This window comes from Capra hircus, chromosome 20 (assembly GCF_001704415.2).
Source record: "Capra hircus breed San Clemente chromosome 20, ASM170441v1, whole genome shotgun sequence".
In the NCBI taxonomy this organism is placed as follows: domain Eukaryota; kingdom Metazoa; phylum Chordata; class Mammalia; order Artiodactyla; family Bovidae; genus Capra; species Capra hircus.
Window position 1 is genome coordinate 38,732,820 of NC_030827.1, and position 72,089 is coordinate 38,804,908.

Genomic DNA, 72,089 nt, shown 5'->3' on the forward strand with positions numbered 1-72,089 from the left:
TAGGAAGGGAGAATATTAACCTCATCTCAGGGAAATATAATGAAGGCTGAACTAAGGTGGACCAATGATCATGATAGGAAGGTCCAATTATCAATGATATTTAGAAAGAAGAATTAATTGGATTTGGCAACTGATTTGGTAAGGAAGATGAAGAGAAAGAGGAATAAAAAAATGGCCCTGAGATTATGATTAGACTATGTGGAGTTATTTCTCATGATTTACTATTCACCAGTTCAAAGAGAGTTACTATTCCATCCCAAAACTTGAGCCTCCTCTATTCCACAGAGCATGTGGTAGGAAGTGTTCCTACTTAGACGCAGTAGAAAAGCTCAATGGCCACAACAGAAGGACATAAAGAATCTTCTGGAATGCTGGTAACGTTTTGTTTCTTGACGCAGGTGCTGGTCACACCTGGCAAATTTTTCCAAATTTCATTGAGCTGTAGGTATATGCAATTTGTATATTTTTTGTATGCTCATTATACCTCAATAAAGTTTGTTTTAACTTTAAGGCTTATTTCAGGGGAAATGACCATGTTCATCACAAGTTGAAAGACAAATCAATCTTTGACCAAATCTTTGACTGATTTGGCACTAATCCCAAATATGTTCATAGTAGGTAAAAGAAATGTTGTCTTTGATTACTTGACTCAATTTGATTTTCCTTTTAGTTGGGAGCGTGCTTTTTACCCCCTTCCCCCTGCCTCTAAGAAAAGAAAAGCTGGGGGCTAGAAACAAAAAGATTTGGACTGGCCAAATCTCGTTCCTCTTACTGGGTGCGCTGTGTGTGCAGGCTCAGTCGCTCAGTTACGTCTGACTCTGTGAGAGCCCATGTGTTACAGCCGGTCAATCTTCTCTGTCTATGGAATTTTACAGGCAAGAATACAGGAGTGGACTGCCATTCCCTTCACTAGGTGATTTGCCTGACCCAGGGATCATACCTGAATTTCCTGCATCTTCTGCATTGACAGTTGGATTCTTTGCCACTGCGCAACCTGGGAAGCCCCCTTACTGTGAGTGGCCTTGGGAAAATAAATTAATTTCTCTAATGTTGAGTTTCCTCATCTGTAGAATGATGACTGCATAATACCATAAGAATCTATTTATATGGCTTCGTGAGGATGAAGCTAGCTTATCTGAGAGTGTAAGTCATTTGTGACCCCATGGACGGTAGCCCACCAGACACCTCTGTCCATGGGATTCTCCAGGCAAGAATACCAGAGCGGGTAGCCATGCCCTTCTCTAGATCATCCTGAACCAGGATCATGCCTGGGTCTCCTGCATTGCAGGTGGATTCTTTACCTGCTGAGCTACCAGGGAAACACAGTTTATCTCAAAGTACTTTTTAAATCATTTCAGTTCAGTTCAGTTCAGTTCATTTCAGTCACTCAGTCGTGCCGGACTCTTTGTGACCCCATGAATCGCAGCACACCAGGCCTCCCTGTCCATCACCAACTCCCAGAGTTCACTCAAACTCAAGTCCATCGAGTCAGTGATGCCATCCAGCCATCTCATCCCTTGTAGTTCCCTTTTCCTCCTGCCCCCAATCCCTCCCAGCATCAGAGTCTTTTCCAATGAGTCAACTCTTCACATGAGGTGGCCAAAGTACTGGAGTCTCAGCTTCAGCAACAGTCCTTCCAATGAACACCCAGGACTGATCTCCTTTAGGATGGACTGGTTGTATCTCCTTGCAGTCCAACCGACTATCAAGAGTCTTCTCCATCAAACACCACAGCTCAAAAGCAGCAATTCTTCAGTGCTGAGCTTTCTTCACAGTCCAACTCACATCTATACATGACCACTGGAAAAACCATAGCCTTGACTAGACGGACCTTTGTTGGCAAAATAATGTCTCTGCTTTTCAATATGCTATCTAAGTTGGTCATAACTTTCCCTCCAAGGAGTAAGCGTCTTTTAATCTCATGGCTGCAGTCACCATCTGCAGTGATTTTGGAAACCCCCCCCCCCAAAAGTCTGACACTGTTTCTATTGTTTCCCCATCTATTTCCCATGAAGTGATGGGACCAGATGCCAGGTTGAGCTTTAAGCCAACTTTTTCACTCTCCTCTTTCACTTTCATCAAGAGGCTTTTGAGTTCCTCTTCACTTTCTGGCATAAGGGTGGTGTCATCTGCATATCTGAGGTTATTGATATTTCTCCCGGCAAACTTGATTCCAGCTTGTGCTTCTTCCAGTCCAGCGTTTCTCATGATGCACTCTGCATAGAAGTTAGATAAGCAGGCTGACAGTATACAGCCTTGACGTACTCCTTTTCCTATTTGGAACCAGTCTGTTGTTCCATGTCCAGTTCTAACTGTTGCTTCCTGAGCTGCATATAGGTTTCTCAAGAGGCAGGTCAGGTGGTCTGGTATTCCCATCTCTTTCAGAATTTTCCACAGATTATCGTGCTCCACACAGTCAAAGGCTTTGGCATAGTCAATAAAGCAGAAATAGATGTTTTTCTGGAACACTCTTGCTTTTTCCATGATCCAGTGGATGTTGGCAATTTAATCTCTGGTTCCTCTGCCTTTTCTAAAACCAGCTTGACCATCAGGAAGTTCACAGTTCACGTATTGCTGAAGCCTGGCTTGGAGAATTTTGAGCATTACTTTACTAGCATGTGAGATAAGTGCAATTGTGCAGTAGTTTGAGCATTATTTGGCACTGCCTTTCTTTGAAATTGGAATGAAAACTGACCTTTCCCAGCCCTGTGGTCACTGCTGAGTTTTCCAAACTTGCTGGCATATTGAGTGCAGCACTTTCACAGCATCATCTTTCAGGATTTGAAACAGCTCCACTGGAATTCCATCACCTCCACTAGCTTTGTTCATAGTGATGCTTTCTAAGACCCACTTGACTTCCCATTCCAGGATGTCTGGCTCTAGATGAGTGATCACACCATCGTGATTATCTTGGTCATGAAGCTCTTTTTTGTACAGTTCTTCCGTGTATTCTTGTCACCTCTTCTTAATATCTTCTGCTTCTGTCAGGTCCATACCATTTCTGTCCTTTATTGAACCCATCTTTGCATGAGATGTTCCCTTGGTATCTCTACTTTTCTTGAAGAGATCTCTAGTCTTTCCCATTCTGTTGTTTTCCTCTATTTCTTTGCATTGATCACTGAGGAAGGCTTTCTTATCTCTTCTTGCTATTCTTTGGAACTCTGCGTTCAGATGCTTATATCTTTCCTTTTCTCCTTTGCTTTTCGCCTCTCTTCTTTTCACAGCTATTTGTAAGGCCTCCCCAGACAGCCATTTTGGTTTTTGCATTGCTTTTCCATGGGGGTGGTCTTGATCCCTGCCTCCTGTACAATGTCACAAACCTCATTCCATAGTTCATCAGGCACTCTATCTATCAGATCTAGTCCTCTAAATCTGTTTCTCACTTTCACTGTATAATCATAAGGGATTTGATTTAGGTCATACCTGAATGGCCTAGTGGTTTTCCCTACTTTCTTCAATTTAAGTCTGAATTTGGCAATAAGGAGCTCATGATCTGAGCCACAGTCAGATATTCAAACATATATCATGTACAATATACATTAAGTATTCAGCTAGCCACTAAGGATGCAAGGATGAATAAAGCATAGAGATAAATATTCTAAGAGTGTGATTTTTTAAATGTGGTTAAATAAGAGGTAATAACTTGTAGACATGGATTTAAATAAAAAGATATTTAATTATGTTTTCATTCAACACTTTATTGGAATTTTTCTAGAAGAATAATATTGTACTAGTAATTTGCAGCCTAGGACCATGAATTGTAGGCTAATTCAGGTTCCATGCTTGTTTGTATTTCTCCACCACTGAGCTACTGCTTTTGTTGTGTTACTGCTGCTGCTGCTGCTGAGTCGCTTCAGTCGTGTCTGACTCTGTGCGACCCCATAGACGGCAGCCCACCAGGCTCCCCCGTCCCTGGAATTCTCCAGGCAAGAACACTGGAGTGGGTTGCCACAACTGAAGTATAAATTGCTGATTATATAACTGGATGATGGTGTAATTATATCTAAATATAATAAATTGTTTAACGGAGTGTTTAATACACATAAGACATTTAATTCTGTCTTACCCAGACCCTTTGAATCACAAAGAAATCCTCTACAATGACAGTGACTGTACTACATATCTGGCAGTTCTGTGACACTGAAAAATTCCAGTGGAAAAAAATTGAAATAAGCCACAATAAAACTATCAAATTCAGTCTGAATAAATGTAGGTACTTAGATCACTTCCCTGCTCATCTCTCCACCCTCTTCCATAGATAATACATAAATATATTAAAATCCATTTAGTATGAGAGCTTCTCTATAATAGTATGTTCTATTGCTTCAGCAATTATGTAGGGAGTGAGAGTAGTCTAATTCCAACTAGCTGGCCCATTTGAAGCTGCAAAAAAAAAAAAAAGACACCAAATGAAATGTGGGTCACAGTGCTAACAGATCTAAATATATCCACTCAGCTAAATGAACCAAGTTGCTTTCTAATTTATAATAGAAAAAATGTTTTAGATTATTTAGTCACAGAGAAATTCACATGGGAATAAAGCTGAAAACAAACCTAGAAAAGTTACCCTACCAGTGTTTCAGTTTGCATCCCAGGTTCACATTGGAAGGATTACCTAGGTGTATCACAATTACTAATATGCTGTAAGACTATATGTCTATTAAATAATGGTGTATATCTTTTGTTGTTGTTGTTCAGTTGCTAAGCTGCATCCAACTCTCTGCAACTCCATGGACTGCAGTATGTCAGACTGCCCTGTCCTTCACTATCTCCCAGAGTTTTCTCAAATTCATGTCCATTGAGTTGCTGAAGCCACCCAACCATCTCATCTTCTGTTGCCCCTTTCTTCTCCTGCCCTCAATCTTCCCCAGCATCAGGGTCTTTTCCAATTAGTCAGCTCCTCACATCAGGTAACCCAAGTACTGGAGCTTCAGCTTCAGCATCAGTCCTTCCAATGAATATTCAGGACTGCTTTCCTTTAGGATTAACTGGTTGGGTCTCCTTGCTGTCCAAGGGACTCTCAAGATCTTCTCTAGCACCACTGTTCAGTTCAGTTCAATCACTTAGTCATATCTGACTGCAACCCCATGGACTACAGCACGCCAGGCCTCTCTGTCTATCACCAACTCCAGGAGTTTACTCAAACTCATACCCATTGAGCTGGTGGTGGTATCAAACCATCTCATCCTCTGTTGTCCCCTTCTCCTCCCACCTTCAGTCTTTTCCAGCATCAGGGTCTTTTCAAATGAGTCAACTCTTCACATGAGGTGGCCAAAGTATTGGAGTTTCAGCTTCAGCATCAGTACTTCCAATGAATATTCAGGACTGATTTCCTTTAGCGTGGACTGGTTGGATCTCCTTGCAGTCCAAGGGACTCTCAAGAGTCTTCTCCAATACCACTGTTTGAAAGCACCAATCTTCGGTGTTCAACCTTCTTTATGGCCCAACTCTCACAGCCATACATGACTACTGGAAAAATCATAGCTTTGTCTATATGGATCTTTGAGGGAAAGTGATGTCTCTGCTGTTTAATATGCTATCTAGGTTTGTCATAACTTTCCTTCCAAAGAGCAAGCATCTTTTAATTTCAAACTGCAGTCATCATCCACAATGATTTTGGAGCCCAAGAAAAGATCTGTCACGGCTTCCACTTTTTCCCCTTCTTCCAGTTCCATCATACATTATGTCCTAAGTCACTTCAGTCATGTCTGACTCTTTGCCACCCTATACACGGTAGCCCACCAGGTTCCTCTGTCCATGGGATTCTCTAGGCAAGAATACTGGAGTGAGTTGCCATTTCTTCTTTCAGGGGATCTTCCTGACCCAGGGTTCAAACCTGTGTCTCTTATGTCTTCTGCATTGGCAGGCAGGTTCTTTATCACTAGTGCCAGCTGGGAAGCCCTCCGGTCTCATCACTTCATGGGAAATAGAAGGGGGAAACGTGGAAGACCTTTAAAGCAAAACTAAAAAGTTCGAGAAGCACAGAAGCACATGGAAACAGAATTTTTGTCAAAACAGAAACAAATAATTTTGGTTTGGGAGTACAAACCACTTTGCATAGTTAGAGACTCTGATAACCACCAATTTAAAGTGACAAAAATGACTAGGAACCTATTGGCTTAAAGTGTTTAACAAAAAGTCTGTGAACACTGTTATGTCAGAATGTGGTGGTGGGGAAAGAAAAGAGCTTCAATCAAAATCTGAATAGATAAATCCTTTTCTTTCAGAACGAAATACTTTTCTTCCTGGAAGACTTCTTCCCAATTTTCACTAAAATGGAAGCAAAGTTACCCTTCTAGAGCTTCTCTGGTGGCTCAGTGGTAGAGAACCTGCCTCCAAATGCAGGAGAGGCGACTTCCAATCCCTGAGTGAGGAAGATCTTCTGGAGAAGGAAATGGCAACCACTCCAGTACTCCTGCCTGGGAAACCCCATGGACAGAGGAGCCTGGTGGGGACAGACCATGAGGTCACAGAGGAGTGGGACATGACTTAGTGACTAAACAGCAGCAAAGATACCCTGCACCCCCACCAAAGAACTGCAACAGAACGTTAAGGGGAACGGGAGGAGGGCGAAGGAGGCCTAAGCCTCAAAGTAGAAGGTTCCATCAACTTCACTATCCATGTAAAAACATTTTGAAGACTAAAGAAGATAAACAATGGCCACACACAGTTCTATTTAAAAAAAATGAATGGGAAGAGTTTCAAACTTGATGTTTACTGGGAATCTTAAAAACTAAGGTTAAAGAAAATTCCTATACTAATCTAGATACAAAAATAATTTTTTGAAGTTGTAGTAAAAGTAACAAAAATCATCCTGATTTTAGTTAGTCACCAACACTAAAAGATGGAGGATTTTTCCAGTATATGGTTAATGGATGTTTGTGGGGAAACATGGGGACCCCTATTCCTGGTTAACTTATTGTCTACCAAAGCAAGAGGAATCCATTCAAACATACTCAAATGATGAAAAATATATGCCATTTGTATATTCATTGGAGTGGGGTGACAGGAGTAACTATTTAAAATGTGCTCTATCTGGCTAAGAAATTAACTAAAATCAAAGTATCGAGAATGTGAAAACTGAGGCATCCCTGGTGGTCCAGTGGCTAAGACTCTACATTCTCAATGCAGGGGACCCAGGTTAGAGCCCAGGTTAGGAAACTATATCTCACATGCTGCAACTGAGACCTGGAAATGTCAAATAAATAAAAATAAATAAATATTTATTTAAAAGAACGTGAAAATTGTTTTATTTATAGTCTATGCTGCTGCTGCTGCTGCTACTAAGTCACTTCAGTCGTGTCCAACTCTGTGCGTCCCCCTAGATGGCAGCCCACCAGGCTCCTCTGTCCACAGAGTTTTCTAGGCAAGAGTACTGGAGTGGGTTGCCCTTTCCTTCTCCATTATAGTCTATGAATGAATATAAAAAAACATTGAAAATAGAGTTAAGTATCAATAATCATTAAAAATATCTGTTTAGATAGAGTTCCCCCAGACATAGAGCCTGAGGCATGGATTTAAGAGCAAATATTTTTTTTCAGGATGCTAAGAAACATGTAGCAGAATAAGGAAAGGAAAGTAACCAGTATAGGATAAGTCAACAAGCCAGTTACCTTGAGGGTGACTGGAGTTTAATCCCACAAACTGTGCAAACTGCATGGCCCAGAGTTACGGAACCCAAGGGGCCAGAGAGCTGGGCTGTTTATACATCAGTGCTCACCAGCCATTTGTTGAGAACTTCAGGAGTGGGTTATTCAGACAAATTTCCAGCCTGGATTTTGGGCAGAGCCCCCTGTGCAGCCTTGGGGACCTGAAGTGTGGCATGGGATGTGAGGATCAGCAGGAGCACAGGGCAGTGGTTACAGCCAGGGGAATGTCAAGTGCCACAGACAGGGGGCACTGCAGGCTAGTTAGGACTCTGAATGCACGCAGCCAAATTGATTCTTAAAGATGATTTTCTGGAGAAAAAAAATGCAGAGTGTAAGCTGACTCACAGCTCCAGATTAAATAAATATAATGTTGAGAAGTGAAGAAGAGGAGAGAATGGAGTGAGAGAAATCCATGGGAATCTTATTGACTGTACATGAAAGAGAAAATGTTACTATTGGCTGAAAATTACAGAAATATAGGTTTAGCCCAGGTCTTCTCTGGTGGTTTAGCTGATAAGGAATCTGCCTGAAATGTTGGGAGACCTGGGTTCGGTCCCTGAGTTGAGAAGATCCCTTGGAGAAGGGAACAGCTACCCTCTCCAGTATTCTGGCCTGGAGAATTCCATGGACTATACAGTCGATGTGGTCACAAAGAGTCAGACACAACTGAACGACTTTCACTTTCAATAGTTAGGTGGCACTAGTGGTAAAGAACCAGCCTGCCAATGCAGGAGACATAAGAGGCGCGGGTTTGATCTCTGGGTTGGGAAGATCCCCTGGAGTAGGAAATGACAACCCGCTCTGGTATTCTTGCCTGGAGATGCCATGGACAGAGGAGCCTAGCAGGCTATAGTCCATAGGGTTGCAAAGAGTAGGACACGACTAATGTGACTTGGCATGTACAGCATGCACGCAGGCTTAGTTTAACCATGTGTTTGACAAAATTAAGGCCAACTACAAGGTTCCAAATAGAAAAAGGAGTACGTCAAGGCTGTATATTGTCACCCTGCTTACTTAACTTATATGCAGAGTACATCATGAGAAACGCTGGGCTGGAAGAAGCACAGGCTGGAATCAAGATTGCCGGGAGAAATATCAATAACCTCAGATATGCAGATGACACCACCCTTATGGCAGAAAGTGAAGAGGAACTAAAAAGCCTCTTGATGAAAGTGAAAGAGGAGAGTGAAAAAGTTGGCTTAAAGTTCAACATTCAGAAAACAAAGATCATGGCATCTGGTCCCATCACTTCATGGGAAACAGACGGGGAAACAGTGGAAACGGTGTCAGACTTTATTTTTTTAGGTTCCAAAATCACTGAAGATGGTGATTGCAGCCATGAAATTAAAAGACACTTACTCCTTGGCAGGAAAGTTATCACCAACCTAGATAGCATATTGAAAAGCAGAGATATTACTTTGCCAACAAAAATCCATCTAGTCAAGGCTATGGTTTTTCCAATGGTCATGTATGGATGTGAGAGTTGGATTGTGAAGAAAGCTGAGCACCAAAGAATTGATGCTTTTGAACTGTGGTGTTGGAGAAGACTGTTGAGAGTCCCTTGGACTGCAAGGAGATCCAACCAGTCCATCCTAAAGGAGATCAGTCCTGGGTGTTCATTGGAAGGACTGATGCTGAGGCTGAAACTCCAATACTTTGGCCACCTTATGCAAAGAGTTGACTCATTGGAAAAGACTCTGATGCTGGGAGGGATTGGGGGGCAGGAGCAGAAGGGGATGCCAGAGGATGAGATGGCTGGATGGCATCACCGACTCAATGGACGTGAGTCTGAGTGAACTCCAGGAGTTGGTGATGGACAGGGAGGCCTGGCGTGATGCAGTTCATGGTGTCGCAAGGAGTCAGACACGACTGAGTGACTGAACTGAACTGAATTGAGCAAAGGAATAAAATGCTAGTTATTTTCTTTCTAAATTGCTATAACCAGGGGAATGTCAAAGGTTTGCACCCAGTTTAACCTCATGTTTGGGAAAATTAAGGGCAGCTACAAAGGAATAAAATACTAGTTATTTTCTTTCTATATTGCTGCACAAAATATCAGAAAACAAATAAAGGAAAAGCAAAGAGAGGTAGACAGAATTAACACTACTTAAGTTTCCATTGTAACTGTAAGTATATATGAGTAAACTGCTCTATCAAAATGCAAATGTTGTCCTTCATATTCCTAAAATTTCTATATATGCTGCTTATGGAAAATATCTAAGCAACACAGAGTTTAAAAGTAAATAAGACACCATGTCTAGATGCAATGCCAAGTCAAAATGGAAATGTTTTCCTGTGAGGAATATGCAGTATGCACTTATAAAGTAGCCATTCATTGTGTTTATTTGTGGAGTTTACTAATTCGCCATGAAATACTGTTTTGGGTGAAGAAAATATAAAATTTATAATGTGCATGCGTGCTAAGTCATTTCAGTTGGGTCCAACTCTTTGTGATCCTATGGACCATAGCTTGCCAGACTCCCCTGTCCATGGAATGCTCCAGGAAAGAATACTGAAATGGGTTGCCATGCCCTCCTCCAGGGGATCTTCTGACCCAGGGATCAAACCCATGTCTTTTATGTCTCCTGCACTGGCAGGATAGTTCTTTACTACTACCACCACCTTGGAAACCCATAAAACTTATAATATCCCACACTAAAATGAGGTTATTGACAAGAAACTGGCTAATGATTATCATCAATTAGAGTATTTAAGAAGTGAAAGTCGCTCAGTTATGTTGGACTCTTTGCAACCCCATGGACTGTAACCCACCGGACTCCTCTGTCCATGGAATTCTCCAGGCAAAAATACTGCAGTGGGTAGTTGTCCCCTTCTCCAGGGGAATCTTCCAACCCAGGGATCAAACCCAGGTCTCCCGCAGTGCAGGCAGATTCTTTACCATCTGAGCCACCAGGGAAGCACATTTAAGAAGAGTCTAATGTTAAAAAAACTTGAAATGCCCTGAAATCTTATAGCTTATGTAGGAGAGGCTTTCCAAATTTGCGGCTCACATAACATTACCAATAAAATGTGAAGATGAATCAATAATGAAAAATTCTGATCAATTATGCTATAAGAGATTGTTGGGGTGTTTTTTTGCTCTATAGATGATATTTTAAAATCTGTTCTTGCTGTGGAAAAATACTACAGAAAGAAACAACCAAAGAGGACATAGAAAAGAATGGAGAAAAAGTAATAAAGTATATCTGACAACTAATTAGTAAAAATATCATGTGAATTTTTCTGGATTTTCTGATGTTTGTGGTACTTATAAGCTTTTGAAAATGGATAAATTGCTGTGTTTTTCTTTTCTCATTCTTAAGTGAACATTCACTATCACCCTTCCTTTGTGTCTGTAATTGCTTGTGTGTATATTCCTTAAAGAGAAATCCCCAAATCTATGCTTCAGCCCCACAAAATCTGGGTCCAACTCAGCATATGGACATTTGTGATTTTCAAAGTTAATGCCAAATTTCCTTCTACTGAGGACATGCCAACTCAGATTCCCACCAGCAATTATGAACATGCTTGTTTCCTCCAAACAATTTTGAGAATAATAGCTATGAGGAGAGTCCTACACTTCCACCTATTGATGATCTGGTGATAGATAAACATCAGTGAACTAGCCTGGAAAGCCCAGGAAGAGATCACAGAATCTATATGAAGAACATGGCATATATTCTTTGAAGTGGCACTTCAGATCAGTGGAGAAATAAAAAGTGATTCAATAAACTGTTTGGAAAATAAACCTGAGAAAACAGTGGTGGTAGATATGTATTTCATTCCATTAGCAAGCTAACTTTTGCATGGATTAGAAATAAAGTGTTAAAATTATTAAAAGTATAGATACATATTCATCTCATTTAGGGATGTGAACACTTGACTAATCAAAAATCCGTAAAAAAATAGTAAGCCACAAAGGAAAATATTAGTGAATTAAACTTAACTTAGTCACATGAAATTAATATTATAAAAATTATACATCATAAAATTTTTGGAAAGATATTTCCATATGTTTCATACATATGATAAACATAAAATTTCTGTAATAAGAAAAAATTTTTGGTGGAAAAATAGGCAAATAGGAATTTCAGAATAGAAAAATACAAATGGTCAATAAATATAATAAACATCCAACTTCATCAGTAGTTAAATTTAAACATATTTCATAATAATGTGAACAATGTCTTTGCTTTTCAACTAGGTGAATATTTTGGTACTGTCATTGCTATTGTTCATAATGGTGACTATGCAGTGAAACAGACCCTTTTACTCACCGTTTCTAACAGTGTACCTTATTTTCTATAGGACAATTTGACCAGGTGAATAAATTTTCAGAATGTAAATTATTGTTCCTGCTACTGTGAATTATTGCAAAGGAATATACAAGAATTGCCTGCAGATTTATGACCTAGAATGTCCAGTGCAGTGGTATTTATAATAGCAGACATTTAGAAACAATTCAAATTTCTGAGGATTAAGATCAAATACATGACAGCACAATCATATGATGGAATCCCATGAGACCACAAGAAAAGTTATGCCTTTAAGGAGAATTAATCATGGTAGGGAATGTTCATGGCATATGTTAAGTGAAACATCAGGATTCAAATATCTCTTTTTTCAGGCTCTTTTCAAGCACCAGCTGTGCTTTCTGCTTAGATACTATTCTTCATACTGTCTACCCTCTAATGGATGAGGATAAGAGGCTTGTGGAAGCTTCCTGATGGGATTGACTGGTTGTGGGGAAAACTGGGTCTTGCTCAGGTGGGCAAGATAATGTACATAAAATCTTAAATCCAGTTTTCTGCTGATGGGTTGGGCTATGTTTCCTCCTTATAGTTTGGCCTGAAGTCAAACTATGTTATGGGTAATGGCAGTTTAGTTCAGTCACTCAGGCATGTCTGACTCCTTGCAACCCCAGGGACTGCAGCACATAGTCTTCCTGGCCATCACCAACTCCCAGAGCTTGCTCAGACTCATGTCCATTGAGTCAGTGATGCCACCCAACCATCTCATCCTCTGTCCTCCCCTTCTCCTCCTGCTTTCCCAGCATTAGGGTATTTTCTAATGAGTCAGCTCTTCATATCAAGTGGCCAAAGGATTGGAGCTTCAGCTTCAGCATCAGTCATTCCAAAGAATATTCAGGATAGATTTCCTTTACCATTTTCTGGTTTGATATCCTTGCAGTAAAGGGACTCTCAGAGTCTTCTCCAACACCACGGTTCAAAAGCATCAATTCTTCAGTAGTCAGCTTTCACATGGTGAAAGCTCTTACATCCATACATGACTACTGGAGAAACCACATCTTTGACTAGATGGAACTTTGTTGGCAAAGTAATGCCCCTGCTTTTTAATATGCTGTCTAGGTTTGTCATAGCCTTTCATCTAAGAAGCAAGTGTCTTTTAATTTTGTGGCTCCAGTCACCAACCACAGTGATTTTAGAACCCAAGAAAATAAGTCTGTAACTGTTTCCGTTGTTTTCCCATCTATTTACCATGAAGTTCACAATAAAGGACAGAAATGGTATGGACCTAAGAGAAGCAGAAGATATTAAGAAGAGGTGGCAAGAACACACAGAAGAACTATATAAAAAAGATATTAATGACCCAGATAACTATGATGTTGTGATCACTCACCTAGAGTCAGACATCCTGGAGTGCAAAGTCAAGTGGGCCTTAGCAAGCATCACTACAAACAAAGCTAGTGGAGGTGATGGGATTCCAGCTGATCTATTTCAAATTCTAAAAGATGATGCTGTGAAAGTGCTGAACTTAATATGCCAGTAAATTTGCAAAACTCAGCAGTAGCCACAGGACTGGAAAAGGTCAGTTTTCATTCCAATCCCAAAGAAGGGCAATGACAAAGAATGATCAAACTACTGCACAATTACACTCATTTCACATGCTAGTAAGGTCATGCTCAAAATTCTCTAAGCTAGGCTTCAACAATACATGAACTTAAAACTTTCAGATGTGCAAGCTGGATTTAGAAATGGCAGAGGAACCAGACAGAGGTTTTAAACTGGACATGGAACACCAGACTGGTTCCAAATTGGGAAAGAAGTACTTCAAGGCTATATATTATTACCCTGCTTATTTAACTTCTATGCATAGTACCTCAGGTGAAATGTCCAGATGGATGAAGCACAGCTGGAATCAAAATTGCTAGGAGAAATATGAATAACCTCGGATATGCAAATAGCACCAGCCTTATGGCAGAAAGTGAAGAGGAACTAAAGAGCCTCTTGATGAAGGTGAAGAGGAGGGTGATAAAGCTGGCTTAAAACTCAACATTCAAAACACTAAGATCATGGCATCAAGTCCCATCACTTCATGGCAGATAGATGGGGAAACAATAGAAACAGTGAGAGATTTTATTTTCTTTGGCTCCAAAATCACTGCAGATGGTGAGTGCAGCTATGAAATTAAGACGCTTGCTCCTTGGAAGGAAAGCTACAAACCTAGACAGCGTATTAAAAAGCAGAGACATTACTTTGCCTACAAAGATTCTATAGTCAAACTATGCTTTTTCCAGTAGTCATATATGGATATGAGGATTAGACCATAAAGAAGGCTGAGTGCTGAAGAACTGATGCTTTTGAACTGTGGTTTAGAGAAGATTCTTGAGAGTCTCTTGGACTGTACAGAGATCAAACCAGTAATCCTAAAGAAAATCAACACTGAATATTCATTGGAAAGATTGATGTTGAAGCTAAAACTCCAATACTTTGGCCACCTAATGCAAAGAGCTGACTCTTTGGAAAAGATCCTGATGCTGGGAAAGATAGAAGGCAGGAGGAGAAGGGGACGACAGAGGATGAGATGGTTAGATGACATCACTGACTCGATAGACATGAGTTTTAGCAAACTCCGGGAGATGTTGAAGGACAGCGAAGCCTGGTGTGTTGCAGTCCATGGGGTCGCAAAGAATAGGACACAACTAAGCAACTGAACAACAACTACTATTCTCCAAGATCTTCTAATGGCTTCCTCCTTATCTATCAAATCTCACTGCAAATGTTCCTGGCTCAGAATGACTTCCAGAGCCCACTGGTGAAAGCATACCTTCCTCACATCTACCTCTGGGGACCAGAACTTTATTTCACCTTTTCCACCACTTGTTATACCTAAAATTTTCTTGGTCATTTTGTTTAAATATTTATTGCTTATCATTCTTCATGCTCTACCCCCAGTACACACAATATAATAGATGTTCATTAGCTGTTTTTATCATTGCTGAATCTCTACCTCAACAATGGACTATTGTTGGTCAGCCAATGACTAATGGACAAATGCATGGAAAAACAGAGTGGAAGAAAATATACCAGATTTTATTTTTAAGTGGCCATCTCTGAGTGGCGATATGATAGGTGCTTCTTATATTCTGCTTTATGTGTGTTTGATTCTTTAGGCTTTTTTATAGACACACAATCAGGAAAAATAATGTAATCTCCTCAGTGTTCATAGTCCAGCTCAGTGTTAATAGTCCAGTTTGCAGTCCAGTGATTCTTCAGACTTTTTATAGACACACAATCAGGAAAAATAATGTAATCTCTTCAGTGTTCATAGTCCATCTCATAGTCTGTATCTTTTCCATTCAGCCCTCAGAAATTCCTTTGGTAGTGAACTAATCACCCAAAAAAAGAAGAGCACTCATGCAGCATTGTACAACTCTTTTATAATACTCACCACATTCTGTCTCTTTACAAACCAGCATCCCAACAGATCATAGACTTTTCTCATACAATATCTGTGCCTTCATATCTATCTATCTGTCTGTCTATCTAGATACTAGCAAAGTATTTGGAATGTTGGGTATTCCATAAGTGTTGAAAGTATTTATCTTGAAACATGTATACCAAGATTCTCCTGCTGCTGCTGCTGCTGCTAAGTGGCTTCAGTCGTGTCCAACTCTGTGCGACCCCAGCGACAGCAGCCCACCAGGCTCCACCGTCCCTGGGATTCTCCAGGCAAGAACACTGGAGTGGGTTGCCATTTCCTTCTCCAATACATGAAAGTGAAAAGTGAAAGTGAAATAGTTCACTCATCTGACCCTCAGCAACCTCACGGACTGCAGCCTACCAGGCTCCTCCATCCATGGGATTTTCTAGGCAACAGAAAACAATTATCTTAAAGCAAACACCCATGGAACCCTCAGTCAACAACAAATGCAAAATTACTGGCATTTCAGAAGCTCTTTGCATGTTTCTTCCTAATTTTAAACTCTCTTGTTTCTTCTTAAATGTAACTGATATTCTGAATTATTAAACAATCACTTGCTTGATTTCATCGTCTTAAAATAATCCTAAACATTGACTGCTAACTGAATCTTCCATAACTGGAATCATAAGCTTCTTTGGGGCAATGTTATGTTTGTGAGGTTTATCCATGTTTAATATATACCTGCAGTTCATTAATTTTTAGTGCTGTATACTATTCAATGGATAGTTTATTCACTCCACTGTGGTGGATATTTTTGATGTCTTTTATTTTGGACTTCTATGTATAATATTACTAATATCTATGAATATTCTCATTCATGGTTGGTGCTTATTTCTGGTAGGTATAAGTGAAAGTGCCGGTTTATCAGGCATGTGTATTTTTAAATTTAGTAGATGTCAAAATCCTTTCTAATGTGACTACATTAGATATTACACTCACACTAGTCACACCTGGGAGTTCCCACTGCCCCATAACCTTGGTTGTTTTGGTCCTTTTATTTTAGTGCCAGTCATCCTGATTCAGTCCTGTCTGCTCTTTGTGACCCCATGGACCATTCTCCAGGCCAGAATATTGGAGTGGGTAGCCTTTCTCTCGGAGAAAGCAATGGCACCCCACTCCAGTACCCTTGCCTGGAAAATCCCATGGATGGAGGAGCCTGGTGGGCTGCAGTCCATGGGGTCACTGAGAGTTGGACACGACTCAGTGACTTCACTTTCACTTTTCACTTTCATGCATTGGAGAAGGAAATGGCAACCCACTCCAGTGTTCTTGCCTGCAGAATCCCAGGGGCGGAGGAGCCTGGTGGGCTGCCGTCTATGGGGTCGCACAGAGTCGGACACGGCTGAAGCGACTTAGCAGCAGCAGCAGCAGCAGCCTTTCTCTTCTCCAGGGGCTCTTCCCAACCCAGGGATGAAGCCCAGATCTCCTACATTGCAGGCGGATTCTTTACCAGCTGAGCCACAAGGAAAGCCCAAGGTATATGCTGCTGCTGCTGCTGCTGCTAAGTCACTTCAGTCGTGTCCGACTCTTTGCGACCCCATGGACTGCAGCCTACCAGGCTCCTCTGCCCATGGTATTTTCCAGGCAAGAGTACTGGAGTGGGGCGCCATTGCCTTCTCCGAGGTATATGTTAGTATTCCCTTAATTCACAATACTGTTATGACTCTTTTCCTGTGTACATTGACTACTTGCATTTCCTGGGTGTGAGATGCCTGTCAACTTCTTGGAAAAACGGTCATCAAACCGGAAACATAAAAATCTCATCAACTGTAAACTCATGAATAATGGTTCTTATTATATTTCCATTATCAATGCCAATTGTGTTCAGATTTTGCCTTGATTTTAGGAATAAGAAATGCTTTATATATTTTTTTAAAATTTTATCTCATCAATCCTTACTAATGGAGGAAACACATACTAAAATTATGGAATTTTTAGAGAACAATCAAACTTATAGAAATCAAGAAAATTAATACCAAGAGAAAAAAGTTTTATACGCTAGTCAATAAAAGAAATTTTAAAAAGAGCTAATGGATTTGTGACTAGTATGTTGAAAAAAGCACAATAGAATAGATTGTAAAAATATAAAAAGGACTTTAAAAGTGAAAGTAGGAATTAATAGATTAGAAAGTAGATAAAGAATAGAACTAAAAAAAAAATACCCACCCTCATATGTGTGTAGTGAGTCATGTCTGACTTTTTTTGACCCCCTGAACTGTAGCCCACCAGATTCCTCTGTCCATGGGATTTCCCAGGCAAGAATATTTGAATGAGTCACCATTTCCTTCTCCAGGGTATCCTCCTGACCCAGAGTTTGAACCCACATTTCCTGTGTCTCCCTCACTAGCAGGTGGATTCTTCACCACTGAACCACTTCAGTGGCTTTTAAAGAATAAAATTTAAATTTTAAAGAGTAAAATTAAAAGATATATATCCAAATGCTGTTTTTTTTTTAAGAAACTCAATAAAATAATCATTAACTACTTTAAGGGGAAAAAGAAAGGTATAATTGTACCAAAAAATAATAATAATAACAAAGGAAATTTAAAGAATCATAAGAAAGCTTTTGTACAGTTTCATACAAATAAACTGAAAATTTGGATTAAACAAATAATTTTCTAGAAAAATTTAACTTTAAATTTATCTCAGATGAAATACACAATCTTAAAAGACATTTTACATAGGGGAAAAAAGAGAATTTTTTTCAAAGAAACAACCTCACAGTTACCAAATCTGAGGAGTCTGTCCCAAATCCTAAAATTTACCATGCTATTACGTGACTGAAAGCATTGAATAATGGAAATTTTCAATGGAAAATTGAAATTTTGGAAATGGAAATTTTCTGAAATTTTTAATTGATACCCACATTGTTATATGTAACATTAATAATGCAATAATAATACTGGGAAAGCAAAACTACCAAACCAAAATTTTAAATGAAATATTTGCAACTATGTGAATAATTCATTATGATCAACTGCAATTTAATACCAGGTATGTCATACTGTTTCAATGTTAGGAAATTAATTGGGATAATATATTATTATATTTAAGGACACTAATGATGTGATCACTTCAAAGCAAATTTAAAAAGCATATGACAACATTTAAGATTCTTGAGACATAAAAAAGAAACAAGAAAATAAAGATAGATGAATAGCCAGTATAACAAACTATTCTATGTCAATGCCAGAATCATGATTAAAGAGAAAATACTAAATTTGGGAAAAAGACAAGGAGTTCCACTACTGCTATTTTATTTAATATCTTATTACAGGTAAAAATTCATAGCAATTAAGCAACAGAAAAATATCAAAGTTACAAAATTTGAAAAGGATAAAATGACTTTATCCCTGTTGCAGTTGGTATTATTATATAATCAGAAAACTGAAAATTATAAAATAAAAAATATTTAAGAAATAAGATGTTGTATAAGTTTGGGGAGTACAAAATCCATTGTTTTCGCACACATAAACAATAATACATATATGTAGCATTATAGATTTATATATTTAGTAACTATATATTATTTTAGTAAGAAAATAATTATAATATAGGAAACATAATTATGGGCTTCCCAGGTAGCATTAGTGGTGAAGAATCTACCTGCCAAAGCAGGAAACATAAGAGACTCAGGTTTGATTCCTGGGTTGGGAAGATTCCCTGGAGGAGGCCATGGCAACACAGTCCAGTATTCTAGCCTGGAGAATCCTGTAGACAGATTAGCCCGGCAGGCTACAGTCCATAGCATTGCAAAGAGTCAGACATGACTGAAGCAACTTAGCATGTAGGCACACAAACATAATTATAATTTTACCTTGATTTTATAATTATAATAGAATAAAATTTTAAATGTATCTAGCTATGTTTAATGTCTTTACAAATAATAAAGACCCAATAACAACCATTAAATTCTGGAAAAACAAAACAGTAATGATGAGATATTATGGTATATTATAAAGTTTCAATAATTAAAACCATACCATATCAATGCATAAATAGATACACAGGACAATGGAACAGAAAATTACTTCTGAAAAAGATCCAAACACATCTAGAAACTTAGTTTATAATTAGACAATATTTCAAATCAGGTAGCTGCCTGAGAAAAATAATGTTAGGACTATATCCACACCCTTCATAGGAATAATGCCAAATGGATCAGCTATTTAATATAAAAAATAAAGCCATGAAACACTAAATTTAAAAATTAGAAAGTTTCTTTATACTTTTGAAGTAAAGATAGCCTTTCTATGATCCAAAACCTATAAGTTATAAAGGAAATTTGACTACATTAAAGTTTTTTTAATTGTATTAAAAGAAAAATCAAAGTCAAAACATAATTGAGAATAATAATACACAAAGAATAAGTGAGAAAAACAGTTGAACATTACAACAAGAAGGACATATCTTCAATTCAGTTCAGTCACTCAGTCGTGTCTGACTCTTTGCAACCCAATGAGCTACAGCACGCCAGGACTCCCTGTCCATCACCAACTCCTGGAGCCCACCCAAACTCATATCCATTGAGTCAGTGATGCCATCCAACCATCTCATCCTCTGTCATCCCCTTCTCCTTTAACCCTCAATCTTTTCCCGGAATCAGGGTCCTTTCAAATGAGTCAGCTCTCCACATCAGTGGCCAAAGTATTGGAGTTTCAGCTTCAGCATCAGACCTTCCAATGAACACCCAGGACTGATCTCCTTTAGGATGGACTGGTTGGATCTCCTTGCAATCCAACAGACTCTCAAGAGTCTTCTCCAACACCACAGTTCAAAAGCATCAATTCTTCTGCACTTAGCTTTCGTTATAGTCCAGCTCTCACATCCATACATGACTACTGGAAAAACCATAGCCTTGACTAGCATTTGTCAGCAAAGTAATGTCTCTGCTTCTTAATATGCTGTCTAGGTTGGTCATAACTTTCCTTGCAAGGAGTAAGCATCTTTTAATTTCATGGCTGCAGTCACCATCTGCAGTGATTTTGGAGCCCAAAAAAATAAACTCTGACACTGTTTCCACTGTTTCCCCATCTATTTGCCATGAAGTGATGGGACCGGGTGCCGTGATCTTCGTTTTCTGAATGTTGAGCTTTAAGCCAACTTTTTCACTCTCCTCTTTCACTTTCATCAAGAGGCTCTTTAGTTCTTCTTCACTTTCTGCCATAAGGGTGGTGCCATCTGCATATCTGAGGTTATTGATATTTCTCCCAGCAATCTTGATTCCAGCTTGTGCTTCTTCCAGCCCAGCATTTCTCATGATGTACTCTACATATAAGTTAAATAAGCAGGGTGACAATATACAGCCTTGATGTACTCCTTTCCCTATTTGGAACCAGTCTGTTGTTCCATGTCCAGTTCTAACTGTTGCTTCCTGACCTGCATGCAGGTTTCTCAAGAGTCAGGTCAGGTGGTCTGGTATTCCCATCTCTTTCAGCATTTTCCACAGTTTACTGTGATCCACACAGTCAAAGGCTTTGGCATAGTCAATAAAGCAGAAACAGATGTTTTTCTGGAACTAACTCTCTTGCTTTTTCGATAATCCAGTGGATGTTTGCAATTTGATCTCTGGTTCGTCTGCCTTTTCTAAAACTAGCTTGAACATCAGGAAGTTCACGCTTCACATACTGTTGAAGCCTGTCTTGGAGAATTTTGAGCATTACTTTACTAGCATGTGAGATAAGTGCGATTGTGCAGTAGTTTGAGCATTCTTTGACATTTCCTTTCTTGAGGATTGGAATGAAAACTGACCTTTTCCAGTCCTGTGGCCACTGCTGAGTTTTCCAAATTTGCTGGCATATTGAGTGCAGCACTTTCACAGCATCATCTTTTAGGATTTGAAATAGCTCCGCTGGAATTCCATCACCTCCACTAGCTTTGTTCCTAGTGATGCTTCCTAAAGCCCTCTTGACTTCACATTCCAGGATATCTGGCTCTAGATGAGTGATCACACTATCATGATTAACTGGGTTGTGAAGATCTTTTTTGTACAGTTCTTTTGTGTATTCTTGCCACCTCTTCTTAATATCTTCTGCTTCTGTCAGGTCCATACCATTTCTGTCCTTCATTGAGCTCATCTTTGCATGAAATGTTGCCTTGGTATCTCTAATTTTCTTGAAGAGATCTCTAGTGTTTTCCATTCTATTGTTTTCCTCTATTTCTTTGCACTGATTGCTGAGGAAGTCTTTCTTATCTTTCCTTGCTATTCTTTGGAACTATATATTCAAATGTGTATACCTTTCCTTTTCTCCTTTGCTTTTCACTTTTCTTTTCACAGCTGTTTGTAAGGCCTCCTCTTCAGCCATTTCGCTTTTTTGCATTTTTTTTTCTGAAGATAGTCTTGATCTATGTCTCCTGTACAATGTCACGAACCTCCATCCATAGTTCATCAGGCCGTCTGTCTATCATATCTAGACCCTTAAAACTATTTGTCACTCTCACTGTATAATCATAAAGGATTTGATTTAGGTCATACCTGAATGGTTTAGTGGTTTTCCCCACTTTTTTCAATTTAAGTCTGAATTTGGCAATAAGGGAGTTCATGATCTGAGCCACAGTCAGCTCCTGGTCTTGTTTTTGCTGACTGTATAGAGTGTCTTAATATATGTAATATATTTCTCATAAGGAAAAAACTCAATACAAAATAAAAACAGGTAGAAGAGTTTTCAGAGAAAAGCAATCACAAAAAGTTATCTATCAACAAAAGCTCAATATCACCTATTTAAAAAAAAAAGGAAATGAATATTCAGATTCTTCAGGTATGTCAAACTTGTGGATTTTTGCTAACTTGATAAGAAGAATAGTATTTGTTGGCAAGACTTTAGAGAAAGAAGAATCTCATGCATTTCTATGGGAGTGTCAATTGGCACAGCACTTACAGATAATAATCTGGCAGTATCTGTCAAAATCATGAATACATATTCCCTTTTGCCTAACAATTCTACATCTGAGAATATGTGCCTAATGAACAGGCTTACTCATTGCCGTATTCTGTCACAACTTCTTATAGCAAAAGATTACCAACAAATACTCATGGATCCATTAATAGGGAGATACTAAAATACTGGTGCATTCACAAAATTATGCAGCCATGAAAAGAATGAGAAAGACTAAGGAAGATCTTGGAACTGATATGGGCTTCCCTGATAGCTCCATTGGTAAAGAATCCACCTGTAGTACAGGAGACCCTGGTTCGATTCCGGGTTGGGAAGACCCGCTGGAGAAAGGATAGGCTACCCACTTCCAACATTCATGGGATTCCCTTGTGGCTCAGCTGGTAAAGAATCCGTCTGCAATGCAGGAGACCTGGGTTTAATCCCTGGATTGGGAAGATCCCCTGGAGAAGGGAATGGCTATCCACTCCAGTATTCTGGCCTAGAGAATTCCATGGACTGCATAGAACTGATATGAAAACATCTTTAAAAAATACATTGGTGCCAGATAAGGTATAAAAGGTCTATAGCAGCCTATCACCCCGGTTAGCCCAGTGCTAAGAAGTTTCCCAAGACACAGAAATTTCAGTGCTAAAATCAAGAAATCTCCCCTTAAGTCCAGCTCCCATTTTCATTAGCAGCTGTGGGATTGGAATATGAGTTCACATTCATTTGTTTATGCATACAAAGCCTCCAGAAGGATGTGCAAGAAAGTAACAATAGTGAAGTGAAGTCGCTCAGTGGTGTCCGACTCTTTGCAACCCCATGGATTGTAGCCTATCAGGCTCCTCCGTCCATGGGATTTTCCAGGCAAGATTGCTGGAGTGGACTGCCATTTCCTTCTCCAGGGGATCTTCCCAACCCAGGAATCAAACCCAGGTCTCCTGCATTGCAGGCAGACACTTTACTGTCTGAGCCACCGAGGTGCTGGCCTATTTTATTATAAGTGGGGCTGGTGAGGAAGTGATTGGATGGAAGACTGAGACTGAAAAGCATTATTTCCTTCTATGGATATTTAAAAATTTTATTCTATATGAACTGGATAGTTATTCCAAAATTAAATAAGCAAGCAAATAATCAAATGCATCAGAAAAGGCAGTCTGATTTGTGAGGGGAAATAAGATAATTTCCTAAGTAGAGAGCAAGTGTCTAGGTAATTTATATAGTTGAAGGACTTGGAAACTTTCTTGCAAAATGTATTTCTTTATAACATCTGACAAACAGCTTTGGGATAATGAATACAGTGCAATATACTGCCCTTTGAGAACAAGGAATTGCAGGTTGTCTTACCCTAGTCAAAAAGAGCAAGTCTAAGCTGCTCTTGAATTTCTGAATTGACCAGACAGTCTTAACACAGGCCATAAACCTACTATTTGAAAGAAAATAAATGGTATTCAAACCAAATCAGCCTGTGAGCGACTGCATATTTACCTCAATTTGGACACACAATCTGTCTCACAGACTATTCTTCTTTATATTGCTCATGTTCACCATAGGAAGAAACTCTGTCAAACATTTAATGCCTCATAAAAATTCTGTATAAAACTTAAGCTTATTTGCAAATTTATCTTTTTTCTGAAATGTTTGTTTTCCCATTGTTTGGGGCCAATAGAGAAAGAGGAAGGCAATGGAGAGAGCAGAAATAGTTCCTGGGGTGCTGAATGCATGAATGTGTGTGCAATTGTGGACATACATTCTTGCTTTTGAACCAAAAGCAAGAGACAACCAATGTCCTGGCTCACATAGTCAAGCAGAGAGAGAGAGAGAGAGGTCTTCCTCTCTTCCCCTTTTTGTCCTATGAAGGCCCTCAAGAGACTGGATAATTCCTGTTGACATGGGGAAGGCAATCCACTTTACTCAATCTATGGATGAAAGTGCTCACCTCATCCCGAAACACCTGCATGGACACAGCTTAAAGTAATATTTAGTCAAATATCAGGGTGCCTTATGAACCAGTCAAAATGCACATAAAATTAACCACAATAGTTGAGATCAGAGATACACAGAAATGGGTAAGATACAATTCAATGTTACAAACAACTCACTGAAAAAAATGGGCAGAAGATCTAAACAGACATTTCTCCAAAGAAGACATACAGATGGCCAGCAAAAAACCATGAAGAGATGATCAACATCACTAATTATCAGAGAAATGCAAATTCAAACAACAATGAGATATCACCTCACACCAGTCAGAATGGCCACCATCCAAAACTCTATAAACAATAAATGATGGAAAGAATGTGGAGAGAAAGGAACCCTCCAACAGTTGGTGGGAATGTAAGTTGGTACATCCACTATGGAGAACAATATGGCGTTTCCTCAAAAATCTAAAACTAGAACTACCACATGCCCCAGCAATCCCACCTCTGGGTATACACCCGGAGAAAACCATACTTCAAGAATGTACATGAACTCCAGTGTTCATTGCTGTTGTAAACGACAGCCAGGACATGGAAAGAGCCTAAATGTCCATCAACAGAGGAATGGGCAAAGAAGATGTGGTATATTACTTAGCCATAAGTCAGAGATGTGGATAGACATAGAGACTGTCCCACAGAGTGAAAAAAATCAGAAAGAGGAAAAATATCAAAATACATCACTTAAATGTGAAATCTAGAAAAATGGTACAAATGAACTTATTTGCAAACCAGAAATAGAGGCAAATGTAGAGAACAAATGTATGGATACCAAGGGTGGGAAGGGGAAGGCGGGGTGAATTGGGAGATTGGGACTGACATATATACACTGAAAGTGAAAGTGGCTCAGTCGGATCCGACTCTTTGCAACCCCATGGACTATACAGTCCATGGAATACTCCAGGCCAGAATACTGGAGTGGGTGGCTGTTCCCTTCTCCAGCAGATCTTCCCGACCCAGGTATGGAACTGGGGTCTCCCACATTACAGCTGGATTCTTTACCAACTGAGCTATCGGAGAAGTACTACTATATATAAAATAGATGACCAATGAGAACCTGCCGTATAGCACAGGGAACTCTAGTCAATGCTCTTTGGTGACTTAAATAGGAACAAAATCTAAAAATTGGGGATATATGTATATGCATAACTGATTCACATTGCTGTACAGTAGAAATGAGCACAACAGTGTAAAGCAACTATGCTTCAGTAAAAACTGAAAGAAAAGAACTAGTGTTAAAATTGTGGAAATGGCTGGGCATGATGTATTTAAATTGCCCAAATGGCATAGACTGAAAGATGCCACTCTTGGAATCGGATGTCCAGTCTGAAGCAGAGAAGGCTCTAGAAGGAAAGACTGCGTGAAGGTGTTTTGAGGCTATTCAGTGCAGCTGGAGAAGTGGACAATGGATAATGGGGCTAGTGTTGTATTGCAAGTAGCATCAAAAACAAGTAGCATGAAGTGGCAGGGTATGCTGAAAAGAAGGAGATGGAATGTGGGCAGAGGAATCAAGCAGCAGGCATGAACTGGAAATGAGCAATCAGCCTCAGGAAATCTAAGTAAAATGGGGCTGGGCAAGAATTCACCTCTAAAAATCTGTTCCCAAGTCAGGAAAAGAATGGGAATGTATGGACCAACAAAAGACAGATTCCAGTTCTAGAGGGTCTGAAAACACAAGGCAAATTTTCAGAATGAACTTGGGCACAAGGACAGACAGAAATATGTTGTCCCAGAATTTTCCTCGTATAATACACAAAAACAATTCAAAGAGGATCAGAGGCTAAAATGCAAACTAAAATTATAAATTCTAGAAAATAAACACAAAAAAATTTCATAAACTTAGGTCAACAGAAAACTACTAGATAAAACACAAAAATGATTCATAATAAAAGAAAAACATGAGAAGTTGGATTTCATTACAACTTTGTACTGCTCTTCAAAATACCATTAAGAAAATGAAATTGCAAGCAGCAATTAACAATATGTATATTTGAGAAATGAACTGAATTCAGAAGAGACACAAAAGTCTTCCCAGGTGGCAGGCTTCCCAGGTGAAGCTAGTGGTAAAGAATCTACCTGCCAATGCAGGAGACACGAGACACTGTTTCAATCCCTGGGTCTGGAAGATGCCCTGGAGGAGGGCATGGCAACCCACTCCAGTATTCTTGCCTGGAGAATCCCATAGACAGAGGAGCCTGGCAGGCTACAGTCCATGAGCGCGCGTGCATGCACACACACACACACACACACACACACACACACATTCTTATGGTAGCCATTCCCTTTTCCAGGGGATCTTCCCATTCCAGGAATCAAACCCAAGTCTCTTGTACTGCAGGTGGATATTTTACCAGCTGAGCTACGAGGGAAGTCCCTAATAAGATAAACAACCCAATAAAAAATTTACAAAACTGTAACTAAAACTTTAGAAAAGAATATATACCCATGGCCAATGAGCACATGAAAAGATATTCAAATAATTATATATCAAGGAGATGAAGTTTAAAAACAATAAAGTATAACTGCACACTGACTAGAAACAGCTGAACTTTTAAGACTATTGGGTTTGTATGTATGTATTTAGAGGGATTTAATTGCAAAACTAATTTATGACTCATATAGAAGAATGTCCAAAAAGAGCTAAGAAATCTTTTAGAAAGAATATTGAATCTATAAATTGCTTCTTTGTCTCTTTTCACAGCCTTTGTTTTAAAGTCTATTTTATCTGATATGAGTATTGCTACTCTGGTACAGGGAGGGAGAAGGAAGAGGGGTTCAGGATGGGAACATGTGTATACCTGTGGTGGATTCATGTTGATGTATGGCAAAACCAATACAATATTGTAAAGTAATTAACCTACAATTAAAATAAATAAACTTATATTATTAAAAAAAAGAATATTTATGGGAAACTGCCTTACTGCACATTTATTTGTACTTACCACAAAACTACTGGGATCACAATAGTATGACATTTCTACAAACAAGAAAAGTATGAGTAAAATAGACTAAAATACTCTAGAAACAGATCCAAGTATATAAATGGAACTTAATATCCAAAAAATGAAAATTCCAAGGGGTTCGGAAAAGAATAATCTAATTATATTCAAACAAATCTTTCTAGCAAACTGACTCCATTCAACTAATCAAAAATAAAAATTAGGATTGAGTTTTCTGTACTGTTTTTAAAAAGTCTTTATTGATACATTTATGTCTTTTCTGATAGCATGAATATAGAAAAAGGTGGGGAATAACAGAATGGAAGATATTTTTACTGATTACTTAAAGGGGTGGAACTGGAGGGAGTTGAGAGAGGAAAATTAAACTGTCACTAATTATAACATTAGTATAATGTTACTATGCATATTTACTATATTATGAATAGAAAATATGAATATACTTTTGGATTTTTTTGTTATTGTTAGCATTATTAAAATTTGAAATGTAAACTTAGAAAAGATTGAGCACTTTGCCTATATGCTTAGGAACCTGGAATGTCAGGTCCATGAATCAAGGCAATTGGAAGTGGTCAAACAGGAGATGGCAAGAGTGAACGTCGATATTCTAGGAATCAGTGAACTAAAACAGACTGGATGGGTGAATTTAACTCAGATGACCATTATATCTACTACTGTGGGCAGGAATCCCTCAGAAGTAATGGAGTACCCATCATGGTCAACAAGAGTCCAAAATGCAGTACTTGGATGCAATCTCAAAAACAACAGAATGATCTCTGTTCGTTTCCAAGGCAAACCATTCAATATCACAGTAATCCAAGTCTATGCCTCAACCAGTAGCGCTGAAGAAGCTGAAGTTGAATGGTTCTATGAAGACCTACAAGACCTTTTAGAACGAATACCCAAAAAAGATGTCCTTTTCATTAAAAGGGACTGAAATGCAAAAATAGAAAGTCAAGAAACACCTGGAGTAACAGGCAAATTTGGCCTTGGAATGTGGAATGAAGCAGGGCAAAGAATAATAGAGTTTTGCCAAGAAAATGCACTGGTCATAGCAAACGCCCTCTTCCAACAACACAAGAAAAGACTCTACACATGGACATCACCAAATGGTCAACATCGAAATCAGATTGATTATATTCTCTGCAGCCAAGGATGGGGAAGCTCTATACAGTCAACAAAAACAAGCCCAGGAGCTGACTGTGGCTCAGATCATGAACTCCTTATTGCCAAATTCAGACTTAAATTGAAGAAAGCAGGGAAAACCGCTAGGCCATTCAGGTATGATGTAAGTCAAATCCCTTATGATTATACAGGGGAAGTGAGAAATAGATTTAAGGGCCTAGATCTGATAGATTGAGTGCCTGATGAACTATGCAATGAGGTTCATGACATTGTACAGGAAACAGGAATCAAGACCATCCCCATGGAAAAGAAATGCAAAAAAGCAAAATGGCTGTCTGGGGAAGCCTTACAAATAGCTGTGAAAAGAAGAGAAGCGAAAAGCCAAGGAGAAAAGGAAAGATATAAATATCTGAATGCAGAGTTTCAAAGAATAGCAAGAAGAGATAAGAAAGCCTTCTTCAGCGATCAATGCAAAGAAATAGAGGAAAACAACAGAATGGGAAAGACTAGAGATCTCTTCAAGAAAAGTAGAGATACCAAGGGAACATTTCATGCAAAGATGGGCTCGATAAAGGACAGAAATGGTATGGACCTAACAGAAGCAGAAGATATTAAGAAGAGATGGCAAGAATACACAGAAGAACTGTACAAAAAGGATCTTCATAACCGGATAATCACGATGGTGTGACACTCATCTAGACCCAGACATCCTGGAATGGGAAGTCAAGTGGGCCTTAAAAAGCATCACTACGAACAAAGCTAGTGGAGGTGATGGAATTCCAGTGGAGCTATTTCAAATCCTGAAAGATGATGCTGTGAAAGTACTGTGCTCAATATGCCAGCAAATTTGGAAAACTCAGCAGTGGCCACAGGACTGGAAAAGGTCAGTTTTCATTCCAATCCTCAAGAAAGGAAATGCCAAAGAATGCTCAAACTACCACACAATTGCAATTATCTCACATGCTAGTGAAGTAATGCTCAAAATTCTCCAAGCCAGGCTTCAACAGTATGTGAACCGTGAACTTCCTGATGTTCAAGCTGGTTTTAGAAAAGGCAGAGGAACCAGAGATCAAATTGCCAACATCCACTGGATCATGAAAAAAGCAACAGAGTTTCAGAAAAACATCTATTTCTGGTTTATTGACTATGCCAAAGCCTTTGACTGTGTGGATCACAATAAACTGTGGAAAATGCTGAAAGAGATGGGAATACCAGACCACCTAACGTGCCTCTTGAGAAATCTGTATGCAAGCCAGGAAGCAACAGTTAGAACTGGACATGGAAGAACAGATTGGTTTCAAATAGGAAAAGGAGTATGTCAAGGCTGTATATTGTCACCCTGATTATTTAACTTCTATGCAGAGTGCATCATGAGAAATGCTGGACTGGAAGAAATACAAGCTGGAACCAAGATTTCCGGGAGAAATATCAATAACCTCAGATATGCAGATGACACCACCCTTATGGCAGAAAGTGAAGAGGAACTAAAAAGCCTCTTGATGAAAGTGAAAGAGGAGAGTGAAAAAGTTGGCTTAAAGCTCAACATTCAGAAAACGAAGATCATGGCATCCGGTCCCATCACTTCATGGGAAATAGATGGAGAAACAGTGGAAACAGTGTCAGAGTTTATTTTTTTGGGCTCCAAAATCACTGCAGATGGTGACTGCAGCCATGAAATTAAACGACGCTTACTCCTTGGAAGAAAAGTTATGACCAACCTAGATAGCATATTCAAAAGCAGAGATATTGCTTTGCCGACTAAGGTCCATCTAGTCAAGACTATGGTTTTTCCAGTAGTCATGTATGGATGTGAGAGTTGGACCATAAAGAAGGCTGAGCACTGAAGAATTGATGCTTTTGAAGTGTGGTGTTGGAGAAGACTGTTGAGAGTCCCTTGGACTGCAAGGAAATCCAACCAGTCCATTCTGAAGGAGATCTGCCCTGGGATTTCTTTGGAAGGAATGATGCTAAAGCTGAAGCTCCAGTACTTTGGCCACCTCATGCGAAGAGTTGACTCACTGGAAAAGATTTTGATGCTGGGAGGGATTGGGGGCAGGAGGAAAAGGGGACGACAGAGGATGAGATGGCTGGATGACATCACTGACTCGATGGATGCGAGTCTGAGTGAACTCCGAGTTGGTGATGGACAGGGAGGCCTGGCGTGCTGTGATTCATGGGGTCACAAAGAGTTGGACATGACTGAGCAACTGAACTGAACTGAACTGCATTGTATCAATAAGCATATATTATTGCTTTAAGAAAAAATGAAATGTAAAGTCCAAATGTATCTGTGAAAATTCAAGCCTATATTTATTTGCCTTTCTCCTTGGCTTTTCCCCTCCTTTCCTTCCTTCCTTCCTTCTTTGATTTCTTCTCAAAATAAAGGAACATATTTCAGTTAATCTTTCACACCAGGGTTGTAATCAGAATTTTCCAATAATTGTTTTTGTTAATTATTTTCCTCCATAGTGAAAATACATAAAATACTCAAAGCCAACAGATCACAGCCTAGGTGAAGAAGTTTGGGATTCCAAGAGAACGGAATAAGTGACTGGTGATGGTAAAGCTTTAAAAGGAAGTAGGCAGCACTCAGTGGTGTAGGATTCTACACTGTATGCTGGGGAATTTGCACTTGATTCTGAGCTTGATGGGGAGCTGGAAGGTTTTGAGCTGTTCAGGAACATGGTGAGACAGGTAACCCTACGGCTTGTGTGTAGAAAGAACCTGCCAAAACAAACATAAATCCCCTGATGTGTGGACCTGAAAATCCCTTCTCCTGGCATACTCAATTCTGCTTTAATTCCAAAATGATACAAGTGTAATTCTGAAACAGTTCCATATGCCAGCAATCTATTTCTACTATGACTCAGAGATCCCCGTAATTTAGCACTTTTTTGCCTGAGAGAAATTGAGTTTCTTTTGGACTGTTGAAAGCATTTATACCTTCCTAAGTGGAATTATGTTACCAAAGACATAATTGATAGTACTTCCTGTCCCACACTTAAATGTTTTCTCAGTTCACAAGTACAAATATTATTATAAAACATAACTCCAAAAGCTCCACAATTAAGTTCCAAATCCTTTATGTATTTGTTTATCAATCATATACTGGTAATATTGCCTCTGTCCTTTAGAGTCCTAGCTACCAAATGGAGGTACTGATTTTTGATAAAACTGTTTGATAAGCCTCTAGAACAATTCAGACCTCTTTAGGGTCCACAGTAAAAATTTCTCTTGCAAAAGCAGTGTCTGGTTTTCCTTTCTTTTTAGGCATAAAATAAAAAGTTACATTTTTCCAGCCCTACTACTGTTAGATGGGGCCATGTGACTGGTTGTCATCAAAGGACTGAAATAAATGGAAGTGACACATATCACTTCTCGGAAGAAACATGGGGAAGGGAGGTGTGAAGTCTCCATGCTATCTTTTCTTTTCCCTAGTAACCAAGAAGGCCATGATTTTTTTTTTTTTCCTGTTAGCCTGGATCCCTGAGTGACTGTGAGAAAAAAAGCCCTCTACTCCTCTCCTTCCCCAAAGTGCATTGGGTATATACTCAAGACCAAGAAATAAACACTGATATTCTAAGTTACTGATATACTAGGCTTCATTTGTTACTGCAGCATTCCTGGCTTATGCTATCTAATAGTTTCAAATACTCCTCTAAGAATCAGATGACTACTCTGTACTCTGGCCTCAACTAGATGCATATTCAAATAGTATTTTAAATAAAGAATATGACTAAGTGTCTTATTAAGCCCCATCACAGATGGATATCAAAGAAGATTTAGCTTTTTTCCCAGTATACCAAGTGATTGTGTGTATGTGTGTGTGTGTGTAGAAATACTTTCAATTTGTTTTATAATGGTTTAGAAGTTATCTGATTTTGGAGCTTAATGTTGGTGAGTTGATATAGGAAAATCGGTTAAGCCAATCTTACGTTGTGCATCAAAACAAGACTCAGTCTGTCATTCAGCACACTAACTCTAGTGAAACCAAAGGAGTAGCTTACTGCCCAGGAACAAGAAGGAAGCAGCTCAGTATTTGCTAAATGGACGGGATTTGTACTGGAGGATGGAGTTGTAGACGTGTTTGCTTTCCCTGGGAGACTGAAATTGTGAACTGAAAAGAACCCTTTGCCATTCTGACTTGCTTACTTCAGAGAAAGTGTATAACTTTCTGTTTCTCAGAAACAAAAAAAGAAAAAGGAATATTCTCAAGTCACATAGAAAGACCTTCTTAACATCCAAGGGCTCTTCTGAGAAACTGTTGGTGAAGGAAATAAAAAAGTATCAAAACCCTCCAGACATATTAAACATTGAGAGGTAGAAGTGTTTTCAAATCAATGTTTTTGATTTACCAAACTAAACCCTTCACATTCAAAACACAGTGTTTGAAGTGTTCGCTAAATGAATCAGTCACTTCCATTGTGTTTTCAGGCAACTTCATGGACTAAGGCTAGTTCCTGGGTAGTATGAGAAGACAGCATCTGTCTCCTGTGCTTGGCCTCATTCCAGCTTTTCTCTCCTTTTTGGCCTTCTATATCCTCATTTCCAGCTTTCCCCATCTCTGCCCTGTCTTTCCTCTGCAGCTCCTATGCCTGCTGACCATACTACCTGGTGGAGTGTAGGTGAATGCTTGGTTAGCCAGGGCAAGTCAGAGCTTCAGAACTTCTGCTATTCTTCCCATCATCTACTGAAAAATATAAAGTTTAGTTTTTAGTCTTTGGGGCTAGTCTACTTGTATACGTCAGAGGTGAGAACCTCTTGATCTAAGAAGATGGTAGCTTCTTAAAATTAAACACAAGGACACAACACAAAGACGCTGGTGGTCACTTACATGCAGCTGCAAAATACAGCATGTGCATTCGGTAGTGTGTGTTGTCTGTCCCAAAGTGACTAGCATGAAAGATACAATTCACCTTTCTTGCTAGCAAAGAAAATGACAAGAACAGAGGAATGTTTGTGGGGAAATGAACAAGACGGCACCAGTAAGCTCTCTCAAGCCGTCTCAACCCATGCTCTGTGAACAATGGCTTTGCTTGGTTATGTAATGGCTAAAATCACTTACAGCACTGCACATGTGCATCACAAGGTACTCGCTTGATCACCGGTTGTGTGGTTTGGTTTATACCAGTATGAGCTTCACCCTGAAAGCCCTGGTTGCTGCTGCTTTGGGGCTATACTGGAGAGGCATCATGGTTATGTTAGATGAGGTTATGTTATGACTATGTTTTGGCTGTGTTAGGTTATGTTATGGCTATGGTGCCAGCCAGGAGAGAAGCTGTGTTATGGCTGCCATGCCAGCCAGGAGAGAATAAACTACGTCTGTAGTTCCTATGGCTCCTAGAGTCTCCTTCCAGCCTCTTAGCTCGTGCCTTGCCTACCCTGGGCTCAGCAAACCATGCAAACAGCAAGACAACTGGCATCATGAACAGGATCAGCAATATAAATGTTTCTTGGAGAAATGAAGAGGTGAAATGAAAACATTTAGTTTACGTGTGAGACCACTCAGAGGGGATAACATGGTTGTCTTCAGAAGAGCTGATGTGTAAAAAATGAAACAGTTCTGTTTTCTGAATCTGTCTGCAATGCAGGAGACTGTGGTTTGATTCCTAGGTCAGGAAGATCCCCTAGAGAAGAGATAGGCTACCCACATCAGTATTCTTGAGTTTCCCTGGTGGCTCAGACTGTAGAGAATCACCCTCCAGTGTGGGAGACCTGGGTTTGATCTCTCTGTTGGGAAGATCCCCTGGAGGAGGGCATGGCAGCCCACTCCAGTATTTCTGCCTGGAGAATCCCCATGGACAGGGGAGCCTGGCGGGCTGTAGTCCATGGGGTCACAAAGAGTCAGACATGACTGAGCGGCTAAGCACAAAAGGCAGAACTAGAGCCACCAGTGGAAAGCATGTGTGAAGACAGGAAGGTTTAGATCAATACAAGAATAGTTTTTTGTTGTTGCAAAAATTAGCATCAGATTTCAATAAAGATTGTAAATAACTCTAAACTTACAGTGTGAAAGTAATAAAAATCATTGCATAAAACTGTAAACTAGGACATCAAAAAGAAATAACAATGCCACCAGGGAAGACCATAAGAACAATAGCTAGCACTTATTTTTCATGTGTTGCCATTTGTCCAGCACAAGTGATAGAGACTCATTTATATTAATTCCAACAAACCCCCCAAATCCTAAGTAATAGTAGATTCTATCATCTTCATGGTCATCGTAGAAGTTAAGAAAGGTTAAGATAAACTTCCACAGTTACCCAGTAGTTACAGAAGCTGGGATTTTGAAGCAAGGCAGTCTAGCCCCAGAGTCCATATTTTTACCTACACTGTAGTCAAGAGAAAGAAATAAACTTAAACTTATGGGAGGAAACAAAAGGAAAGATGGTAGGAACAAGGTGATTGGTCTACAAAGTTGAAGTAATAAGATAATATACAAATGTCAACAAATAAACATAAACAGAGGGTCATAACTACTCATAGTTCTATAGGACTCAGTTGATAAAGTGTCCTGGTAAAGATATTTAAAATATTTCTCATTCAAAAAAAAAAACAACAACACAGATTGACTTGAAAGAGAAAGAATAGAAATACGGAAGACATGCTTGTTCCTTAGATCTGCAAAATGAAGAGGAAACAAAGCACACTGAGGTAAGAATAAAGAACAAAACTGCAAATTGGCTGGCCAGGAAAAAAAAAAAAAAGATCTTAATGGTTCATATTAGAGAGGCAAAAAGATGCATGTCTAGACATAAGTTGGCAGACTTTCTCTGCTAAAAGACAAGGACCAACCTTGCTAAATACACAGAGGTAGACGAAACAGTGAGATTAAGGTTTACTCTAGTTCTAATTTTGGTCAAGGAAAACTTACAGAGGATGAGAGAGTGGAAGGATCCTTGCAAGAAAGTGGATTTGTACTATCAAAGGAAGTTAACACTAGGTATCATCAGCTATTACCTAGGCTTCAGGAAAAGGAGATTCAGAGTTGACCTCATACATCCTTGATAATAACACAAAGTATTGCTTTTACCACTTACCTCATAACGCTACAATCTTAGAATATTTTACATCTACTTACTATCTTTCATGTTATTACTTTCATGCATTTTAGTGCAATAGATTTTTTAACTCCATGGCATAATATCACATAGTATATCCCTGACCTACAATGGTTCTACTTATGATTTTTTGACTTTATAATGATCCAAAAGCAATGCACATTCAGAAGAAGTTATAGTTCAATTCTAAATTTTGATCTTTTTTCTGAACTAGCAACATGCTTCATGATATTCTTGTGATGCTGGGTAGTGAATCTCAGCTCCCAGTCAGCCACATGATTCATGAGGGCAAATTATTAATACACATACAACCATTCTGTACACATACAGTCATTCTGTTTCTCACTTTCAGTAGAGTATTCAATGAACTCCATGAGCTATTGAGTACTTTATTGAAAAATAGGTTTTGTGTTAGATAATTCTGCCCAACTATAAGCTAGTGCAAGTGTTCTGCGTATATTTAAGTAGGCTCGGCTAAGCTGTTGGAGAAGGAAATGGCAACCCACTCCAGTGTTCTTGCCTGGAGAATCCCAGGGACAGGGGAGCCTGGTGGGCTGCCATCTATGGGGTCACACAGAGTCGGACATGACTGAAGTGACTTAGCAGCAGCAGCAGGCTAAGCTGTGATGTTCAGTGGGTATATTAAGTGCATGTTCAACTTATTCTATTTTCAACTTATGATGGGTTTACAGGAACATATCCTCATTTTAAGTCAAGAAAGATCTGTATTGCTTTATATGATCAATTTCATTGATATTTATCTATATATTTATTCTTCCTCATGCTCCTTCTTCCTACTGACATTTCTGTTTTCATCTAGGCTCATTCCCCTCTGCCTATAGAATGACTTTTATTGTTTTTGTTTGTTTAGACAGTCTGTAGATGACAGAATAACTCAGAAGCTATTACTAGGATGTTTTCCTTGGGTATAGAAATCAAATTTGGCAGTTTTCTTTCAGCACTTTAAATATGTGAGTCAACTCTCTTCTGTCTTTTTATCACTCCTAGTGGGAAGTCAGCTGTCAATGTGGGTTCTTTGAAGGTTAAGTGTCTCTTCTTTTCTGTCACCTTTAAGATTTTCTCTGGGTCTTCAATTTTTAGCCAGTTTGACTCTGATGTGCCTAGTATGATTTTTCATATTTTTACTGCCTGGGGTTCTCTAAGCTTCTTGAGTCTCTGGTTTGAAATGTTTCCATCAATTATGGGAAATTATTTACCATTGTCTGCTCAAAAGTTGCTTCTGTCTCAGTCTATATCATTTTTCCTTTTCTGAATCCAGTTATACAATATTCTTCCCTGGCTTCCCTGGTGGCTCAGACAGTAAAGCATCTGCCTGCAATGTGGGAGACCCAGGTTCAATCCCTGGATTGGGAAGATCCCCTGGAGAAGGAAATGGCAACCCATTCCAGTACCTTGCCTGGAAAACCCCATAGACAGAGGAGCCTGGTAAGCTACAGTCCATGCGGTCGCAAAGAGTCAGACACAACTTTTCTATACAACATTAGAATTTTATTATCATGCTGTACTCAATTATTGGATTTCCCTGGTGGCTCAGATGGTTAAGAATCCACCTGCAATGAAGAGGACTCAGGTTTGATCCCCGAGTAGGGAAGAGCCCCGGGAGAAGGAAATAGCTTTCCATCCCTCTATTCCAGTATTTTTGCCTGGAGAATTCCATGGAAAGAGGAGCCTGGTGGCCTACAGTTCATGGGTTGCAAAGATTATTACATTTTTGTTCATCTTTCTTCTTCATAATTTTTCTCTCTGTGTACTTCATTGCATGTTTTCTATTTATCTACTATCTAGCTTAGCAGTCTTTCAGCGTATCCCACCTATTATCAAATGCATTCACTAAATTCTTAATGAAAATATTGTATTTTTTAGTTCTAATGTTAGGGGAAGCATACTGATTGAAACTGCCCACGCTGGCCAGGCACCATAGTAACCATTTTTATGAGCTGTTTTACCACAGGAGGTCCTGCTAAGGAAGACAGAACTAATAAGCCACCACCAACTGGAAGAAGTCGGGAAAGGTCAAAAGGAAACACCACATGTCCGACCACCTCCCAGAATCCTTCTCTCTGGCATCCATCTTGGCTGAACAAGGCGTGCACCACCAGGAAGGATTCTGAGTCAGAATGATTGGCTAAGGACAACCCGGAAACTAATCCCATCACCATAAAACCTGAGACTGCAAGCCATGGGCAGAGCAGTTCTCCTGGGTTCCCTTACTTTACTGCTCTCCACCCGGGTGCCCTTTCCCAATAAAATCTCTTGCTTTGTCAACGCATGTGTCTCCTCAGACAATTCATTTCTGAGTGTTAGACAAGAACCCAGTTTCGGGCCCTGGAACGGGTTCCCCTTCCTGCAACACTAACACGTGCATTTGTTCTCATAGATTTCAATTCTGTGAAATCTTTTATCTTTTCATGTATTTTCTTCATCTTTTTCTCTGTTTTATTAACATATTAATCATGGTTATTTTCAAGGTCTTGTCTGCTAACCTCAAATTCTGAATCACTTTTGGGTAGGTTCCCATTGTCTATTTTTTTTTCTATTGGTTATTAACCAAATGTTCTTGCCTTATCTCATGTCAAGTATTTTAAATTTATTGAGTACAAAAGAGCTATAGTTTCCAGATGATATTATCTTCCCACAGATGGGATTTAACCTTTTCTCTAGTAGACAGAGAAAGCATATCATATATCACCATAATCCAATCAGGGATTAAGCTGGGTCAGGCCTGGGTCACAGATTTGGTAAGCTTCAGTCTAATTCAGGTTCGTCACTGTTCCTAAGATACTGGTACTAGCCTCCAGGACTTCCACTGACAGTCTGGTGGTCTTTAACTCTTTCACCTTGAAATTCTGCAGATGACTTAGTTCAAGCATCCTTTCACGGGGGTCATTGTTTCATGAGATTGTGGAAGATTTCATTCTGTTTTCCAGGGGCTTTGGGTTAGCTTCCCAAGTAGTTTAAAATTAAATACATATCTTGTGTAGGTAAACGCCATATGTTTGAGACCTTTCATTTTTCCAGTATTGTCCTAGAAACAGCAAGTGACTTGTAAACGTTTTGTTACCTTCTTTTCTACCTCAGTGGCCCTCTAGCTGAACCAAACCCTAATATTCAGGCTTGCCCCATGCCCAGAAAGAGAAAATACTTGCAATAAAAATACTCTACTGATCCTCAGATCATAACTGAGTGGTCTGTTTTAAGCCAATAACCACCTTTTCCTTTGACTTTCATTATAGTGTAAATATCTGGATTTCCTCCCAACCCTCTGGCTGTTCTGGTTTTTCTACTTGTAGTCCTTTTTTCCAAACTATTTTTAAATGTTTGTGTTCGTCTATGTTTGATATTCGTATGTCTAGTACTTAGCACAAACATTTCACCTCCTGGGTTTAGTATATGTCCATCTGATTAGAGAAATGATTTATATTTTTGAAAGTGGAAGAAAGATATAAACCCATCAGTGAGTATAAAGGAGTGGCATAACCCTGTGTTAAGAATAGAAACAGGAAGGCTGACATTCAAACTATACCAGCCCTTTTTAAAAGGGGAAAAAGAACAAAGAGAATAAAATCAGCACCTGGGGTGGATCAGTAGCATGTTAAGAGATTCTGAATGGCAGAGGGTGGGGAACCTATAAGCTAATTGTACTTTTTTTCTACCTTCTTTAGTGATCTTCAATCAGTTAATGGTAGAATAATTATAATCAACAAGGACTGGAAGTTTCAGATAAGAGTTTAAAAGGGTGCATGTTCTGTGCAGAACTTTTTTTTTAAAAAAAGCTGTTAAATGGAGCTTCAAAGTATATAGTTGGAAAAATGCTTAATTTTGCTTATTTCAGAATATTCCAAAACTGTTGATTAAAAAGATATCTTTTTTTGATGTCTATTCCCTTGTCAAGTATAAATATATAGCATAAGTACCTTCAAGATACAGTTAAACAAGTAAATATTCACTGCTGAGTCTTGGTATCTGGGATAACAAAGCACTGTATAATATCAAATATTCCCTAAACATTTATCAGCCAAGGGAAGGGGCAATGCCCTAAAGTTATACTCATTACAAGAAGAAATCTAGCCTAAGACCAAGATTAAACATGGATAACCCAGGAAAGAAAAAAAAGCAATACATGGATAACTTGTCTTTGAGTATGCAGTTAATAATATTTAAGAGCATAGATCTCACAAATTATTAATTACAATAACCAGCATTTAATAAGGAGCTACTATGTGCTCCTTAACAGCCTTAGAAAGTAAGTATCATCTCAACTGTTTCAGAGAAGAAACTAAGGCTTAGAGATTACAGTATAAGATCAAGGTCTAGAATCCAGGCTGCTGGAGTTAGAATCCTGAATATACCACTTATTGGCTCTACAAACTTGGGCAAGTTACTTAAACTCCCCGATTCAGTTTACTGCATGAAAAATGGAGATAATGAGGGGATTTATTTCAGGGTAAAGTAGCTGGCACATAGTCAGTGCTTATATGTCATGACATTGAGCAAATCACTCAGTAATAGCTTGCCTAAGGTCACATAACTAAGAAGCGGCAGATCCTGGATTTCTGTCCAGACTCCAAAGCTTGTATCTTAACTAAAATGCCCCAATGATTATCCCAAATCAGACTATAGTCTTCTTGCTACATTTAGCTAACAATTAGTATGCATTTTATCTTGTTTCACAAAACTCCCTAAAATAGTATCAACTGTTCTCCTTGCTTACTGCTTATTGAGTGCTTATGGCACAGAACCAGATACTTAACAAAGATCTGACAAGGCTCAGAAAAGAAGTGTGCGTGTTTGTTGAGGATGAGTGGACAATCATGAACTCACAGTCCCACAGGGATGAGATTTTATAAGGAAAGATATATTTAGAGGCCAGTCAATTGCCAATAAACAATTTGCTTCAAAGAAGAAAAAAAAAAAGGAAAAGAAAAGGGCCACAAACTAAGAAATACAGCCTTTTTCTGTCTGCCTTCTCATCTCATTTATGCTGTCATCTATGATCTTGCTCTTCAGAGCAGCTGACATTTGTAAAATGATGCTGTTTATTTTTCTTTAAGCAGAAAATGGGAAAAATGTTACCGCTATTGATTTAGCTGTTCTTTTGTTCCCCATGCAACATCACACCTGTGCCCAAACAGAGCTGTGTACTTTTACAGCATTTCCTGGAGTTATTTTTAAATTGGTCTTTCTTGTTCCAGAGCAAGTTGGCAGCAAACCCATGGTGGCATCAGGAAAAACAAAATTTCATAACTCTGTGTTGTCAGGTAACATTGACTGAATTCGTAAATCACATTATGAAGAAACCCTGGACCTGAAACGCTGCTATAAGCAAGTCTGCATTTATAAGCATCAAAGACCACAACTCTGGAGACCTGTCATTGTAATTAAGATAAGACAATGGAACCTGGTTCCTGGGCTGGGTTGCTTTCAGTTCCAAGCAGGAAGCAGTGCAAATATCCTCCATGTTGACCTTGTCACATCTCATCTGAGTCCTATACTGGCTTCCCTTGTCTACTGACTCAGATGTAAATACCTCAGTCTTATTTGGAAAATTCTAGAAACTATAATCCCAAACTTATCTCCCTCTACTTCATCTCACGAACTCTGTACTTGATATGCAAACTGAGCAACTTGCGGCTTTCCAAACAAGCTGCACATTTTCTTTTAAGCCAGTTAACTTATATTCACTGGACACTGCTATGGACAAACCTGCACTTTGTAGAATCTGGAGGAAAAGACTGACTTTCATTACAAGTGTTTCAAGTTCTATGAATAACAACAGGGCAGTCTAGGAGTTTATAACATAGAGAAGCAGTCTGGTATGAGTATCAGCAAAGGTGATAAAAAAAAAAAAGCCTCTTGATGAAAGTGAAAGAGGAGAGTGAAAATGTTGACTTAAAGCTCAACATTCCGAAAACGAAGATCATGGCATCTGCTCCCATCACTTTATGGGAAATAGATGGGGAAATGGTGGAAACAATGTCAGACTTTATTTGGGGGGCTCCAAAATCACTGCAGTTGGTGATTGCAGCCACGAAATTAAATTACTCCTTGGAAGGAAAGTTGTGACCAACCTAGATAGCATGTTAAAAAGCAGAGACATTACTTTGCCAACAAAGGTCCATCTAGTCAAGGCTATGGTTTTTCCAATGGTCATGTATAGATGTGAGAGTTGGACTGTGAAGAAAGCTGAGCACTGAAGAATTGATGCTTTTGAACTGTGGTGTTGGGAAGACTCTTGAGAGTCCCTTGGACTGCAATGAGATCCAACCAGTCCATTCTAAAGGAGATCAGTCCTGGGTGTTCTTTGGAAAGAATGATGTTAAAGCTGAAACTCCAGTACTTTGGCTGGGAAAAAAAATAACTTTCAATTATAAGATTAATAAATTTGACAGATCTAATATATAGTACTATAGTATATAGTGACTATAGTTAATAGTAGCAATATAGTTAATAACATATTGCACACTTGAATTTTGCTAAGAGAGTAGATCTTAAGTGCTCTCACCACACATGCATACATGCACACAAAGATTAAAAAGCTTGACTGGAGGTGTGATTTCACTATGTCAAGATTTCGCTTGACATATTAAAGCATCACATTGTACACCTTAAATATATTCAATGATGACTGGTCAATCATACCTCAGTTAAGCTGTGATAAACAAACAAATAACAAAGAATTGGCATTGCTATCTATTCTAGAGGCAAGATTATAGATGAGTTGCCCCTTCTGGTACATTCTTTGATTGTCTATTTTCCTGATTTTCTAATTCTTCCTAGCAAACAGTGAGTTGGCTGTTGTGGTCTCCAACATAAATGATTTACAGATCTATGAGGTTATTTTAAAATTCTTCATAGTTTTTAAGTCTATATTCAGAAAATGGAAAGTAAGGCAGTGTTTTAATACTGGTTGTGCACACTTTTCTCCTTTCAACTCCCTTTGATCTATTTCTTTGATTAACTGATTGGAAGAAATGGATCTATTTCCAATCATTTACTACCATTTTGAAGTACAATCTTATATCTACATGGGAAATTATAGGAAACCATGTTTACCTGGAATTACTCTGTTGCTGTAACTGCTATTCAAAAACTTTTACTGAACAACATAAAGTAATAGCTTTTGTTGCTGAGCCACCCAGAATCCTTGACATCAGTTGAGCCTGTGGGTGCCTTAGCAACAGTAGCTTTGTAGTCATGGTAACAACCTTGTGCTTCAGAGGCAAAACCAATGAGCTTTAAGCATCACTTCATTCTAGCTAAGCTTCTCTGACCTGATCAGGGTGGAACAAGATCTGTCTGTTCTTTCAAGCGCACGTGCCCCTCAGCAGGGAAGGAAAATTGTGCATAATGTACCTGATTTAAATGCCATACTTGGATTATTCAAACAAGTGAATCTTTATTCTGGTTTGATGGCTTAAATGGCAATTTGTTTTTTAAAAAAAAACCCTAGATTGTTGATTTCAATTACCAAGGAGCATTGCTATGAAAGTAGAGCATATAACACGTATGTTGTGAATGTTGTGATTATTAAACGTTTCAGAGGAGTAAAACACGTCAATTCCCTCAATGATACCGATTAGAAAAGACCGGGGGAGCTGGAAAATGATTTTCATCTGTTTTGCTGAATGTTTTCCTCTCATGCAAAATGGTAATAAGGAACAATATCATATTTCAAATTAATATGTCATGCTGAGATTGCAGTAGCAAGAAACCAATCATAAACTCAATCTACACCTGGCCTACAAAATCTTTGAAAGGCTTAAGATTCCCTCTGAAAACTTCTTTCCTAAAACTGAACTAATAAACTGTAGGTCTAAAAGCTGTATATTCAATTCGAGTGCCAGGGCTAAGTAACCCATTCATAAAAAGTACATATAGAATTCCTCTTTCAATTAAGCTTTCCTATACCCCTGTTTATGGGTATATTATATATGATTGTATAACCTCATATCAAATATGTAATAAAAAACCAGATGGGTTTCCCAACTGTATTTACTTAGCTCTTCTAGTTCACCTGAACTGTTTTGCACTCATAGCATATTTCATATCAAAACTATGGCTCAAATATCATTTTTTGCATTTTGGAATACATTGATCTCTTTTTTTAGGTCAATTTTTCATTCATTCTATTCTACTAGTGTTTCCATTTCAAGCCAAGATAAAGCAAAAGCTCCTCAAGGAAAATTATCCTTTATAAATTAGCTCTAGTTAGGTAAAATTTTAAGGCTTCTAAACTGTCCCAATTCACAGTAGGAACTCTACCTCATGGACTCAATTAATGTATATAAATGTCTGTTATGAAAAATGCCATTGAAAGGACAAAGATTAACAAGAAATGGTTCTTGCTCTCAAGAAAGTTGCCAACAAGTCTTGACTGAAGTGGAACTCTCCTTTCCTCATTTCCAACAAAACCTAAAGGAGAACTGTAGATTTATTCTTCATTGACTTTTGTGGGTTCATGTGTTGTTTGTGTGTGTGTGTGTGTGTGTGTGTGTGTGTTTTGCTGTTTTTATTTGGCTAACTCTAATATTTGAAACATTTAAAGCCAGCTATTGTGTTTGAGGTACATTTCATTACCAGCATTTTGCAATCATGTTTGTGCTGTGGCTGAGAATTTATTTTTATCACCAGTTTACAAAATAACATCTTAAATATTTTACTGAATTGGAAGTGTTTTTCTATCAGGAGAATCACAGCTGTTTGCTTCGTGGCATCCTTTGTTCCATAGTCTGTACCAATGAAGAAGGTGGTATTGGTGAATATCTTGGAACTGTCATAAAGCAGCAACAGACTTTCATTTTAAATGAAACTCAGATTTGGTGAACTAAACTTAAAAAAAGTCATTGTCCAAGAAATGACTTCACCCTTAAATTTTCGGCTGGTTGTATGAAAAATAAAAGTCAAATGGAGAACCTGGAATTTATTATTTGGAAAATGATCTGATTTACCATTGTGTCCTTTCGATGATAATTTATAATAATTATGAATTTCATATTATTTAATTTTATCCTCATTTGGCCATTGTGATCTTTGCCAACATCTGATAGGCAGAAAAATTTAAAGAAAGTTACTTTGTTACAGAATCACGAAAATAACATGGCTGGAATGGATATGAGCTCCAGGTAGAAAAACTCCATCATTTTGGAAATATGGAAATTGGTATCTCTGAGTTTTCAGTTTCAAATTTCAGCTTTAACTGTTTAACAATCCAGCCAAACTGACTGGTTGACAGTGGTGTGGACTTGCAAATAAAAGTTATCTGATTTCAGTAGGATTCTTTTGATTCACTTGCTTTAGTGTTTCCCCCCATCCCCCACTCTATTTTTCTTCTTCAGTTTATTTCATTTTAGCTTCTGTCAAGTCAACGAATGGTCCAAGTAGTTTATGAAGAGCTACTAAGAGACAAAGAGACAGCCATTATCTAGTATTCTCTAGAGGTGAGATCGTCTAAAATTGCACTGATTGAGATTTAAGCTAAATATGAGGAAGAAATGGAGAAGAGTGATAGCGGACTTTTTAAGAAATATTTTCAACCTTCTCAGTCTATCATTTCTTCTGCATTTAGGATTTCCTTTCCCTCTACTACTTTACATCTGGTCTCCATATACCCTCACATTTTCAATTTATTTCCTCCCCTTTCTTCAATTTCTTAACCTTCTATAAACTCACACTTCTCCTCAGGAATGTCTTAATGGTTGCCAAGCTGAGACATCATTTAATCTTTAGCATCTAAATAGGAGCATAAATGCATGGTCTTGTGTGTGATCGTTGGATTCTGTGTGTTTCTGTGTGAGAAAATGCATGCACACAGACACATACACACACTCACACACACGTGCACACTACAAACACAACGATGCTGTTTCTTAGGGACAAATCTCTATAAGCAAACTGTGGTTTGGGAAAATTGGTCCTCAATGTCTCTTTATCAGCATGCATGTATGCTAAGTCGCTTCCATCATGTCCACTCTTTGTGACCCTGTGGACTGTAGCCCACCAGCCTCCTCTGTCCATGGGATTTCCCAGGCATGAATACTGAAGTGGGTTGCCATGCCTTTCTCCGAGAGATCTTCACGACCCAGGGGTCGAACCCACATCTCTTCCGTTTTCTCCTGTGTTTGTAAGCAGATCCTTTATCACTAGCACCACCTGCCTCCCTCGTTTTGATTGAGTGTCTCTCTTAAACTCAGTGACTGTGTGGCCTCAGGGCTCTGTATTCCTTTGGGATCTCCAGAGAGGCGTTTCCTCACCCACAGTGCCTCTGTCCTCAGGTTTTCAACCTTCCTCTCCCCTTTGAAAGCTTATTTTCCTCTGGATATTATGTTCTCAAGATGCCAACATCTAAGGCCAGCTATAATCTTCTAGATTACTTTTCTAAAGGCATTAATGGAGAATAATGGCTTAATGTGCGTCTTAAAAAGACTCCTTAGTACTTTAACCTCACTGAGCTGGGAATTTCTAGGACTGTGGTGTGCTGGTTGGGGCTATTTTAAGAGTTCATACCCTGCACTGTACGGCCTTTAATTTCTTCAGGGGTTGGTTGCTCACTGTCAGCTGTGAGCCAGTACTGTTTGCTCAACTTAGTGGCTGATATCTGATGTCTCAGTGGAAAAACTAATAATAACAACTCTTTTCCATCAAAACTCTATTATAAGCCTGACTTAGTTTACTAGAACTGCTCTAACAAAATATAACAGCCTGAGTGGATTCAACAACAGAAATTTCTTTTCTCACAGTCCTGGAGGCTAGCAGTTCAAGATTAAGGGGTCTACAGGGTTGATTTCTTCTGAGGTCTCCCTCCTTTGTTTGCACATGGTAACCTTCTCTTCGTGTCCTCGCATGGCCTTTCCTCTAGTGGCACCCATATCTGCTTCCTAATCTCCTTTGTTTATGGACAGCAGTTATATTGGGTAAGGGTTCATCCATATGACTTCGTTTTACCTTAATTACCTCTCAAGGCAATTAATGACTTATCTCTGATGTAGGTACATTCTGAGGTTGTGGGCAGCTTGGAGTTCAACATATGAATTTTGGAAGGATACAATTAAGCCTTTAACTGAGTTTCACATTATATTAAACAATGTACATGTGCTATCTTTCATTACTAAAAATATCTAGAGAGGTTCATTTTATTTTTCAATTTTTTTTTGTTGAAAACTTGAGGGTCCAAAAAGATCAGTAACTTATCCAAGGTCACATAACTACTAGGTAGTAAAATTGGAAATTGAATCGAGCCTTACAGCTCCAAAGTTCATATTTTTCTGCTCTTCCACTCTGCCTCTGGCTAAAATTTATAGCCAGTCAGCCTGCTCCAAAACACATTGATTGTTCTTCCTGGAATTTTTTGCTTCACAGGGGATTGACGCTTAGCTGATATGCAGGCAAAAAGTCTCCGTGAAAGAATGTGCTCAAAAAATAGAAAAACAGCCTATTTTCTAACAGTCAGATTTTTCAACTTGGTAAACATTAAAGAAGACTTGCATTTTTTTTTTTTTTCAAAAACAAGGAAACTTTGGGATTTTAGCAATATAAATTAGCTTTTAAAAACAATCTATCTAATGGGTATCGATGATGGACAGGGAGGCCTGGTGTGGGGCTATTTATGGGGTTGCAGAGTCGGACAGGACGGAGCGACTGAACTGAACTGAACTGAACTGAACTGAACTGAATGTGTGTCTAACCTCTAACCCACCAGGGGGTGCAAGGTGAACTGACTTGGGATCTTCAATGTTTTAGGAGAAAAGCAAGCCATAACATCCTTGCTGCTGCTGCTGCTAAGTCGCTTCAGTACTGTCCAACTCTGTGCGACCCCACAGATAGCCCACCAGGCTCCAACATCCTTAAGTTTTTCTAAATCTAAACATGTTTTTCAAGGGTAACAGTTTTCTGAACTAAAACAAATCCAGGCTTCTTTGTGGTCTCCTTTTATATCACTGGGAATGTAGAAAAGATGTCTCCTTACTCATTCAAACTTTTTATTTTGCCCATTTTTCTGCTACAATTTCCTGAAATGAGAGGTTTTTATAGGAAGAAATGGTCTCTGACAAGTTAGTTCTTTTCGTTTTTTGCAGCACAGAAAGTTTACATGAAAAGAAATCCATAACCTAAATCAGATGACAAGATAGTGACAGTATTCCTAAGGAAGATAATAGGAAAGTGAAATTCTTTTATGTTAGCTTCTTGTTAAGGCTTTTTTTTTAAACATCCTAAAGACAGGGGAAGAAAAGAAGAAGAGGAGGAAAGAAAGAATAAAAATTAAATTTTGGACACTAAAGTGGTAAACTTGGAGATGGGATATTGTGGATATTGTGATAAAAACTTTCTAGTTCTACAATTATCACAGAAAAGTTAGAAAAATATATTTCCTATTAGGTACAGTGTTTCTTTACTGTGGTGTAGTTATTATACTGGAATAAGTGTACTGAATGATGATGAAATATAATTCAGCAGTAGAGGAAAAAAAGAATTTGTTTCCTCAAATCTAATAGTTTAAAAATTAGCAATATTCCCAAATTTGAATTATATTCTGTTGATAAATCCCTCACAGAAGTACAACACCTCTGGAGAGGTGTCCAAGACCACAGTTATCTTAACGTATAGCCTGGCATCTAGTACTAGAAGGCTAAACCTATAGATTCCTTTTATGTGATGGTTGTTCCCCCTCAAGGCCTTGGCCATTGACCTTTTTTTTTTTTTTAATAAAGCTGAACTCCTTATATCCCATTCTTTGTGAATATAAATACAGAGTTCAAAAACCATTTTTTTTGACTGTTGTCTTATAGTTTTGTAATGTTATTTTTAAAACTTTTATTTTATATTGGTGCATAGTTAATTAACAATGTTTGTTAGTTTCAGGTATACAGCAAAGCGATTCAGTTATAAATATACATTCTTTTTCAAATCTATTCTCTTTCTGATTCTTTAGGTTATTACAGAATATTGAGCAGCATTCCCCATGTTATACAGTAGGTCCTTACTTCTAACCCTAATTAGGCACCTTGCCTTTAGACACTCCTGATCTACAGGTGACTTGATGAGACTGTGGATAGTTAATGGTAAATCTAATTTTCACAGCAAAACAAGGGTTCCTGGTATCAGAACATACGAAGGACAGTTTGTATGCAGGTACTCAGTACTGCGGTTTGGCATTGCAACCACACCTCTAGAAGGTGAATTTGTAGACTTGAGATCTCTCAAGGTTTATAGTGCTGAGAGGACCTGAAGAAGGTTACTTTTGGACAAGAAAATTAAGTTTCTGCTTTACATACTAGAAATGTAATTGACAACTAACTTGAAGGAGATCAAATTCAAAGATTATGTTATAAATTAAAACTTTTAACAAACTGACTTGCAAATTTTTGCATCTCTCATTACACCTACCACTGTGCCAGGAATGTGGGACATATTTAAAAAATTTGCAAAATACAGCATCCTGCTAATAAATAATTCATAAGCAAGATAAAAATTCACCAGTTTACAGTAAACAAGTATGCTTAACCTATTTACAGGGGTCACAAACTCCTTTGGGAATCTTTTGACGTGTCTTTCCAGAATATAGTATGCACATGCATCCAGCATTTGCAGACAAATTAAAGTGTCCACAGCACATTCATAGGTGACCCATGGACTCCAGTTTAAGAAATTCTGACATAAAGAAGCATAAATTACCAGTGACTGGTATATTTACCAGTCTTGAGTGATATTGAGGTATTGATATTGATAAGGGAGAAAGCTGTTTAATATAGCTATCATTAGAGAATTGAGAAATGATTGTTAGATTATTTCATCCCAAGTAAGTGGCTCTGTTCAGTGAAGAAGCTTGCATGTGAACATAAGTTAGGTATCTTTGCTGTCAACAGATGCCAAGTCAAAAGTCAAATGCCCAGGGAAAAGAGGACATCCTGTTTTCTCTACTTTAAGTGATTCACTTCTGAGTATTTACAATATCAATTCTTTTAAGACTCTATCATACCTTTATATCATGACCTATTATTCTAATTTTTTGCTATATTGCTATATAATAATTATTATTAATAATAAACAAATTTATTTTTGTTTAAGATAAGCTTACCTGTATATGGGCTTATCAATTCCAAAATATTTATTCAACATGTAATTAACTTTTACAGTAGGCACAGAAACATAGCGATGAACAAACACACACTGTTCATGGAGTTTACAGACTTGTGGATTCATCAAACAGGGCTGAGGCCAGTTTTTTGGAGCTCTCAGCTTTTCAAAGTTATTAAAGACAATTCTCCCAAATTTAACTGAATAACTTCATTGAACTCTTTCTACACATAAAGCATTGTTTATAAATAATAGGCTCAATCCTTGTTCTTAATGAATTTATCATTTTGTTATGAAGATACAGTAAGCATTATGAATCAAGGAGATTTGGTTTCAAATTCTAATTCTAAAAAGCTCTACATACTCTTTCCCTTTCCTTATCCTTTCTCATGCTCAGTTTCTTCATCTTAAGATAGGGAAAGCAATAGCAGTGTCGTGGTATTATGAAATTAAAATTGGTAAAAATGTTTTAAAAGATCTTGGCACATGTGTTTAATAACAGATATTACAATTTCTAAAACACATATAATAAACTATAAACAAATAATGTCACATGAGATGGTTTTGGTAACCATCTCCTATACAATGTTATGAACCTCCATCCATATTTGTTCAGGTATTCTGTCTACCAGATCCAAACCCTTGAGTCCATTTGTCACCTCCACTGTATAATCACAAGGGATTTGATTCAGGTCATAGCAAAATGGTCTAATGGTTTTCCCTACTGTCTTCAAATTAAGACTGAATTTTGCAAGAAGAAACTCATGATCTGAGCCACAGTCAGCTCCCAGTCTTGTTTTTTGCTGACTGTATAGAGCTGCTACACCCTTGGCTGCAAAGAATATAATCAATCTGATTTCAGTATTGTGTCCATGTGTAGAGTCATCTCTTGTGTTGTTGGAAGAGGGTGTTTGCTATGACCAATGTGTTCTCTTGGCAAAATTCTGTGAGCATTTGCCCTGCTTCATTTTGTACCCCAAGGCCAAACTTGCTGTTGTCTGGGTATTTCTTGACTTCCTACTTTTGCATTCTAATCCCCTATGATGAAAAAGACATTGTTTTGGTGTTAGTTCTAGAAGATCTTGTAGATCTTCATAGAACTAGTCAACTATAGTTTCTTCTGCATTAGTGGTTGAAGCATAGACTTCAATTACTGTGATACTGAGTGTTTTGCCTTGGAAATGAAACAAAATCATTCTGTTCTTTTTGAGACTGCACCCAAGAAGAGCATTTTGGACTCTTGTTGACTATGGAAGCTACTCCATTTCTCCTAAGAGAGTTCTTGCCCATGGTAGTAGATATAATGGCCATCTGAATTAAATTCACCTGTTCCTGTCCATTTTAGTTAACTGATTCCCAGGATGTTGATGTTCAGTCTTGCCATCTACTGCTTGATCACATCAATTTACCTTGATTCATGAATCTAACATTCCAGGTTCCTATGTAATATTGTTCTTTACAACACTGGACTTTACTTTCACCACCAGATATACCCACAACTGAGGATGGCTTCTGCTTTGGCCCAGTCACATCATCCTTTCAGGAGCTATTAGTAATTGGCCCCATGTTCTTTTCCAGTAACATATCAATCACCTTCCAACATGGGGGTGGTCATCTTCCACTGTCAAATCTTTTTTGCCTTCTCATACTGTTCATGGGGGTTACCCTGGGAAAAATACTGAGTGGATTTCCATTTCCTCCTCAGTAGACTACTTTTTGTAAGTACTGTTACCTATCCATATTGAGTGTCCCTGCATGGCATGGATCATAGCTGCATTGAGTTTTGCAGTCCCCTTCTCCATGACAAGGCTGTGATCCAAATAGAGGAGATTAAGAAGAGGTGACAAGAATACACAGAAGAACTATATAGAAAACATCTTAATGTTCCAGATACCCACGATGTTGTGGTCACTCACCTACAGCTGGACATCCGAGAATGTGCCAAGTAGGGTTTAGGAAACATTACTATGAACAAAGCTAGTGGAGTTGATGGAATTCCAGTTCAGCTATTTAAAATCCTAAAAGATTACATGGTTAAAGTATTGCACTCAATATGTCAGCAAATTTGGAAAATTCACCAGTGGCCGCAGGACTGGAAAATGTCACTTTTCAGTCCAATCCCAAAGGCAATGCCAAAGAATGTTCAAGCTACCATATAGTTGTGCTCATTTCACATGCTAGTAAGTTCAGTTCAGTTCATGACTCAAACAGTCATGCCTGACTCTTTGCGACCCTATGGCTACAGCACACCAGGCTTCCCTGACCATCACCAGGCTTCCCTGACCATCACCAGCTCCTGGAGCTTGCTCAAACTCATGTCCATTGAGTCAGTGATGCCATCCAATCATCTCATCCTCTGTCATCCCCTTCTCCTCTTATCTTTAATCTTTCGCAGCATCGGGGTCTTTTCCAATGAGTCAGCTCTTTGCATCAGGTGGCCAAAGTATTGGAACTTTAGCTTCAGCATCAGTCCTTCCAATGAATATTCAGGATTGATTTCCTTTAGGATTGACTGGTTGGATCTCCTTGCAGTCCAAGGGACTCTCAAGAGTCTTCTCCAACACCACAGTTCAAAAGCATCAATTCTTTGGCACTCAGCTTTCTTTATGGTCCAACTCTCACATCCATACATGACTACTAGAAAAACCATAGCCTTGATTAGATGGAACTTTGTCAGCAAAGTAAAGTGTCTGTTTTTTAATATACTGTCTAGCTTTTTTCCCAAGGAGCAAGTGTCTTTTAATTTCATGGTGGCAGTCACCATCTGCAGTGATTTTTGATCCCAAGAAAATAAAGTTTCGCACTGTTTCCATTGTTTCCCCATCTATCTGCCATGAAGTGATGAGACTGGATGCCTTGATCTTCATTTTTTGAATGTTGAGTGTTAAGCCAGCTTTTTCACTCTCCTCTTTCATTATCATCATGCTAGTAAGGTTATGCTCAAAATCCTTCAAGCTAAGCTTCAGTAGTACACGAATTGAGAATTTCCAGATGTACAAGTTGAATTTCAAAGAGGCAGAGGAACCAGAGATCAAACTGCCAAAATCCATTGGATTTTGGAGAAAGAATGGGAATTTCAGAAAACCACCTACTTCTGCTTTATTGACTATGCTAAAGCCTTGGACAGTGTGGACCATAACAAACTCTGGGAAATTCTTTAAGAGATGGGAATATCAGACCAACTTACTTGTCTCCTGAGAAACGTGTTTACAGGTCAAGAACAACAATAACAACTGGACATATTCCAAATTGGGAGAGGCATATGGCAAGGCAAATTGTCACCTTGCTGATTTAACTTCTATGCAAAGTAAATCATGCAAAATGCTGGGGTGGTAGAATCCCAAGCTGGAATCAAGATTGCTGGGAGAAATATCAATGACCTCAGATATGAAAATGATACCATTCTAATGGCCAAAATTGAAGACAAACTAAAGAGACTCTTGATGAGTGTGAAAGAGAAGAGTGAAAAAGCTGGCTTGAAATTCAACATTCAAAAAACTGATATCATGGGATTGCGTTCCATCACTTCATGGCAAATAAAAGTGGGAAAAATGGAAAAGGTGAGAGATTTTATATTTTTGGCCTCCAAAATCACTGCAGATGGTGACTGCAGCCATGAAATTAAAAGACACTTGCTCTTTGGGAAAAACGCTGTCACAAATTTAGACAGCATATTAAAGATCAGAGGCATCACTTTGCTGACAAAAAGCTGTGTAATCAAAGCTATGGTTTTTCCAGTAGTCATGTGTGGATGTGAGAAGTTAAATGCATAGAAGTTAAATCAGCAAGGTGACAAGTTGGACCATAAATAAGACTGACTGCCAAAAAATTGATGCTTTCAAATTGTGGTGCTGGAGAAGACTCTTGAGTGTTCTTGGACTGCAAAGAGATCAAACTAGTCACTCCTACAGGAAATCAGTCCTGAATATTCACTGGAAGGATGGATGCAAAAACTGAAGCTCCAATAGTTTGGCCACCTGATGTGAAGAGCTGACTCAATGGAAAAGACCCTGATGCTGGGAAAGATAGAAGGCAAAAGGAGAAGGGGGCAGCAGAGAATAAGATGGCTGGAAAACATCACTGACTCAACAGTGACTGAGTGACTTGCTCCATGAATTTGAGCAAACTCCAGGAAATAGTGGTGAACAGAAGAGCCAACATGTTGTAATCCATGGGGTTGTAAAGAGTTGGACATGACCTAGACACTGAGCAACAACAATGTCATATATTGCAGACAATGACAAAATATCAGATGATTAGGTTATGTGAGAAGAGATTCTGTGGAGGAAGATAATAATGGATTGAGATATTCAGAAGCTTCAGAGCAAATGGAACCTGAATTCTACCTTAAAATTTGAGTAGCAGGATTTAGTAGAGAGGAGAGATCCTACCAGATAGGATAGTGATATGAGCAGCAACTATAAAGACTGCATATATATGTTTTGCTGAGTGACAGTGAATAGATTAATCTTCTTTATTCAGAGGATCCATGTAAGTTAACAGTAGAAGAGAATGCTGGAGAGGTAGAGCTGGGAAAAATTGGGGAAGATCTTGAATCTTCCTGAAAGATCAAGGGATGGAAAGGCATTTCAGAGGAAAATGACACATTGTAGGAAGATTCATCACATCATTGCAGTGTAGGATATAAATTTTATTTCCACAGAGGGATTTAAGAAGTGGAGAAGCAAGGATACTATCTGAGGTATCACAAAAAACAAGTTGATATTGATATGATCTGTTTGGATACTGGCAGTTAGAATGGTATGGAATAAACAGGCTGGAAACATTTAAAAAAAAAAGGATTGAAAATGTTTATTGGTGCATGGTAAAGAGAAGTTTCCTGAAGATGATGGATTCAGTGAAGACATATTAGAAGCATAGTAGTGAACCTGGGTGTCTTAGGAAAGAGGACACCCTGGGAATTAGGCTTCTTTAGGCAGGCAGAAGTGGGGAGGAAATCATTTTAAGCTCTATACAGTTTACTCCTTGAAGATAAGAACCATGTCTCATTCATCTTGGAATCCTCAACACTTAGCACAGTATCAGGAAGATGATGGGTTTAAACCACGTGTGAGGAACAAATGAATGATATGTCATGGTTCACTTTGAACTTGAGTAGTGTAAGTGTACAACTAGGATAAATTCAAAGCTAGAAATAGAGATGTGAATGGCTAGAGTAAAAGAAGAGACACATTCTGAGAAAGAGAGGCAGACAGTGTTTTGATCCATGGTTGGGGATGGGCAGATGCCTACCTTTTCCGTAGATTACCATTTCCATGCAGTGAGCCAACTTTCATTGTCAGCCTCTACAACCCTTTGCTTGAGGACTTTCATTGTCCACCGGAGCCCTCTTGACCTACACGTAAGGCAAACAAGAAGCACTAAAGAATTAGCAACCTGGGGAACAGCCCTTAGACAATGTCAGTAAGGAGCTAATAGGTAAATATCCTAGGTCCTTCAAGCAGGATAATTTTCTGGTATATGTGCTGTACTCTCTCTCATTTATAATCCAGACACAGTTGACCATGGTGCTAATTTATTTGATGGCTCACCTCTCTGGGGGAGGAGGGCTCCTCCCCTTCCTCTCACCTCCTACTGATGCCCTGTCCTGTTGATTTTTCCTAATAATCTCTTGCGAATATCCTTTTTTTTTGGAGTCTGCCTCTCAGAAATTGCTTGAAGTTAATGAGAGTGACACAGATCAGTAAGAGAAGTGGAAAGGTAAACCCAACTTTAGTGGGAAGCACCAGTGGGTCAGGACACACCTAAAGGGCATAATGAGCGGGATGCTGCATATAGTCAGGACAATCCAGTTTGGACTTGCATCCTTTGGAGAAGTGAGGTATGAATGTATTCTGGATACCAAGGGCCAAGCAGAGGCTAGAATCCAGTGTGTGTCAGTTTGATGGAGAGGTAACCAGTTACACATAAAGTCCAATTAGATGAATAAGGTTGGTGATCCAAAGAACATATCAAAAAGCAAACTGGAAGATGTGAAAATGAACTAATTTCAAACCAGGCAAAGGACTTTAAGAAAGGGAAGGGTCTGAGTGAACTCCGAGAGTTGGTGATGGACAGGGAGGCCTGGCGTGCGGCTATTCATGGGGTCGCAAAGATTCAGACATGACTGAGTGACTGAACTGAACTGATACTGCTAAATACTAAAAACTACACAAGCAAGTGAAAGATCCTAGAACCCAGCAGAAAGGAGAGGTTTGACTGGGTAATGGATGAAGAGTTAAAGCAATAGACAAATCTGTTTGCTTTGTTCTGTCATTTTAGGTCACTGTCATCCACATACTTTCAGTATGTGTTGTCTGTCTGCTGGTAGGCAGGTATCTGTTATGGGCTATATACTTTCTTATTCTTTCAATATTTGTTCTCTTCTCGCTTGGCTACAAGATGATGTCACTGGAATCTGCCCACTGCAGTCCCCTGTTTGTCCTCCAAGGCTTTTGTGCTCTTTAGGGCATTATGGTCTTGGTAAGCAAGAGAATCAGGTCACAAAAGCCTGATCCAGTGACTGTACCAGTCACTGCTTTCTGCCAGCAGCACTGCTGTTCACCTGTCTCTATTGAGCAAATTGATGAGAGTCTTTACCATCAGATCTTGTTTTCATTTTCAGAGTTGAGCCCTGCATGTTGAATAGTCCTCTTTGGGGGTCACCATTCAGATAGTATGGAGAAGGCAATGGCACCCCACTCCAGTACTCTGGCCTGGAAAATCCCATGGATGGAGGAGCCTGGTGGGCTGCCATCTACGGGGTCACACAGAGTCGGACACAACTGAAGTGACCTAGCAGCAGCAGATTCAGATAGTGCAGGCTCTTCTGGCTAGTACAGAAGAAGATAGAGAGTTGAAAGCAGCACCAGGAAATGGCCAAAATGGTGTTGTCACTGCTCTCGCTGCTGCTGACACCACAGTAGCCCCTCTTCTCTGTGGCAGTTGCTCATTCATCCTATGATCCAGGTTTTTGGCCCCTTGCTGACATTTACAACATTACAGAGAAACAATGACTGAAGGGCAGCACAGATGTCATCTGGCTAAATGAAGCTGCTGGTTTTTAAAATGTCAAGGCTTTGCCTCTTCATAGTTCACTTTCCTCCTTCAAAATATTCCACACTCAAGGTCCCTGGGAAATGGCAAAGTTTCTTATTTCAATCCCAGGGCATGTGAAGCTTATTGGTAAGGTGAGTCCAAAGAGCCTTGAACAGTTTCCTGTTTATTGTAAAAGTCAAAATCATTATCAACCGCCTAGGAAATAATGTGGCTGGAAGGGAACTAAATTTGAAGTTTAGGTATTCCTGGCTTGTTTGAAAACCACCAACCCAAGCACACAGCATTCAGTGACAACATTGTAATGAGGTCTCTGTGGGTTACACTAATCAGCTGAAAGATCATACAAAAACATCTGTTAGAGAGTTGACTGCCCAGCTAAATTTAGAAAGATTCTAGAGTCGTCTTTCTGCCTACAACACTTAGACTGAAAAAGAAGATGCTGACTGCAAAATACTCAACCTGACAGTGCACGTTTTTATTTTAAATTTTTTTTATAAGATCACTTATGATGAAAAAGGTAAGCAAGAACCCAGCCAAAGAAGTAGCTCTTGTAAAGCTAGTGTTAGCCTTCTTCATGTTAAGTGTGTATGTGTGGGCTAATGATGTGCAGTGTGAAATACAGTTATGCTTACCAGTTATGTTATCTTATGGCAACCACTGACTTGAGCCAGAAATATTCCAATGTAACTGTAAAACACGTTAATCTGGCAATTTCTTATTTTATAAAAGATTTAATTGCAGGGATCCTTGTCCTGTTTCACTTACTACAAAGGCATTGTAGTAATTGCCCCTATCATTTAAAGAAGACCAGAAGAAGCTAGATGGATGAGGGGGAGACAGAGAGAAGAATAACGTGGATATCTTAAAATCTTTAATATCCTTGAAGTTGAAATTCTACGTGAACTCATAACAAAGCCATCATATTTTACAATACTTATGGGAAACTTGTTAATTTACTGGGAAAATATATTTGCCCATACAGTTTCACAGAACTATGGAATATTTGGTGCTTGTTTCTTTTAAGAATATTGTGGGTGCACTCTATACTTTCAGAAAGAGTTCATAATATTTAATTCAGGATTAAAATCAAGTAAGGAGATCAAATTGCCAACATTTGCTGGATCATCAGAAAAGCAAGAGAGTTCCAGAAAAACATCTATTTTTGCTTTATTGACTATGCCAAAGGCTTTGACTGTGTGGATCACAATAAACTGTGGAAAATTCTGAAAGACATGGGAATACCAAACCACCTGACTGCCTCTTGAGAAACCTATATGCAGGTTAGGAAGCAACAGTTAGAATGGGACATGGAACAACAGATTGGTTCCAAATTGGGAAAGGAGTATGTCAAGGCTGTATATTGTCACTCTGCTTATTTAACTTATATGCAGAGTACATCATGAAAAACACTAGGCTGGATGAAGCACAAGCTGGAATCAAAATTGCTGGAAGAAATATCGATAACCTCAGATATGCAGATGACACCACCCTTATGGTAGAAAGCGAAGAAGAACTAAAGAGCCTCTTGATGAAAGTGAAAGAGAGAGTGAAAAAGTTGGCTTAAAATTCAACACTCAGAAAACTAAGATCATGGCATCCTGTTCAATCACTTTATGGCAAATAGATGGGGAAACAGTGGAAATAGTGGCTGACTTTATTTTGGGGGGCTCCAAAATCACTGCAGATGGTGACTGCAGCCATGAAATTAAAAGACGCTTACTCCTTGGAGGGAAAGTTATGACCAAATTAGATAGCATATTGAAAAGCAGAGACATTATTTTGCCAACAAAGGTCCGTCTAGTCAAGGCTGTGGTTTTTCCAGTGGTCATGTATAGATGTGAGCTGGACTGTGAAGAAAGCTCAGCACTGAAGAATTGATGCTTTTGAGCTGTGGTGTTTGATGGAGAAGACTCTTGATAGTCGGTTGGACTGCAAGGAGATCCAACCAGTCCATCCTAAAAGAGATCAGTCCTGAGTGTTCATTGGAAGGACTGATATTGAAGCTGAAACTCCAGTACTTTGGCCACCTGATGCACAGAACTGAACCATTGGAAAAGACCCTGATGCTGGGAAAGATTGAAGGTGGGAAGAGAAGGGGATGATATGGTTTGATGGCATCACCAACTCAATGGACATGAGTTTGGGTAAACTCTGGGAGTTAGTGATGGACAGGGAGGCCTGGTGGCTTCAGTCCATGGGGTCGCAAAGAGTCAGACATGACTGAGCAACTGAACTGAACTGAAGGTAGGTAAGCTACAAGTTTTTAATTGAATATTCTTAAGAGAATTACCTAACAATAAGAGAAGGCAATGGCACCCCACTCCAGTACTCTTGCCTGGAAAATCCCATGGATGGAGGAGCCTGGTAGGCAGTAGTCCATGGGGTTGCTAAGAGTCGGACACAACTGAGCGACTTCCCTTTCACTTTCACTTTCATGCATTGGAGAAGGAAATGGCAACCCACTCCAGTGTTCTTGCCTGGAGAATCCCAGGGACGGGGGAGCCTGGTGGGCTTCCGTTTATGGAGTCGCACAGAGTCGGACATGACTGAAGCGACTTAGCAAATTCAATGTTATAATCTGTATTTATTTATTTTATTTTGGGATAACAACTTTATTGAGACAGAATTAACATACCAAACAAATCACCCATTTTAAAGTGTTCATTTGAGTGATTTTTAAATGTTATTCACTAATTTATTCATTTACTTATTTAATATTGTTTGCAATATTAGATTACTTCTTAAAGTGAGATATAGTTAACCAGACCTGCCTCTTGAGAAATCTATATGCAGGTCAGGAAGCAACAGTTAGAACTGGACATCGAACAGCAGACTGGTTCCAAATAGGGAAAGGAGTACGTCAAGGCTGTATAATGTCACCCTCCTTATTTAACTTATATGCACAGTACATCATGAGAAATGCTGTGCTGGATGAAGCACAAGCTGGAACCAAGACTAGGTGTTAGAACTAACACCCCAAAGAGATGTCTTTTTCATTACCGGGGACTGAAATGCAAAAGTAGGAAGTCAAGAAATACCTGGAGCAACAGGAGCATTTAGCCTTGGAGTACAGAAAGAAGCAGGGCAGAGGCTAATCGTTTTGCCAAGAGTACACACTGGTCATAGCAAATGTCCACTTCCAACAACACAAGTGATAACTCTACACATGGACATCAAGAGATCAGATTGATTATATTCTTTGCAATCAAAGATGGAGAAGCTTTATACAGTCAGCAAAAAGAAGACTGGGAGCTCACTGTGGCTAAGATCATGAACTCCTTATTGCAAAATTCAGACTTAAACTGAAGAAGTCGGGAAAACCACTAGACCATTCAGATATGACCTAAATCAAATCCCTTATTATTATACAGTGGAAGTGAGTAACAGATTCAAGGGATTAGATCTGATAGACAGAGTGCCTGAAGAACTGTGGATGGAGTTTCATGACATTGTATAGGAGGGAAGGATCAAGACTATCCCCAGGAAAAAGAAATGCAGAAAGGCAAAATACTCATCTGAGGAGGCCTTACAAATAGCTGTGAAGAGAAATGAAAGGCAAAGGAGAAAAGGAAAGATATACCCATTTGATTGCAGAGTTCCAAAGAACAGCAAAGAGAGAAAAGAAAACATTTTTGAGTGAACAGTGCAAAGAAATAGAAGAAAACAACAGAATGGGAAAGACTAGAGATCTTTTCAAGGAAATTAGAGATACCAAGGGAATATTTCATGCAAAGATGGGCACAATAAAGGACAGAAATGGTATGGACCTAACAGAAGCAGAAGGTATTAAGAAGAGATAGCAAGAACACACAAAAGAACTATACAAAAAGATCTTCATGACCCAGATAACCAGGATGGTGTGATCATTCACCTAGAGCTAGACATCCTGGAATTTGAAGACAAGTGGGCCTTAGGAAGCATTGCTACAAACAAAGCTATTGGAGGTGATGGAATTCTAGTTGAGCTATTTCAAGTCCTAAAGACGATGCTGTGAAAGTGCTGCACTCCATACGCCAGCAAATTTGAAAAATTCAGCAGTGGCCATGGGACTGGAAAAGGTCAATTTTCGTTCCAATCCCAAAGAAAGCAACTCTAAAGAATGCTCAAATTACCACACAATTGCACTCATCTCACACGCTAGTAAAGTCATGCTCAAAATTCTCCAAGCCAAACTTCAACAGTATGTGAACTGTGAGTTTCCAGATGTTCGAGCTGGCTTTAAAAAAGGCAGAGGAACCAGAGATTAAATTGCCAGCATCCACTGGATCACTGAAAAAGCAAGAGAGTTCCAGAAAAATATATACTTCTGCTTTATTGCCTATGCCAAAGCTTTTGACTGTGTAGATCACAACAAACTGTGGAAAGTTCTTAAAGAGATGGGAATACCAGACCACCTGACCTGCCTCTTGAGAAATCTGTATGCAGGTCAGGAAGCAAGTTAGAACTGGACATGGAAAAACAGACTGGTTCAAATTGGGAAAGGAGTATGTCAAGGCTGTATATTTTCACCCTGCTTATTTAACTTCTATGCAGAGTACATCATGTGAAACACTGGGCTGGATGAAGCACAAGCTGGAACTAAGATTGCCTGGAGAAATATCAATAACCTCAGATATGCAGATGACACCACTCTTATGGCAGAAAGTAAAGAAGAACTAAAGAGCCTCTTGATGAAAGTGAAAGAGGAGAATTAAAAAATTGGCTTAAAACTCAACATTCAGAAAACTAAGATCATGGCAATCAGCCCTATCACTTTATGGCAAATAGATGGGGAAACAGTAGAAACAGTGGCAGACTTTATTTTGGGGGGCTCCAAAATCACTTCAGATGGTAACTGCAGCGATGAAATTAAAAGATACTTGCTCCTTGGAAGAAAAGCTATGACCAGTCTAGACAGCATATTAAAAAGCAGAGATATTACTTTCCCAGTAAATGTTCATCTAGTCAAAGCTATGGTTTTTCCAGCAGTCATGTATGGATGTGAGAGCTGGACTGTAAAAAAAAAAGCTGAGCGCTGAAGAATTGGCGATTTTGAACTGGGTGTAGTAGGAGACTCTTGAGAGTCCCTTGGACTACAAGGAGATCCAACAAGTCCATCCTAAAGGAAATCAGTCCTGAATATTCATTGGAAGGACTGATGCTGAAGCTGAAACTCCAACACTTTGGCCACCTGATGCAAAGAACTGACTCATTGGAAAAGACCACGATGCTGGGAAAGTTTGAAGGAGGGAGGAGGAGAGGACAGAAGATGAGATGGTTGGATGGCATCACTGACTCAGTGGACATGAGTTTGAGTAATCTCCAGAAGTTGGTGATGGACAGGGAGGCCTGGTGTGCTGCAGTCCACGGGGTCACAAAGAGTCAGACATGTCTGAGCGACTGAACTGAACTGATAGTTAATTTATAATATTGTGCTAATTTCAGGTGTGTAGCATAGTGACTCTATTTTTGCAGATTATATTTCAATATAGATTGTTAAAAATATTATAATCTCTTCATGTTTGCTCTTTATTTAATTTAAATATTTTTATTTAAATTCTATAGTACTTTTCAATTTCCAAGTTTCACAGACATGTTTTCATATAATCCCATAATAATGTTGTTTTTCTCTCTACCCCTATATTGCCCCTGCCCCTCAGCTCTCTTCACTGGTAACCACTAGTTTGTTCTCTATGTCTGTGAGCTGCTTATTTTTGTTTTATTCACTGGTTTGTTGTATTATTTTAATATATTCTGCATACGAGTGATAGCATACAAATACCATACAGATATTTGTCTTTCACTGTCTGACTTACTCCACTTAGCATAATGCCCTAGAATCCATCCATGTTGCTGCAAATGGCAACATTTCATTCTTTGTTAAGGCTGAGAAGTATTGCATGTATATATATCACATATTTTTTACCTATTCATCTGTTGATGGACTCTTAGGTTGCTTTTGTATCTTGGCAATTATAAATAATGCTGCTATAAACATTGAGGAGCCTGTATCATTTCAAATTAGTGTTTATATATATATAAACCTAGGAGAGGAATTGCTGAATCATATGGTTGCTTTGTTTTTAGTTTTTTGAGAAACCTCCATACTGTTTTCCACAGTGGCTGCAGCAATTTACATTCCCCCCAAGAGTGTATGAGTGTTGCCTTTCTCCACTTCTTTGCCAACACTTGGTATTTGTGTTCTTCTTGGTGACAGCCAGACTGACAGGTGTGAGATGATATCTCATTGTGGTTTTGGTTTGTATTTCCCTAAAGATTAATGATGTTGAATATTTTATCATGTGCCTGTTGGCCATCTGAATTTTCTCTTTGGAAAAATTTCTGTTCAATTCTTCTCTCCATTTTTAAATTGCATTTGTGTGTGTGTGTGTGTGTGTTAAGTTGCAAAAGTTGTTTATATGTTGGCTATTAACCATTTTTAAAAAAAAAAACAAATGAAAACAGAAGATCAAGGACCACAGACAACATGGGTAAAGAAAATCTTTCAAAGGGAAGCCCTTACAATGTGAAATCCAAAATGAATATTTGGTGATTCATGGTGATTCAAGGGCTTCATGGTGGAGCCAAGGCTGGACATGGTGACATCGTTGAATTTATGTTGCTTTCTTAAAACTAATGGGCACATAGAAGGAAGGCTCTTTTCTCAATACTTAATAACTGATGTAATTTTTTTTATTTAATGAGCACTCACCTTGTGTTAGATATTATGTCAAACTAAGTCTTCTGCAGGTCATATATATTTTAACCCTCACATTAACTATAAAAAAAAAAAAAAGCTACCATTGTCCTCATTTCACAAAGGAAGAAACTAAGTACGAGATTAGTTGACTAACATGTCTAATACCATTCAGCCAATAAGAAGCAGAACTGGGGTTTAAAATCAGGTATCTGAGGCAAGAGCCTGTTCTGAACACTAAGCTTAATGACTTAATGAGTCCTGAGATGTTCATCCAAGATGAGTTGGTTGCTACTTATAGCACCACTGACGAGCACAAGGCTATGACTTCCAAGTCTTCTTTGTTCAATGGTAGGGTCCCTCCTTCCTCAAACTGAGGCACAATGGGAGCCATATCAGCGGAGAGGTGATAAACAGGGAGCAGGGGCACAGAAAGTGCCCTTTATTTGGGAATGGAGATTAGTAAAATTAGAGTCCAAGCAACTCTTTTAAAGCAAAGGTCATCATACAAGCCCATATGCCTTGGATAGTACTGACCATATGATAGGGTATCAATAAGCATCTACAGATTAGTCAGGAATGCCTAATGCTGGCATTTTGAAAGCAGCGCATTAGCAGCAGCATCTTTTAGGATTTGAAATAGCTCAGCTGGAATTCCATCACCTCCAATAGCTTTGATCGTAGTGATGTTTCCTAAGACCCACTTGACTTTGTACTTCAGGATGTCTGGATCTAGATGAGTGATCACACCATTGTGGTTATCTGGGTCATTAAGATCTTTTTTTTTTTTTTTTTTTTTAATAATTCTTCTGTGTCTTCTTGCCACCTCTTCTTAGTATCTTCTGCTTCTGTTAGGTCCATGCTGTTTCTGGCCTTTAATGCGCCCATCTTTGCATGAAATGTTCCCTTGGTATCTCTAATTTTCTTGAAGAGAACTCTAGTCTTTCCCATTCTGTTGTTTTCCTGTATTTCTTTGCATTGATCCCTGAGGAAGGCTTTCTTATCTCTCCTTGCTCTTCTTTGGAACTCTCCATTCAGATGGACATATCTTCCCTTTTCTCCTTTGCCTTTCACTTCTCTTCTTTTCACAGCTATTTGTAAGACCTCCTCAGACAACCAGTTTGCTTTTTTGCCTTTCTTTCTCAAGAGGATGGTTTTGATCACCGCCTGCTGTATAATGTTATGAACCTCTGTCCATGGTTCTTTAGCCAATCTATCTATCAAATCTAATCCCTTGAATCTATTTGTCACTTCCACTATGGCTCAGCTGGTAAAGAAACTGCTCCACAATACAGAGAACCTGGGTTTGATCCCTGGGTTGGAAAGTTCCCCTGGAGAAGGGAAAGGCTATCCACTCCAGCATTCTGGCCTGGAGAATTCCATGAATTGTATATTCCATGGGGGGTGCAAAGAGTTGGACACAACCGAGGGACTTTTGCTTTCATTTTTCCACTGTATAATTGTAAGGGATTTGATTTATGCCATACCTGAATGGTTTAGTGGTTTTCCCTACTTTCTTCAATTTAAGTTTGAATTTGACAATAAAGAGTTCATGATCCGAGCCACAGTCAGCTCTGTGTCTTCTTTTTGCTGACTGTGTGAAGCTTCTCCTTCTTTGACTACAAAGAATATAATCAATCTGATTTTGGTATTGACCATCTGGTGATGTCCATGTGTAGAGTTATCACCTGTGTTGTTGGAAGAGGGTGTTTGCTATGACCAGTATTATCTTTGGGCAAAACTCTGTTAGCCTTTGTCCTGCTTCATTTTGTATTCCAAGGCCAAACTTGCTCGTTACTCCAGATATCTTGATTTCCTACTTTTGCATTCCAGTCCCCTATGATGAAAAGTTGAGAGAGCTGCATAAAAGGTTAGATAATTCCATAAAAGTTTAGATCACTGCATACCTAGATGTTCAAGAATCTGCAGAGCTATGTATGATCTTTGTGTTAAGAATTCCTGTTCAAAATTTAGGAAGATTAAGGAGATTGAAAGGAGAGATGGATATTAGCAGGTCATCAAGAAGCAGAATCTTTTCCCTTCCCCTACACACACACAGTTTAAGTCAGACTGTCCTAAAACAAGGTAGAGTCCTTGTGAGATTCCAAAGACTCAAGTTAACGAAAAGACTGCAGAAGCAATGAAGAGTTATAAGTAATTTTAATAAAGAAGACGCAGAAACTCAGATTTTGCATGAGAGAGCTCTAAATTTGGGAGGTCAGCTCAGTGCCAAGGCTGCATTTTTAGCATTAGGACCTGGAAGACTCAGGACTGGCGGTTCTTGAAGGATCTAAATTGGTGCTGCTACTCCTTGGGTTCATAGTTTAAGAGACTGTAGGCTCCAAGCACAGAAGGATCCTTGGGTTGGAGTTACAGATGCCAGATGTGTCATAAGTCCCCACTGCAATGTTCATGCCCTGTTATCACCCTTCCCTAAAATTCTGTGCTTAGTAAGGATCCAAAGAACATATTCTTTTCTGAACATCATAGGGGAGAAGAATGGCCAATATTTGCCTTCACGCTTCCAGACTTGGGAAAGCCCAGGCCTCACCTCAGGTGATTCAAGTTCTCAGAACTTGCTGGCTTATTTTTCTGGTTTATGAAGGAGATTTTTTAAAAATTATGACACAGTTCTTCCCTTTAGATTAACAGTAAATCAAAAGCTGTTTTTTTTCTTCCAGTTTTCTTGAGATATAGTTGACATACAGCATGGTATAAGTTTATGGTGTACAATGCAATTATTTTACATACACACATTATGAAATGATTATCATAGTAAGTTTAGTGAACATCCATAAATTCATATACATACAAAATCAAAGAAACAGGAAAAAAAATTTTTCCCTGCTGATGAGAGCTCTTAGGATTTGCTCTCTTCACAACTTTCATATATGACATACAGTAGTATTAATTATACTTTTCATGCTATACATTGCATCCCTAATACTTATTTATCTTATAAGCAGAACTTTGTACCTTTTGTCTGCCTTCATTCAATTCTTCCTCTCCCCATCTTCCATCTCTGGGGTCCACTATCTGATCTCTTTTTCGTATTAATTTTTTGAAGTATAATTGAACTACAACATGCTCGGTTTATTCAGTCATATCTGACTCTTTGTGATACCATAGACTGTAGCCTGCCAGGCTTCTCTGTCCTTGGGATTCTCCAAGCAAAAATGCTGGAGTGGGTAGCCATGCCCTCTCCCAGGGGATCTTACCAACCCATGGATCGAACCCTTGCATCTCCTGCACTGAGAGGTGGGTTCTTTAACATTAACACCACCTGGGTTCTATGCATTTCAAAATGACTATCACAATGTCTGGTTAGCATCTGTCATCATACCAAAAGGTATTTTTGAAGCAAAACGATCTAAGATACAGCATAAGGTGGAAATGTGATGTGTTTGTAGAAAAAGAAGATGCCTGACCTCACAAGGATATAGGACTCCAGGGTGAGAAGTACTGTCCATCCCGTATTTACAAGTTGTGCATCCACAGAAACAGAGGGGTGACTGAACTGCACCACTTTATACAAGAGACCTGAGCTCCCACAGATTTCAGGGTCCACAGAGGGCCCTGGAATCAATCCCCTTGTGGATAGCATGGGACAGCTGTAATAAATAATCTACAAAGATGTTGTACTTGTAAATACAAGGGAGATACCTGAACACCATATAGAGAACTACAACTTACAGGGCTGGAAATAGGGTGCCACTGAAGGTTTAGGGAATGATGTAGTGACATAAAACAAGATGTTAAAAGCAAGAGGCAGATTTGATTGACAGAAGATGAAACTGGAATTAAGGAATCAATCTGAAGCATATGTGCATGAGAAGATGAGGATCTGCATCATGGAAATGGAAATTAAGAGATAAAACTCAGGAGAAAAGGGGCCTTCATGATAAGCCTGATTGTGTATAAACCAAGAAGCTCATTATGAGACTTCAAACACACTGACCAGTTAGAAGAGTGGACTCAATATAAAAGCCGGATTTGAAAGAGGGCATTGGGAAGAGCATGACAGATTCAGTTTGAGACATTTTGAGTTTGAAGCTTACTATATTATTCACTTCTTTGTTATAAGCCTCATGATTATTTCCTTGACTACTTAGTGATGGCTTCCCTGGGGCACAGTCTTAAGTTGTGGAGGAGGAAAGAGATCTCTTTCATGTACCATAAATAAAGTTGTAATTCCACACAAAACAAAACAAAATTTTGAGAAATTTTTCTGAATATTCAGTCTCTCTCAGGGTATAATTGAGTTGATCATATGTGTGAAATGAATCTCCTGCCATATCAATAAACAAGAAATGTCACAGCCACCAGTGATTTTTGGCCTCCAAATGTGAATGAAAGTGAAAGAAAGTGAAAGTCACTCAGCCGTGTCTGAATCTTTGTGATCCCCTTGGAATTCGCCAGGCCAGAATCCTGGAGTGGGTAGCCTTTCCTTTCGCTATGGGATCTTCCCAACCCAGGGGTCAAACCCCGGTCTCCCACACTGCAGGCAGATTCTTTAGCAGCTGAGCCACAAGGGAAGCCCAAGTGTGATTGAGGGCTTCCAAAGCTTCAAAATGATCCAGCGGATGCTGCCACCACCCCACCACTCCTCCCCCGGTGATGTCTGAGAAGCTGGGGGAATGCAAGCAGCGATGCGAACCAAGAAATAGGATTGGCCCCAGACTGCTGAGATGCATGAAAGGAAAAATTCAGTGAGCCCAAAGGCTAACACCTTCCCATACTTAGGATGCTAAATTCCTTAACTTGATACCTGATCTTTGATGTTCAGACTGTCTGCTCCCTCTGCTGCAAACTCGTATGTGACCTGACTTCCCCTTGTACCTCCCTGGAGCAGTTTTCCCAGAGCTACTGAGATGCTGAGTCCTAAATATCCCCACAAAATAAAATAACTCTCTACTTTCAGGTTGTGATAATGAACCTTTGAAGTTTTTTCTACAAGTCAATGTGCAGCTCACACACATAAATTTCAGCAAACTCAATTTAATGAATATTTATTGAGCACACACATAGACTGAGTACATACATACATAAAATAGGATTATTTTTGTTTGTTGCACAGCAATTCTTTTGAACACAAAGAAAATCAGTTTTTCCATTTGTAGTTGAATCATCTTCTAATTTTGTTTTAGTGATGATCATTCATTGAAATGTCTTTATTCTTAGTGAAAAGACAACCCTAAACTCGGACTTAATCTGAACCTGTGGTGTGAATTAGTGAGATTTGTCTGAATAGTCTATTTATTCTTATTTTAAAAAATAAAACGGGTAAAATGCAAAACAGGATTCACATTTAAACCAGACTTTTTAATAGTGAGCTGAGAGACATCCATGTGCAGGATTATTCTAAAGCCTTCTCTCTTAGGACAACTGCATAGAGAGTTTACAAGTGAATCATTACATATGGGTTGCTGGACCAATAAAGCCAGGTATTTAGCTACATGGTGGGCATCAGGCATTTCTATTATTTTCTCACATTTACATCTGCCTTGACTTCCTTAAACAGCTTTAGTTTTTGTCATGGAGGTAGACACTATTCATTACACCAGTCTCACCTCCCTTCGTGTGTGCTCTGCTCACTCTTAAAGGCCATATGGGGTCACTCTAGGACAGCTGGAGGAACCAGCAGCTCCATGCTCCTTACATTTATTCCTGATACTTCGGTACATAAGTCTAAACTGGGAAACATAGTTCCTACCTTCTGAATCCTTTTCTCTTGAGAAGTCTTTGAGAAGAGTCTTGGTGAGTGAATTTGTATTCTTTACGCTTTATTACATACCCTCTTCACATTCAGTTCAGTTCAGTTCATCCACTCATTCGTGTCTGACTCTTTGTGACACCATGAACTGCAACACTCCAGGCCTCTCTGTCCATCGTCAACTCCCAGAGTTTGCTCAAACTCATATCCATTGAGTTGGTGATGCCATCCAACCATCTCATCCTCTATCGTCCCCTTCTCCTCCCACCTTCAACCTTTCCTAGCATCAGGGTCTTTTCCAATGAGTCAGTTCTTCGCATCAGTTGGCCAAAGTATTGGAGTATCAGTTTCAGCATCAGTCCTTCCAATGAATATTCAGGACTGATTTCTTTCAGGATTAACTGGTTGGATCTCCTTGCAGTCCAAGGGACTTTCTAGTGTCTTCTCCAAAGCAGGTCTCTAAAGGCCTCTACTAAATGAGAGTGTAGCCTAATGACAGTTTTCTCTTCTTAGGCTAAACATTTTAAACTTCATGGAAGAAAATTACATATATTTTTAATTGAAGTTCCACACTAATTCAAAATAAAATTTTCCAAATTGACAGCAATTAATGAAGTTTGTTCTTCTCGAAAGGATACGGTATTTAATATCCTCTTATACTGGAAAGGTTATTTTAAAAATAAAACATAACTAAGCACATAATCAAAAGCATCATAGAAGTAGTGAGCCAGAAGCAAAATAAATTATTGACACTATTTAACAGAGAGAAGTAAATAATAATGTTGTTTAGTTCTGTGATTTTACAGTTGTTTGAGATAAGCATTCAAGAATTAAAAATTAGAAAAATTGTCATTTGATAAATTCTGTATGTATATAAACAGTATTTCAGTTGCTTGTGAATTGCCAGTGGATTAAGATGAAAAATGAAAAGGACAAAAGTCACTGGGAAAAAATTTAACAGATCAAGGATAGGATAGAACAAGAAAAATGGAATGAGGAGACACAGCACTAAGAAAGAAAAGAAAGAAAGAAGACATGTACAGAGAGAATTCAAGAGAAGTTGGACAAGAAGAACATGGTTGAGCACTTTCTTAGATGTTTCTAAACTTTCATCTTTCCCCTGCTCTTCACCTGAGTCATGGGTTTGGAAAATGTTTACTGTTTACTTTCTGTGGTTTGAAATTGGCAACATCACCACTGTTCTTAGTTCTCATTGGAAGGACTGATGCTAAAGCTGAAACTCCAATACTTTGGCCACCTCATGTGAAGAGTTGACTCATTGGAAAAGACTCTGATGCTGGGAGGGATTGGGGGCAGGAGGAGAAGGGGATAACCGAGGATGAGATGGCTGGATGGCATCACGGACTCGATGGACATGAGTTTGAGTGAACTCCGGGAGCTGGTGATGGACAGGGAGGCCTGGCGTGCTTGATTCATGGGGTCGCAAAGAGTTGGACATGACTGAGCGACTGACTTGAACTGAACTGACTGAACTTCTCTTTAGCCTTAACCCTTCGGATGTTCTGTTCTCAATGAGACACTATTAGGTTTGGAAAATTATTTGATGCATCCAAATTCAATGGGAGAATATTATCCCTTGAATTCAATTTTAGGTCAATCTACTAAATATCGAGTCCAAGACAGACATATTCAGTAGGTTTATTTCCCGCCTCTGTCTTAGTTAGGACTTCCCTGGTGGCCCAGACGGTAAAGTGTCTGTCTACAATGTGAAAGACCTGGGTTCGATCCCTGGGTTGGGAAGATTCCCTGGAGAAGGAAATGGCAACCCACCCCAGTACTTCTTGCCTTGAAAATCCCATGGACGGAGGAACTTAGTGCAGGCTACTATCCATGGGGTCACAAAGAGTCGGGCATAACTGAGCAACTTCACTTTCTTTCTCTCTTTCTGCCTTAGTTAAGAAAACTGTAATAGAGAACACAGTTGTTGATATATTGGCATGGTAGTGCAGTGTGTGTACACACAATCGTACCCACACAGACACACACTAAAGATGCTTTTCTTTTGGCAAACCTGGTAGCATGGCTGATGCCAAGTTAGCCTCATCCTTTTATAGCTCAGGATGTGTTCCCATACTCCATGCCAGGTTAAATTTTTGGAGTGATCCCAAGAAATTATAAAGCACAAACACAAAGAAAACAATCTTTTATATTTAGAGACTTTGTTCATATAGAGAGACAAGATTAAGATTTTCTGTCTGAGAAGATGCATTCAAATAAATCTTTGTGGTTCTAGAAATATTAATACTACAAACTGCTGATATATACTAACGCCTATCATGTGTGAGGTTATGTGCTTGGTAGATCACAAATCAAATTTTCTGTGAATAAAGAGTACAAGTATTTGCAAACTTGAAGTATATTTTTTTAAAATAGCTATTGTTTGTAATATGCATTACAAACCTTCAACATTGCAGGTTCTATGAAAAGAGGCAGTGGAGTAAGATAGAATTGGAGAAGACAATGGCATCCCACTCCAGTACTCTTGCCTGGAAAATCCCACTGATGGAGGAGCCTGGTAGGCTGCAGTCCATGGGGTTGCAAAGAGTTGGACACGACTGAGCGACTTCACTTTCACTTTTCACTTTCATGCATTGGAGAAGGAAATGGCAACCCACTCCAGTGTTCTTGCCTGGAGAATCCCAGGGGCGGCGAAGCCTGGTGGGCGGCCATCTATGGGGTTGCACAGAGTTGGACACGACTGAAGTGACTTAGCAGTAAGATAGAATGACATGGTTTTCTGTTGCTGCAAAAAATTTAGTGGCCTAAAAAACTGTTTTATAAGGGAAATCATTTTGTGGGTGGATTTCAGAAAGAGCTTGACTGTACATTTCTTGCTTGGCATCTGTAGGCTTGAAGAGTGTCCCCTCAAAGTCATATCCACTAAAGATATTATCATCGAAGGATATTCAGTTCAGTTCAGTCGCTCAGTCGTGTCTGACTCTTTGCGACCCCATGAATTGCAGCACGCCAGGCCTCCCTGTCCATCACCAGGTCCCGGAGTTCAGTCAGACTCATGTCCATCAAGTCAGTGATGCCATCCAGCTATCTCATCTTCTGTCGTCCCCTTCTCCTCTTGCCCCCAATCCCTCCCAGCATCAAAGTCTTTTCCAATGAGTCAACTCTTTGCATGAGGTGGCCAAAGTACTGGAGTTTCAGCTTTA